Source organism: Neovison vison, chromosome 2, assembly GCF_020171115.1.
Source record: "Neovison vison isolate M4711 chromosome 2, ASM_NN_V1, whole genome shotgun sequence".
NCBI lineage: Eukaryota > Metazoa > Chordata > Mammalia > Carnivora > Mustelidae > Neogale > Neogale vison.
Window position 1 is genome coordinate 104,884,587 of NC_058092.1, and position 60,948 is coordinate 104,945,534.

At 39.7% G+C, this 60,948-nt stretch overlaps 1 protein-coding gene across 5 annotated transcripts; it reads right to left on the reverse strand.

Moving 5' to 3' along the window:
- Window positions 1-27,575: 27,575 nt before the first annotated feature.
- FMO5 (flavin containing dimethylaniline monoxygenase 5) lies at window positions 27,576-60,107 on the reverse strand. 5 transcript variants are annotated; one of them, XM_044239054.1, is made up of 9 exons: window positions 59,895-60,106; window positions 58,814-58,967; window positions 45,549-45,737; window positions 41,796-41,958; window positions 40,880-41,022; window positions 37,725-37,924; window positions 34,376-34,728; window positions 31,896-31,968; window positions 27,576-29,314 (listed from the first exon to the last, which is right to left on the reverse strand). In XM_044239054.1, exons 1-9 carry the CDS (start codon window positions 59,930-59,932, stop codon window positions 28,969-28,971), a joined length of 1,659 nt encoding a protein of 552 aa, XP_044094989.1. In that variant the 5' UTR covers window positions 59,933-60,106; the 3' UTR covers window positions 27,576-28,968. The 5 variants fall into 5 exon arrangements, with proteins under 5 accessions (XP_044094989.1, XP_044094992.1, XP_044094991.1 ...); XM_044239057.1 differs by lacking the exon at window positions 59,895-60,106 and adding an exon at window positions 59,634-59,654; XM_044239056.1 differs by lacking the exon at window positions 59,895-60,106 and adding an exon at window positions 59,471-59,608.
- Window positions 60,108-60,948: the final 841 nt, after the last annotated feature.

Consider the following 60,948-nt stretch of genomic DNA (forward strand, 5'->3'; position numbering starts at 1 on the left):
ATCATTATCCCTTAGGGAGATTCAAATTAAAACCACATTGAGATATCACCTTACACCAGTTAGAATGGCCAAAATTAACAAAACAGGAAACAACATGTGTTGGAGAGGATGTGGAGAAAGGGGTACCCTCTTACACTGTTGGTGGGAATGCAAGTTGGTGCAGCCTCTTTGGAGAACAGTGTGGAGATTCCTCAAGAAATTAAAAATAGAGCTTCCCTATGACCCTGCAATTGCACTCCTGGGTATTTACCCCAAAGATACAGATGTCGTGAAAAGAAGGGCCATCTGTACCCCAATGTTTATAGCAGCAATGGCCACAGTCGCCAAACTATGGAAAGAACCAAGATGCCCTTCAACGGATGAATGGATAAGGAAGATGTGGTCCATATACACTATGGAGTATTATGCCTCCATCAGAAAGGACGAATATCCAACTTTTGTAGCAACATGGACGGGACTGGAAGAGATTATGCTGAGTGAAATCAGTCAAGCAGAGAGAGTCAATTATCATATGGTTTCACTCATTTGTGGAGCATAACCAATAGCATGGAGGACAAGGGGCATTAGAGAGGAGTAGGGAATTTGGGTAAATTGGAAGGGGAGGTGAACCATGAGAGACTATGGACTCTGAAAAACAGTCTGAGGGGTTTGAAGTGGCGGGGGGGTGGGAGGTTGGGGTACCAGGTGGTGGGTATTATAGAGGGCACAGCTTGCATGGAGCACTGGGTGTGGTGAAAAAATAATGAATACTGTTTTTCTGAAAATAAATAAATTGGGGAAAAAAAAGATAAAGAAACTGAAAAAAAAAAAAAGATTAGTTGACCAATGGTTAGTTGACTGTTAGTTCACTGTGGGTTTATTTCTGGGCTTTCTGCTCTCTTCCTTTGGTCTGTGCCTATTTTTATGTAGGTACCATACTGTTTTTATTACAGTAGTTTAAAATCAAGAAATATAATACTTCCAGTTCTGTTCATCTTTCTCAAGATTCCTTTGGCTTTTGGGGGTCTTTTGTGGCTTCTTATTTTTTATTTTAAAATCATTTTATTCTGGACTGGAAGTGGTAGTGAAGTTCTTACATTGCTTTTGGAGCCAGAGGAAGAGGAGCCAAATTAAAGAGTCCAGAATTTTCCACACATACTATCATAATTCTGTCTTTCAGATTCTAAAGGACTTGCATGTGAATTCTATCATGTGATCTTAAAACTGCCCTGTGAGACGGGCACCTGGGTGGCTCAGTGGGTTAAAGCCTCTGTCTTTGGCTCAGGACATGATCCCGAGGTCCTGGGATTGAGCCCTGCATCGGGCTCTTTGCTCAATGGGGAGCCTGCTTCCTCCTCTCTCTCTGCCTGCCTCTCTCTGCCTACTTGTGATCTCTGTCTGTCAAATAAATAAATAAAATCTTAAAAAACAAAACAAAACAAAACTTCCCTGTGAGGGTGGGCAGAACAGATAATTATATCTTGTTATAAACAAGGCTCAGAGTAAATATATAGCCAACATTTCCTAAAATGCTATGTATACCTCATTCATTTTTTAAAACTTTGATGAGGGCCTAGTACCTGCCGGGCCTATGCTGAGCAGCCCCTGCTCTGGAATTGCTCACAATCTAGAAATCTCCAAGTGAAGAATGACTATGACTTCAACTAGGTATGACCCCAAACCTGACACTTATAGACACAGTATCTGTAGTGACACTTAGGTCTAAACTAATTCACTGAAAATTTCCTCTTCCAAAAGTATAAACTTACATTATTTGAAGAATTAGAATCTCAATTAATATCGTAATTGATTGAGCACTTAATATATATATCACCACATGAGTATTTGGTACTAAGAGACTGTTACTGTAAATTGTTTGACTTAGGGCAAGTATATTTATCTTTCTAATTGTTAAGTTTTCTTATATGTAAAATGAGAGGATTGTGCATGTCATCACTAAATCCTGGGATAGAGTTGAAAATATCAATATGAATTCATGTTTATCTTTTTTTTAAAAGATTTTATTTATTGGACAGACAGAGATCACAAGTAGGCAGAGGCAGCAGAGAGAGGGGGAAGCAGGCTCCCTGCTGAGCAGAGAGCCCGATGTGGGGCTTGATCCCAGGACCCTGGGACCATGACCTGAGCTGAAGACAGAGGCTTTAACCCACTGAGCCACCCAGGTGCCCCCATGTTTATCTTAATATAGATGCAGATGGATAAATATGGAAATAAATTTGTGTGTATTCATGTGGTAGTATAAGTATACGTATATTTCCAAGCTCTGTCCTCTGAAGGGCCTAGAAAAAATGACAGCCCAGTAGACATGAGCACACCTGCACCCAGGTTTTGGTTTCTAATACCATGCTCTAATAAAAGGAACCAGGACTCTTGGGAGAAATGGCTGCTTTTAGGACTGGGACAGTGAATATGTAAGATGAGTCTGGAGCATCTGGTATTGCCAGAAAGTGAAGAAGTGCTTAAACCAAACAAACAAGCAAACAAACACACAGGAAACAACTGGTGGTATGTCACAGGGACACAAGAGTCAATGCAATAGCTCCTAATGACTAAAGAAGGAATAATATGAGCAATGAAATAAATAATACAGTACTGGATTATAACCCAAAGTATAATATAAATATCCATGAGTCTATGCTGTTAATAAAGAAATGACTCTTAAGCAAATAAAGGGAAAAGAATTCTTCACATACAGAAAAGTTCCAAAAAATTTATGTAGATATTCTGTCCTTGAAGAAATGGAACATAACTGTCAACTGCTTAAGTGTAGGCTGAGTATAGTAATTCCTTCTAAAGAGTACAATATATAAGGGGGAAAAGGAATAACTTAACAGTAGAGAGACATGACAAACACTACATCAGCCAGTTGATCAAGATTAACATCATTAGTGATAAGTCATTAGTAGTATGTACCCTTGGTATAATATAATGAGGATAACACTTTACCTCTGTGGTCTTTTTCCTGAGAAGCTATAACCTCAGCCTAATGGTGAGAAAAAATATTAGACACTCACCAGGTAAGGGATATTCTACAAAATGCTTAACCAGTAGTAGTCTTAAAAACTTGGAAGATCATCAAAAACAAGGAAAGTCTGAGAAACTATCACAGTCTAAACAGGCCTAATGTTGAGGGGTAATGTATTTTGAGTGGGATCCTGTGACAGAAAAAGAACATTAGAAATAGACTAAATAAATTAGAAAAAAGTACAGAACTTAGTTCTTTTTAAAAGTGTCAAGATCTGGAAAGGCAACAAAAGCCTGAGGAGCTGACAAAGATTGGGGGAGAATAAGGATACATAACAACTAAATACAATATGGGATCCCAGAGTTGATCCTGGAACAGAAAAATGAAATTAGTTTGAAAATTAGTGAACTTTGAATAAGGTCTGTGGCTTAGTTAACAGTATTGTATCAATGTTAATTTCCTTGAGGACTATAATGTTATATGAAATCTTATAATTAGGGAGTCTTGGCTAAGGGTATATGAGAACTCTCTGTACTGTTTTTTTAATTGAAATATTCAGGCAAATGGGTGACTCAGTTGGTTAAGCATCTGCCTTTGGCTTGGGTCATGATCCCAGGGTCCTGGGATTGAGTCCCATGTCTGGTGCCACCTGGTGGGGAGCCTGCTTCTCCCTCTCCTCCCTGCTCATGCTCTTTCACTAGCTCTTTCTCTCAAATGAATAAATATAATCTTAAAAAAATAAAAAATAAATAAAAATGAAATATAATTGACCTACAATATCTTAATGGCTTCAGATGTTCATCATAGTGATGTGATATTTTTATACATTATGAGATGAGCCCCCTGATAAGTCTAGTTACCTACCACCTGTCACCATACAAAGTTATTACAATGTTATTGACTATATTCCCTGTGCTGCACATTACATCTGCATCACTTCTTTATTTTATAACTGGAAGTTTCTATTAAGAAATCCCCTTCAGGGGTGCCTGGGTGGCTCAGTGCGTTAAGCCGCTGCCTTTGGCTCAGGTCATGATCCCAGGGTCGTGGGATCAAGCCCCACATCGGGCTCTCTGCTCAGCGGGGAGCCTGCTTCCTCCTCTCTCTCTGCCTGCCTCGCTGCCTGCTTGTGATCTCTCTCTGTCAAATAAATAAATAAAATCTTAAAAAAAAAAAAAGAAATCCCCTTCACCTTTTTTGCCCCTCCCAAACCCTCCTCACTCTGGTAACCAACAGTTTGTTTTCTATGAGTCTGCTTCTGTTTTGTTTTGTTCATTTGTTTTGTTTTTTAGATTCCACATATAAGTGAAATCATATAGTATTTGTCTTTGTCTCGCTTATTTTACTTAGCATAACATTCTTTAGGTCCATCAGTTCTGTCAAAAATGGCCAGATTTCATCCTTTTTTAATGCCTGATAAATATATTTATTTATCTTCTTTATACTACATCTTCTTTATCCATTCATCTATCCATGGACACGTAGTTTGCTTTTAAATCTTGGCTGGGGTAATTAATGACACAATGAACATAGGAATGCATTTATCTCTTCAAATTGGTGTTTTCATTTTCTTTGGATAAAGACCCAGAAGTGATGGGCATTGAGGAGGGCACATGTTATGATGAGCACTGGGTGTTATACATAAGTGATGAATCATTGAACACAACATCTAAAACTAATGACATACTGTATGTTGGCTAATTGAATTTAAATTTAAAAATATGCAGAAGTAGAATTTCTGGATCATATGCTAACTCTAGTTTTAAATTTTGAAGAATCTCCATACTGTGTTTGATAGTGGCTGTGCCAGTTTACCTTCTCACCAACAGTGTATGAAGATTCCCTTTTTCCACATTCTCCCCAACATTTTTTTGTGTTCTGTCTTTTTGACAATAACCAGTCTCGTGTAAACCAATCTGATGAGTCAGTATCAGTTGTGAGGTGATATCTCATTTTGGTTTTGATTTGCATTTTCTTGATAGTGAGTGATTTTGAGCATTTTCATATGCCTGTTGGCTGGCCATCTGAATGTCTTCTTTGAAAAAAAAGTCTATTCAAGTCCTCTGCCCATTTTTCAATCAGGTTGTTTGTTTTTTGGATATTAAGTTGTATAAATTATTTATTTTGAATATTAATCCCTTTTCAGATGTATGATTTGCAAGTATCTGCTTGCATTGAGTGGGTTGCCTTTTTGTTTTGTTTATGGTTTCCTTCACTGTGCCAAAGCTTTTTAGCTTGACGTAATCTCATTTATTAATTTTAGCTTCTGTTGCCCTTGCCTGACAAAGCTGGTCCATAAAAATATTGTTAAAGCTGATGTCAGAGCTTACTGCCAATGTTTTCTTTTGTTTCTTTGTTTTTAGGTCCTACATGCAATTCTTTAATACGTGTTGGATTTATTTTTGTACATGGTGTCAGAAAGTGATCCAGTTATATTCTTTTACATTAGCTATTCAGTTTTCCAACACCATTTATTGGTCTTTTCCCCATTGTGTATTCTTTTCTCCTTTGTGATAGATTAATTGATGATACATGTATGGGTTTATTTCTGGGCTTTCCCTTCTATTCCATTGATCTATGTGTCTGTTTTCATGCAAGTGCTATATGGTTTTGATTACTGTAGCTTTGTAGTATAGTTTAAAATCAGGGAACATGAGACCTCCAACTTTTTTCTTCTTTCTCAAGATTACTTTGGCTCTTCAGGGTCTTTTTTGATTTTGTACAAATTATAGGATTGTTTGTTCTATTTCTGTAACATTGCCTTTGGAATTATAATAGTGATTACATTGTATCTGTGATTGCTTTTGGTAGTCTGAAGATTTTAACAATATTAATTATTCCATTCCATGAACATGGAGTATCTTTCCATCATTGGTGTCATCTTCAGTTTCCTTAACCACTGCCTTACAGCTTTCAGCGTACAGTTCTTTTTTTTTTTAAGATTTTTTCTTTATTTCTCTGACAGAGATCACAAGTAGGCAGAGAGAGAGGAGGAAGCATGCTCCCTGCAGAGCAGAGAGCCCGATGCGGGGCTTGATCCCAGGACCCTGGGATCATGACCTGAGCCGAAGGCAGAGGCTTAACCCACTGAGCCACCCAGGCGCCCCTCAGCATACAGTTCTTTCACCTCCTTGATTAAATTTATTCCTAGGTATTTTGTTCTTTCTAATTCAATTGTAAATATGATTGTTTTCTTAACTTCTCTTCTTTGTTGTTAGTGTATAGCAATGCAGCTGATTTCTTCAATATGTAGATCTATTGGATTCATATACAATAATAATAAAGTGGCAGAAAAAGAAATCAAGGAATTGATCCCATTTGCAATTGCTCCAAAAACAATGATACCTAGGAATAAACCCAACTAAAGAGGATAAAGATCTGTACTCCAAAAAGTATAGAATACTTATGAAAGAAATAGAAGAGGACACAAAGAAATGGAAAAGCATTCCATGGTCATAGATTGGAAGAACAATATTGTTAAAATGTCTATACTACCCTAAGCAATCTACACTACAATACAATCTCTGTCAAAATACCAACTGCATTTTTCACAGAGCTAGAACCAGAATTTGTATGGAACCACCCAAATAGCCAAAGCAGTTCTGAAAAAGAAAAAACAAAACTGGAGGCAACACGACTCTGGATTTCAAGCTATATTACAAAGCTGCAGTTAACAAGCTGGCACAAAAACAGACACACAGATGAAAGGAACAGAATAGAGAACCCAGAAATGGACTCTCAACTACTTTGTCAACTAATCTTCGACAAAACAGGAAAGAATATACAATGGAAAAAAGACAGTCTCTTCAACAAATGGTGTTGGGAAAACTGGATATTCTGCAGAAGAATGAAACTGGACCACTTTCTTATACCATACACAAAAGCAAATTCAAAAAGGATGAAAGACCTACATGTGAGAAGGAAACCATCAAAATCCTAGAGGAGAACATAGGCTAGCAACCTTTTTGACCTTGGCCATTGCAGCTTCTTACTAGATATATTGCCAGAGGTAAGGGAAACAAAAGCAAAGGTGAACTATAGAGATTTCATCAAGATACAAATCTGCACAGCAAAGGAAACAATCAACAAAACTAAAAGATAGTCTATGGAATAGGAGAAGATATTTGTAAAAGACATATCTGACGAATGGTTAGTATCCAAAATCTATAAAGAACTTATCAAACCAACACCCAAAAAGAAATAATCAAGTTAAGAAATGGGCAGAAGACATGAATAGAACTTTTCTAAAGAAGAGATCAAGGTGGCTAACAGAAAAATGAAAGGATGCTCAACATCACCATCATTAGGGAAATACAAATCAAAACCACCATGAGATACTACCTCACACCAATCAGAAGGCTACAATTAATAACACAAGAAACAACAGGCATTAGTGAAGATGTGGAGAAAGGGAAACCTCCTGCACTCTTGGTGGGAATGCAAACTGGTTCAGCCACTCTGGAGAACAGTATGGAGGTTCCTCAAAAAGTTAAAAATAGAACTACCCTATGACCTACCAATTGCACTACTGGGTTTTTTTGTTTGTCTTGGTTTGGTTTGGTTTGGTTTGGTTCGTTTGTTTGTTTTCAGAGAGGGAGGTGGGGAGGGGCAGAGGGAAAAGGAGAGAGAATCTTAAGCAGGCAATTTTGCTACTGGGTATTTACCCAAAGGTTATGAAAATACAGATATGAATGGGTACATGCACCCTAATCTTTATAGCAACATTATCAACAATAGCCAAATTATGGAGAGAGCCCAAATGCCCATCGATTGTTGAATGGATAAAGAAGATGTGGTACACACACACACACACACACACACACACAGGAATATTACTCAGCCATCAAAAAAAGAAACCTTGCCATTTGCAATGACATGGATAGTGCTAGAGTGTATTATGCTAAATGAAATGAGTCACTCAGAGAAAGACAAATGCCATAGGATATCACTCATGTGAAATTTAAGAAAGAAAACAAATGAATATACAGGAAGAGGGAACAAGGAGAGAGGGAAACAAAGTATAAGAGGCTCTTAACAATAGAGAACAAGCTGAGGGTTGATGGGGGAGGTAGTTCGGGAATAGGCTAGATGGATGATGGGTATTAAAGAGGGCACTTGTTATGAGCACCACGTGTTGTATGTAAGTGATGAATCACTGTATTCTCCAGAAACCAATATTGCACTGTAATCTAACTAAAATTTAAATTAAAAAAAGAAATACAACTAATTTCTGTATGTTAAATTTCTATCCTGCAGTTTTACTGATTTCATTTATTAGTTCTAACAGTTTTTTGGTGGAATGTTTAAGGTATTCTTTATGTAGTACACCTGCTATTAGTGACAGTTTTATGTCTTCCATTCTGTTCTGATTGCCTTTTATTGTCATGACTAGAACTTCTGGTACTATGTTGAGTAAAAGTGGCAAGAGTGGGCATCCTTGTCTTATTTCTGAACATAGAGAAAAAGCTCTCAGCTGTGTTAGTTGTGGGTTTGTCTTGTATAGTACAGTATTTCTGTATCTACTTTGTTGAGAGCTTTTATCACAAAAGGAATTTTTATCACAAAATATCACAAAATTTTTTATCACAAAAAATCCGATTTTTTTAAAAGACTGAAACTAGGGTGCCTGGGTGGCTCAGTGGGTTAGGGCCTCTGCCTTCGGCTCAGGTCATGATCCCAGGGTCATGGATCAAGCCCCGCATCGGGCTTTCTGCTCAGCAGGGAGCCTGCTTCCTCCTCTCTCTGCCTGCCTCTCTGCCTAATTGTGATCTCTCTCTCTCTGTCAAATAAATAAATAAAATATTTTTTTAAAAAGGCTGAAACTAGTTCAAAATAAAAAGTTTTTAAAAATTACTAAAGCAATCAAGGGACACTTGAGTGGCTCCATGGGTTAAGTCTTTGCCTTTGGCTGGGATCTTGATCTCAGGGTCCTGGGATTGAGCACCGTGTTGGGCTCTCTGCTGGGCGGGGAGCCTGCTTCCCCCCTCCCCCCCCACTGCCTGCCTCTCTGCCTACTTGCGATCTCTGTCAAATAAATAAACACAATCTTTTTTTTCTTTTTTTTTAAATTAAATTTAATTATTTTCAGCATAACAGTATTCATTATTTTTTCACCACACCCAGTGCTCCATGCAATCCGTGCCCTCTATAATACCCACCACCTGGTACCCCAACCTCCCACCACCCCCCGCCACTTCAAACCCCTCAGATTGTTTTTCAAGAGTCCATAGTCTCTCATGATTCACCTCCCATTCCAATTTCCCCCAACTCCTTTCTCCTCTCTAACTCCCCATGTCCTCCATGCTATTTGTTATGCTCCACAAATAAGTGAAACCTTATGATAATTGACTCTCTCTGCTTGACTGATTTCACTCAGCATAATCTCTTCCAGTCCCGTCCATGTTGCTACAAAAGTTGGGTATTTATCCTTTCTGATGGAGGCATAATACTCCATAGTGTATATGGACCACATCTTCCTTATCCATTCGTCCTTTGAAGGGCATCTTGGTTCTTTCCATAGTTTGGCGACCGTGGCCATTGCTCCTATAAACACTGGGGTACAGATGGCCCTTCTTTTCACGACATCTGTATCTTTGGGGTAAATACCCAGGAGTGCAATTGCAGGGTCATAGGGAAGCTCTATTTTTAATTTCTTGAGGAATCTCCACACTGTTCTCCAAAGAGGCTGCACCAACTTGCATTCCCACCAACAGTGTAAGAGGGTTCCCCTTTCTCCACATCCCCTCCAACACATGTTGTTTCCTGTCTTGTTAATTTTGGCCATTCTAACTGGTGTAAGGTGATATCTCAATGTGGTTTTAATTTGAATCTCCCTGAGGGCTAGTGATGATGAACATTTTTTCATGTGTCTGATAGCCATTTGTATGTCTTCATTGGAGAAGTCTCTGTTCATAACTTCTGCCCATTTTTTGATATGATTGTCTGTTTTGTGTGTGTTGAGTTTGAGGAGTTCATTATAGATCCTGGATATCAACCTTTTGTCTCTACTGTCATTTGCAAATATCTTCTCCCATTCCGTGGCTTTCTTATACACTAACAATGAAAATACAGAAAGGGAAATTAGAGAATCGATTCCATTTACTTTAGCACCAAGAACCATAAGATACCTGGGAATAAACCTAACCAAAGAGGTAAAGGATCTGTACTTGAGGAACTACAGAACACTCATGAAGGAAATTGAAGAAGACACAAAAAGATGGAAGACCATTCCATGCTCTTGGATGGGAAGAATAAAGGTTGTTAAAATGTCTATACTGCCTAGAGCAATCTATACTTTTAATGCCATTCCGATAAAAATTCTACCAGTATTCTTCAAAGAGCTGGAGCAAATAATCCAGAAATTTGTATGGAATCAGAAGAGACCCCGAATCACTAAGGAAATGTTGAAAAACAAAAATAAAACTGGGAGCATCACGTTACCTGATTTCAAGCTTTATTACAAAGCTGTGATCACCAAGACAGCATGGTACTGGCATAAAAACAGACACATAGACCAGTGGAACAGAGTAGAGAGCCCTGATATGGACCCTCAACTCTATGGTCAATTAATCTTCGACAAAACAGGAAAAAATATACAGTGGAAAAAAGACAGTCTCTTCAATAAATGGTGCTGGGAAAACCGGACAGCTATATGTAGAAGAATGAAACTCGACCATTGTCTTACGCCGTACACAAAGATAAACTCAAAATAGATAAAAGACCTCAATGTGAGACAGGAATCCATCAGAATCCTAGAGGAGAACATAGACAGTAATCTCTTCGATATCAGCCACAGCAACTTCTTTCAAGATATGTCTCCAAAGGCAAAGGAAACAAAAGCGAAAATAAACTTTTGGGACTTTATCAAAATCAAAAGCTTCTGCACAGCAAAGGAAACAGTCAAAAAGACAAAGAGGCAACAAAATCTTTTTTAAAAAAATACTAAAGCAATCAAAATAAAATGCAGGAACAAGTCCAATGCCATGATTTGTAGTCATAGGGCTCTTCAAATGAGAGAATTTGCATCCAAGGAGTAGAGGGAAAAAATGCTCTAAAATAAACTTTAAGTTTATTTAAAATTATAGGGAGGGGACGAGGCTAGTTTGAATACATCCCAGATCCACACCACTCCTTACTCCAACCCAGTTTTCATAAGTCATTAACTATTGGTTCTTGCAGTTAGTAAGAGTGCATAAAGACCTCAGGATTAATTTGATGCCTGACAGAGCTGGTACTGGTCTTCCTCACCTTCTTGCTAAATCAAAGGTTCTCAAACTTTGCTTTACATCAGAGTTACCTAGAGGGCTTATTAAGACACACTTGGGGGAAATTGGAAGGGGAGGTGAACCATGAGAGACTATGGACTCTGGAAAACAATCTGAGGGTTTTGAAGGGGCAGGGGGTGGGAGGTCGGGGTACCAGGTGGTGGGTATTATAGAGGGCACGGATTACGTAGAACACTGGGTGTGGTGCAAAAATAATGAATACTGTTATGCTGAAAATAAATAAATAATAAATTTTAAAAAAGGGGGGAAAAAAAGACACACTTGAATGCCCAAAGCTTGTGATTCAGTAGGTTTGGGGTGGGATCTGAGAATTTCTGTCAAATTCCAGAGGATGGTGGTGTTTCTGGGTACTTGAAATGCTAGGCAAGAGTCTGGACACCAGTACAGGATCCTGATAAAAGTTAGTGTGCACAAAAGAGCTGAATTTTACCGCCATTATAATGCTGCTTATATTCCCAAAATAAAGAATCAAATACCAACCAGGATATGGAAGAACAGGTTTCCTGTACAGAATTCCAAACAAATTATGTAGATATTACCCTCTCAAGGGGATGAAACATAATTTCATCTCCTGAGATCACTTGTCTTTATTCATTTTATTTCTTTTTTATAGTACTTTCTTAAGTACAGTTGACATACAATGTTACATTAGTTTGAGGTGTACAACATAGGGCTTCAACAACTCTATATGTTATGCTACACTCACCACAAGTGTAGCTAACCTGTGTTACCATACAACACTATTACAAGACCACTGACTATATTCCCTGTGCTGTACCTTTTGTTCTCATAACTTATTCATTCCAGTTATGGATACTACTTATCATTAGAAAGGCCTGCTTCCAAGTTTGACCTATGGCTGATATCTGGGAACTTGAATTTGGAGAGGGTTATTACCATCCTAACTGATAGAGTGGCTTACTGTGTCCAAGCTGTTTGTGCAACCATGTGCTTTAAGCTGAACACCACCTTTCCTTCTGGGATTCAGGAATTTTGATACAAGGTAGGCAGAGGGTGTCTATGTCTAGCCCCTATTAAAAACACTGGATGCTGAGTAGAATGATGTGAAAGTCCTCTGATTGCTTCCTATTTCGTAGAGAAAGAAAGAAGCAAGGTGATTATCTGACCCTGAGGAAAGAGGGCAGGTTTGATGTTTGAGCATACTTGTTAAAACCAACTACAGGAAACAGTCATATTTATAAAGAGAGTGAGGCAGAGAGCTTGGTGCTAAAACCTTCACTGAATGAAGGAGAATAAACTTGAGAGGTCTGTAAATTACTTCAATCAGTAGAGATGGTGTGTACTTGGAAGAAGGTGGGGGATTTGAGAAAGGAGAGAGAAATGGAAATGAGGATCAAGGAAGACATTTACCCCACCTTCCTTCCTGTGTTAAGATGCTGAGTTTTAAAATTTATTTATTTATATTTTATTTAATTAAAAAAATTTTTTAGAGAGGGGACAGAGGAAGGAGAAAATCTTAAGCAGACCCCATGCCCAGTGTGTGTGCCCAACTCAAGGTTCCATCTCTCAACACTAAGATCATGACCTGAGCTGAAACTAAGGGTTGGATGCTTAACCAATTGAGCCACCCAGGTGCCCCAATGCCTTTTAGATTCTATGTTTGTTTGATTGAGGAAGTAAGTTGCAGACAGGACATATCACTTGCATTTCAAAACAAACATAACATTAGAGATGACATACTGACTCAGATCAATTATCTATTCCAGAATATTTTCTAGGAGAGCATGCTTGCCCTGTAGACATTTCAAAATGTTCCACATCCTTAAACTCCTTAATAACTTTTTAGTAAAAGCATTAGTCCTTTCATTTCATTTTTTTAAAGATGTTATTTATTTGACAGAGAGAAATCACAAGTAGACAGAGAGGCAGGCAGAGGGAGAGAGGGAAGCAGGCTCCCTGCTGAGCAGAGAGCCCAATGCAGGACTCGATCCCAGGACCCTGAGATCATGACCCGAGCCAAAGGCAGCGGCTTGACCCACTGAGCCATCCAGGCACCCCTCATTTCATTTTTTTGTATGTATAAAAATTGAGGTATATTCATGATTTGATTTAATCCTTTAAAAACATTCATATATTAAAGAATACTCATGTCAAATTTATTCATTCAATCAATTAACTTAATTTACTGAGCTCTTACTATGTTTTAGGCAACACTGGGAATATATAGAGTAATTACAAAATGTCTTCCTCCAAGGAATTTTCTAGTTCAAGGAAGAAACAGCTGAAAGAGCCAACTGATACCAAATAGTATAACAAAAATATTCACCAAATAAAATTGAGCAAAATACCAGGTACAATAAGTGCACAGAAGAAGGTCACCTATTTTGTATTGGAGATCATTAGTAAGAGATTCCTGGAAGGGCGCCTGGGTGGTTCAGTGGGTTAAAGCCTCTGCCTTCCACTCAGGTCATAATCCCAGGATCCTGGGATCGAGCCCCACATTGGGCTGTCTGCTCAGTGGGGAGCCTGCTTCCCCCTCTCTCTTTCTCTGCCTGCCTCTCTGCCTACTTGTGATCTCTGTCTGTCAAATAAATAAATAAAATATTTTTAAAAAAAAGAGAGAGAGAGATTCCTGGAAGATAACAGATGAAATGAATCTTGAGGATATAGGTGCTAGCCATCTGGGGAAGTGGAGAATTTATCAAGAGTAGGGTACAGCAAAAAAAATTTACAGAAGTGTGGAAAAATACAGCAGTTTGGAAAATTCCAAGTAGGCACTCTGGAGGATGTTTATATACTATTATATTTTATATTGCCATTGACAAAACTAACAGGGCACAGACCCAGTATTAAGTAAAATTATTTCATTTATGAATGTACTTGCCATTAATGTACCATAAATTTTGCTAATGGAGACTATTGGCTCAATGTGCTCAGCTACAGGAAAGAACTTAATCTAAGTGATCTTAAAAAGATGTCTATTTTGACCTCATTTCACCATCTTCTCCTCTCCACAATTATAGTTTATATTTATTCAGCAAATAAAACAAAATTGCTATAGTAAGTTATTATGCTTTCTTAGAACAACTTCATTTGTAATCAAGGGAAAACAGTAATTAATTTATTTTTATTTTTACTTATTTTCATTTTTTATTTAAATTCAAGTTAGTTAATGTATAGTGTGGTATTGGTTTCAGGATTAGAAGTTAGTGATTCATCACTTAAATATAACACCCAGTGCTCATCAGAAGTGCCTTCCTTAATGCCCATCACCCATTTAGTCCACTCTCTTACTCACCTCCCTGCCAGGAACCCTCAGTTTGTTCTCTATAGTTAATAGTCACTTATGGTTTGCCTTCCTCTCTGTTTTTATCTTATTTTTCTTTCCCTTCCCCTATATTCATCTGTTTGATATTCATCTGATTCTTATGAATGAAATCATATGATATTTTTCTTTCTCTGATTTATTTCATTTAGCATAAATCACTCTGGTTCTATCCACATAATTGCAAAAGGCAGATTTCATTCTTTTTGATGGCTAATATTCCTGTGTGTGTGTGTGTGTGTGTGTGTGTGTGTGTGTCTATGTATCAAATCTTCTTTCATTCATCAGGCTATGGACATTTGGGCTCTTTCCATAATTTGACCGTTGTTGATAGTGCTGCTATAAACATTGGAGTATATATGCTCCTTCAAATCAGCATTTGTGTATCCTTTGGATAAATACCCAGTAGTGTGGGATGCCTGGTTGGCTTAATCAGTTAAGCATTTGATTCTTGATTTTGGCTCAGGTCACGATCTCAGTGTTGTGCGATTGAGCCCCATATCAGGCTCTGCACTGGGCATGGAGCCTTCTTAAGACTCTCCTTTTCCCTCTGCCCCTCCCTACATCCCTCTTTGAAAACAAATAAACAAAAAAACCAAACCAAGCCAAACAAAAAAACCCCAGTAGTGCAATTGGTGGGTCATAGGATAGTTCTATTTTTAACTTTTGAGGCACCTCCATACTGTTCTCCAGAGTGGCTGAACCAGTTTGCATTCCTACCAACAGTGTTCCCTTTTCTCCGCATCCTCACTAATACCTGTTTCTTGTGTTCTTCACATCCTCGCCAACATCTGTGGTTTCTGTTGTTGTTAATTTTAGCCATTCTGACAAGTGTGAGGCGGTATCTCACTGTGGTTTTGATTTGTATTTCCCTGATCATGAATGATGAGCATCTTTTCATGTCTGTTATATATGTCTTTTTTAGAGAAATGTCTGCTCATGTCTTCTGCCTGTTTCTTAACTAGGTTATTTATTTTTTGGGTGTTGATTTTGATGAGTTTTTTAGATTCTAGATATTAGCCCTTTTTCTGATATGTCATTTGCACGTATCTTCTCCCATACCCTTGGTTGCCTGTTGTTTTGTTGATTGTTTCCTTCACAGTGCAAAAGATTTTTTTAAAGAGTGAGAGAGAGAGAGCAGGATAGGGAGAAGGACAGAGGGAGAGGGGGAGAGACAGACTCTTAAGCTGGCTCCACACTGGGCATGGAGTCTGACACAAGACTTAATCTCACAACACTGAGATCATGACCTGAGCCAAAATCAAGAGTCAGATGCTTAACTGACTGAGCCAGCCAGGTCCCACTGTATAGAAGCTTTCTCTTGGTCAGGTCCCAATAGTTCATTTTTGTTTTGTTTGTTCCTTGCCTCTGGAGATGTGTTTACTCCTCTAGGATTTTGATGCTTTCCTGTCTTACATTTAGGTATTTCATCCATTTTGAATTTATTTTTGTGTGGTATAAGAAAGTGGTCCACTTTCATTCTGCATTTTGCTACCCATTTTCCCCAGTACCACTTGTTGAAGGGATTATCTTTTTTTTTTAAGGTTTTATTTATTTATTTGACAGACAGAGATCACAAGTAGGCAGAGAGGCAGAGAGAGAGAGAGGAGGAAGCAGGCTCCCTGCTGAGCAGAGAGCCCGCGGGGCTCGATCCCGGGACCCCGAGATCATGACCTGAGCCGAAGGCAGCGGCTTAACCCACTGAGCCACCAGGCGCCCCTGAAGGGACTATCTTTTTGCCATTGGATATTCTTTCCTTCTTTATAGAAGATTAGTTGGCCATAGATTTGTGGGTCCATTTCTGGGGTCTCTATTTTGCTCCATTGATCTATATGTCTATTTTGGTGCAGGTACCATACTGTTTTAATGATAACAGCTTTGTTATAGAGCTTGAAGTCCAGAATCTTGATGACTCCACTTTGCTTTTCTCTTTCAACATTACTTTGGCTGTTTGGGATCTTTTGTGGCTCCGTGCAAATTTTCAGATTGTTTATTCTAGTTCTGTGAAAAATCCTGGTGTTATTTTGATCAGGATTGCATTGAATCCTGTAGATTGCGTAGGGCAGTATAGACATTTTAACAATGTTTATTCTTCCAATCCATGAGCGTGGAATGCTTTTCCATTTCTTTGTGTCATCTTCAGTTTCTTTCATAAATGTTTTATACTTTTCAGCATACAGATCTTTTATCTCTTTGGCTAGGTTTATTTCTCGGTATCTTATGGGTTTTGGTGCATTTATAAATGGGATCAATTCCTTGATTTCTCTTTCTGCTGTTTCATTATTGGTGTATAGAAATGCAAAAAGATTTCTGTGCAATTGACTTTATATCCTGCAACTTTGCTGAATTCATGTATTAGTTCTAGCAGTTTTTGATGGAGTTTTTCAGGCCATGACTTCCAGTACTGTATTGAACAACAGTGGTGAGAGTGGGCATCCCTATCATGTTCCTGACCTTAGAGGGAAAAGCCCTCAGTTTTTCCCCATTGAGGATGATATTAGCTGTGGGTCTTTCATATATGACCTTTATGATGTTAAGATATATTCCTTCTATCCCCATTTTCTTGAGGGTTTTTATCAAGAAAGGATGCTGTATTTTGTCAAATGCCTTTTCTGCATCTGTTGATAATGGTTGGTAATGAATAATCCTTTTAACATACAGCTGTATCCAGTTAGCTAGTATCTTGTTGAGAATTTTGGCATCCATGTTCATCAGGGATTTGGTCTGTAGTTCTCCTTTTTGGTGGGCTCTTTGTCTGTTGTAGGGATCAAAGTAATGCTGGCCTCATAGAATAAGTTTGGAAGTTTTCCTTCCATTTATGTTTTTGAAACAGCTTCAGAAGAATAGATATTTGTTTTTCATTAAATGTTTGATAGAGGGGCACCTGGGTGGCTCAGTGGGTTAAGCCTCTGCCTTCAGCTTGGGTCATGATCCCAGGGTCCTGTCTGCTCAGCAGGGAGCCTGCTCCCCCTCCCCCTCCCCCTCTGCCTTCATCTCTGCCTACTTGTGATCTCCCTTTCTCTCTGTGTGTCAAATAAATAAATAAAATATTTTTTAAAAAATAAATGTTTGGCACAATTCCCTTGGGAACTATCTGGCCCTAGGCTCTTTTTGTTGGGAGATTTTTTATTACTGACTCAATATCTTTGCTGGTTATGGGTCTGTTCAAATTTTCTCTTTCTTCCTGTTTCAGTTTTGGTAGTTTTTATGTTTCTAGGAATGCATTCATTTCTTCTACAGTACCCAATTTGTTGGTATATAATTACTCCTAATATTCTCTTATAATAGTTTGTATTTCTCCAGTGTTGGTTGTGATCATTTCATTTATTTGAGTCCTTTCTCTTTTTGATAAGTCTGGCTAGGGGTTTATCAATTTTGTTAATTCTTTCAAAGAACAAGCTTAGTTTCATTGATCTGTTCTATTGATTTTTAAAATTTCTTTATCATTAATTTTTGTTTTAATTTTAATTATTTCTCTTATTTTGCAGGTTTTCAGCTTTATTAGCTGTTCTTTTTCCAGCTCCTTTAGGTATTAGGTATTATTTAACACTTTTCTTCTTGAGTAAGGCCTGGATTACTATATACTTCCATTCTAGGACTGCCTTTGCTGCATCCCAAAGGTTTTGGACTGTTGTGTTTTCATTTTGACTTACGTGTGTTTTTTTTTTAATTTCTTCTTTAATTTCCTAATCAACCCATTCATTCTTTAACCTCCATGTATCTGTGTTCTTTCCAAACTTTTTCATGTGGTTAACTTCAAGTACCATAGTGTTGTCATCTAAAAATATGCATGGTATGCTCTCAATCTTTTTGTACTTGTTGAGGCCTGATTTGTGACCCTGTATGTGATCTATACTGGAGAACGCTCCATGTGTGCTCAAAAAGAATGTATATTCTGCTGCTTTAGGATAAAATGTTCTGAATATATCTGTTCTGAACATATCTGTTAAGTCTGTCTGGCCCAATGTGTCATTCAAAGCCATTGTTTCCTTGTTGATTTTCTGCTTAGATGATCTTTCCATTGCTATAAGTGGGGTGTTAAAGTCCCCTACTATTATTGTATTATTATCCAGGTTTTTTTATGTTTGTTATTAATTCACAATTTATATATTTGGCTGCTCCCACGTTGGGAATATATATACTTATAATTGTTAGTTCTTCTTATTGGATAGATCTTTTTTTGTTATAGTGTCCTTCTTCATTTCTTATTCCCCCTTTTGGTTTAAAATATAGTTTGTCTGATATACATATCACTACTCTAGGTTTCTTTTGATGTCAATTAGTGTGATAGATGTTTTTCCACACCCTCACTTTCAATCTGGTACTGTCTTTGGGTCTAAAATGAGTTTCTTGTCAGCAGCATATCAATGGGTCTTGTTTTTATTTAAATCCATTGTGATACCCTATGTCTTTTGATTGGAGCATTTAGTCCACTTACATTCCAAGTAATTATTGAAGGATATGAATTTAATGCCATTGTATTATTGGTAAAATCACTATTCCTGTATATTGTCTCTTTCTAATCTTTGTTGCTTTTGGTCTTTTCCTCTCAAAGCGTCCCATTTAATATTTCTTACAGGGCTTGTTTACTATTCACAAACTCCTTTAGTTTTTGCCTGTCTTGGAAACTCTTTGTCTCTCCTTCTATACTAAATGACAGCTCTGCTGGATATAGTATTCTTGGTTGCATATTTTTCTTGTTTAGCTTATTGACTGCATCATGCCACTGTCTTGCAGTCTGCCAAGTTTCTGTGGACAGATATGCTGCTAAACTTATGTAGCTACCCTTGTAGGTTAAGGATCTTTTGTCTCTAACTCCTTTCAGAACTCTCTTTGTATTTTGCAAGTTTCACCATGGTATGTCACATTTATTGCCAGCCAAAATCATTGAAACATCTTCTCTGCCCTTTTTTTTTCTTTTTTCCAATTTATTTATTTTCAGAAAAACAGTATTCATTATTTTTTCACCACACCCAGTGCTCCATGCAAGCTGTGCCCTCTATAATACCCATCACCTGGTACCCCAACCTCCCACCCCCCCGCCACTTCAAACCCCTCAGATTGTTTTTCAGAGTCCATAGTCTCTCATGGTTCATCTCCCCTTCCAATTTACCCAAAAGCACATACCCTCCCCAATGTCCATAACCTTACCCCCCTTCTTCCAACCCCCCTCCCCCCAGCAACCCACAGTTTGTTTCGTGAGATTAAGAGTCACTTATGGTTTGTCTCCCTCCCTATCCCATCTTGTTTTATGGATTCTTCTCCTACCCACTTAAGCCCCCATGTTGCATCACCACTTCCTCATATCAGGGAGATCATATGATAGTTGTCTTTCTCCGCTTGACTTATTTCGCTAAGCATGATACGCTCTAGTTCCACCCATGTTGTTGCAAATGGCAAGATTTCGTTTCTTTTGATGGCTGCATAGTATTCCATTGTGTATATATACCACATCTTCTTGATCCATTCATCTGTTGATGGACATCTAGGTTCTTTCCATAGTTTGGCTATTGTGGACATTGCTGCTATAAACATTCGGGTGCACGTGCCCCTTTGGATCACTACGTTTGTATCTTTAGGGTAAATTCCCAGTAGTGCAATTGCTGGGTCATAGGGCAGTTCTATTTTCAACATTTTGAGGAATCTCCATGCTGTTTTCCAGAGGGGTTGCACCAGCTTGCATTCCCACCAACAGTGTAGGAGGGTTCCCCTTTCTCCGCATCCTCGCCAGCATCTGTCATTTCCTGACTTGTTGATTTTAGCCATTCTGACTGGTGTGAGGTGCTATCTCATTGTGGTTTTGATTTGTATTTCCCTGATGCCGAGTGATATGGAGCACTTTTTCATGTGTCTGTTGGCCATCTGGATGTCTTCTTTGCAGAAACGTCTGTTCATGTCCTCTGCCCATTTCTTGATTGGATTATTTGTTCTTTGGGTGTTGGGTTTGTTAAGTTCTTTATAGATTTTGGACACTATTCCTTTATCTGATATGTCATTTGCAAATATCTTCTCCCATTCTGTCAGTTGTCTTTTGGTTTTGTTAACTGTTTCCTTTGCTGTGCAAAAGCTTTTGATTTTGATGAAATCCCAAAAGTTCATTTTTGCCCTTGCTTCCCTTGCCTTTGGCGATGTTCCTAGGAAGATGTTGCTGCGGCTGAGGTCGAAGAGGTTGCTGCCTGTGTTCTCCTCAAGGATTTTGATGGATTCCTTTCTCACATTGAGGTCCTTAATCCATTTTGAATCTATTTTTGTGTGTGGTGTAAGGAAATGGTCCAATTTCATTTTTCTGCACGTGGCTGTCCAATTTTCCCAACACCATTTATTATAGAGGCTGTCTTTTTTCCATTGGACATTCTTTCCTGCTTTGTCGAAGATTAGTTGACCATAGAGTTGAGGGTCTATTTCTGGGCTCTCTATTCTGTTCCATTGGTCTATGTGTCTGTTTTTGTGCCAGTACCATGCTGTCTTGATGATGACAGCTTTGTAATAAAGCTTGAAGTCCGGAATTGTGATGCCACCAACTTTGGCTTTGTTTTTCAATATCCCTTTGGCTATTTGAGGTCTTTTCTGGTTCCATATAAATTTTAAAATTATTTGTTCCATTTCTTTGAAAAAGATGGATGGTACTTTGATAGGAATTGGATTAAATGTGTAGATTGCTTTAGGTAGCATAGACATTTTCACAATATTTATTCTTCCAATCCAGGAGCATGGAACATTTTTCCATTTCTTTGTGTCTTCCTCAATTTCTTTCATGAGTACTTTATAGTTTTCTGAGTATAGATTCTGTGCCTCTTTGGTTAGGTTTATTCCTAGGTATCTTATGGTTTGGGGTGCAATTGTAAATGGGATTGACTCCTTAATTTCTCTTTCTTCTGTCTTGTGGTTGGTGTAGAGAAATGCAACTGATTTCTGTGCATTGATCTTATATCCTGACACTTTACTGAATTCCTGTATAAGTTCTAGCAGTTTTGGAGTGGAGTCTTTTGGGTTTTCCACATAGAGTATCATATCATCTGCGAAGAGTGATAATTTGACTTCTTCTTTGCCGATTTGGATGCCTTTAATTTCCTTTTGTTGTCTGATTGCTGAGGCTAGGACTTCTAGTACTATGTTGAATAGCAGTGGTGATAATGGACATCCCTGCCGTGTTCCTGACCTTAGTGGAAAAGCTTTCAGTTTTTCTCCATTGAGAATGATATTTGCGGTGGGTTTTTCATAGATGGCTTTGATGATATTGAGGTATGTGCCCTCTATCCCTACACTTTGAAGGGTTTTGGTCAGGAAGGGATGCTGTACTTTGTCAAATGCTTTTTCAGCATCTATTGAGAGTATCATATGGTTATTGTTCTTTCTTTTATTGATGTGTTGTATCACATTGACTGATTTGCGGATGTTGAACCAACCTTGCAGCCCTGGGATAAATCCCACTTGGTCGTGGTGAATAATCCTTTTAATGTACTGTTGAATCCTATTGGCTAGTATTTTGGTGAGAATTTTTGCATCTGTGTTCATCAAGGATATTGGTCTATAGCTCTCTTTTTTGATGGGATCCTTGTCTGGTTTTGGGATCAAGGTGATGCTGGCCTCATAAAATGAGTTTGGGAGTTTTCCTTCCATTTCTATTTTTTGGAACAGTTTCAGGAGAATAGGAATTAGTTCTTCTTTAAATGTTTGGTAGAATTCCCCCGGGAAGCCATCTGGCCCTGGGCTTTTGTTTGTTTGGAGATTTTTAATGACTGTTTCAATCTCCTTACTGGTTATGGGTCTGTTCAGGCTTTCTATTTCTTCCTGGTTCAATTTTGGTAGTTTATATGTTTCTAGGAATGCATCCATTTCTTCCAGATTGTCAAATTTGTTGGCGTAGAGTTGCTCATAGTATGTTCTTATAATAGTTTGTATTTCTTTGGTGTTAGTTGTGATCTTTCCTCTTTCATTCATGATTTTATTTATTTGGGTCCTTTCTCTTTTCTTTTTGATAAGTCTGGCCAAGGGTTTATCAATTTTATTAATTCTTTCAAAGAACCAGCTCCTAGTTTGGTTGATTTGTTCTATTGTTTTTTTGGTTTCTATTTCATTGATTTCTGCTCTGATCTTTATGATTTCTCTTCTCCTGCTGGGCTTAGGGTTTCTTTCTTGTTCTTTCTCCAGCTCCTTTAGGTGTAGGGTTAGGTTGTGTACCTGAGACCTTTCTTGTTTCTTGAGAAAAGCTTGTACCGCTATATATTTTCCTCTCAGGACTGCCTTTGTTGTGTCCCACAGATTTTGAACCGTTGTATTTTCATTATCATTTGTTTCCATGATTTTTTTCAAATCTTCTTTAATTTCCCGGTTGACCCATTCATTCTTTAGAAGGATGCTGTTTAGTCTCCATGTATTTGTGTTCTTTCCAAACTTCCTCTTGTGGTTGAGTTCTAGCTTCAGAGCACCGTGGTCTGAAAATATGCAGGGAATGATCCCAATCTTTTGATACTGGTTGAGTCCTGATTTAGGACCGAGGATGTGATCTATTCTGGAGAATGTTCCATGTGCACTAGAGAAGAATGTGTATTCTGTTGCTTTGGGATGAAATGTTCTGAATATATCTGTGATGTCCATCTCATCCAGTGTATCATTTAAGGCCTTTATTTCCCTGTTGATCTTTTGCTTGGATGATCTGTCCATTTCAGTGAGGGGAGTGTTAAAGTCCCCTACTATTATTGTATTATTGTTGATGTGTTTCTTTGATTTTGTTATTAATTGGTTTATATAGTTTGCTGCGCCCACGTTGGGGGCATAGATATTTAAAATTGTTAGATCTTCTTGTTGGACAGACCCTTTGAGTATGATATAGTGTCCTTCCTCATCTCTTATTATAGTCTTTGGCTTAAAATCTAATTGATCTGATATAAGGATTGCCACTCCTGCTTTTTTCTGATGTCCATTAGCATGGTAAATTCTTTTCCACCCCCTCACTTTAAGTCTGGAGGTGTCTTCGGGTTTAAAATGAGTTTCTTGGAGGCAACATATAGATGGGTTTTGTTTTTTTATCCATTCTGATACCCTGTGTCTTTTGATTGGGGCATTTAGCCCATTAACATTCAGGGTAACTATTGAGAGATATGATTTTAGTGCCATTGTATTGCCTGTAAGGTGACTCTTACTGTATATTGTCTCTGCTCCTTTCTGATCTACCACTTGTAGGCTCTCTCTTTGCTTAGAGGACCCCTTTCAGTATTTCCTGTAGGGATGGTTTGGTGTTTGCAAATTCTTTCAGTTTTTGTTTGTCCTGGAAGCTTTTAATCTCTCCTTCTATTTTCAATGATAGCCTAGCTGGATATAGTATTCTTGGCTGCATGTTTTTCTCATTTAGTGCTCTGAAAATATCATGCCAGCTCTTTCTGGCCTGCCAGGTCTCTGTGGATAAGTCAGCTGCCAATCTAATACTTTTACCATTGTATGTTACAGACTTCTTTTCCCGGGCTGCTTTCAGGATTTTCTCTTTGTCACTAAGGCTTGTAAATTTTACTATTAGGTGACGGGGTGTGGGCCTATTCTTATTGATTTTGAGGGGCGTTCTCTGAACCTCCTGAATTTTGATGCTCGTTCCCTTTGGCATATTGGGGAAATTCTCCCCAATAATTCTCTCCAGTATACCTTCTGCACCCCTCTCTCTTTCTTCTTCTTCTGGAATCCCAATTATTCTAATGTTGTTTCGTCTTATGGTGTCACTTATCTCTCGAATTCTCCCCTCATGGTCCAGTAGCTGTTTGTCCCTCTTTTGCTCAGCTTCTTTATTCTCTGTCATTTGGTCTTCTATATCGCTAATTCTTTCTTCTGCCTCATTTATCCTAGCAGTGAGAGCCTCTATTTTTGATTGAACTTCATGAATAGCTTTTTTGATTTCAACTTGGTTAGATTTTAGTTCTTTTATTTCTCCAGAAAGGGCTTTTATATCTCTGGAGAGGGTTTCTCTAATATCTTCCATGCCTTTTTCAAGCCCGGCTATAACCTTGAGAATTGTCATTTTGAACTCTAGATCTGACATATTACCAATGTCTGTATTGATTAGGTCCCTAGCCTTCGGTACTGCCTCTTGTTCTTTTTTTTGTTGTGAATTTTTCCGCCTTGTCATTTTGTCCAGCTAAGAGTATATGAAGGAGCAAGTAAAATACTAAAAGGGTGGCAACAATCCCAGGAAAATATGCTTTAACCAAATCAGAAGAGATCCCAAATCGTGAGGGGGGATTTCTCCCCCCCCTCACGATTGGGTGAGGGATCTCCTCTGATTGGGATCTCCTTTGATTGGGATCTCCCAATCTCTTCTGATTGGGATCTCTTCTGATTTGGGGATAAAAAGAGGTTCAAAAAGAAAGAAAGAAAAAAAGAATTAAAAAAAAGAGATTGAATTAAAAATTCAATCAAGAATTTAAAAAAGAATTAAGAAAAAAAAAGATTGAAGAGATTAGGATCTCTTCTGATTTGGGGATAAAGAGGTTCAAAAAGAAAGAAAGAAAAAAAAGAATTAAGAAAAAGAAAATGAATAAAGAAAAGTATAAAAAAGAAAAATATATATATATTAGATAATCTAGTTAAAAAACGTTAAAAAAGAAAAGGGTAAAAGTTATAAAAAATTTTAGCAGAAGAGAAAAAAATGAAAAAGAAAAAAATTAAATTAACTGCAAGACTAAAAAATCACAGGCAGAAAGCCATGAGTTCCGTGGTTTGTTTTCTCCTCCTCTGGAATTCTGCTGCTCTCTCCTTGGTATTGAAACTGCACTCCTTGGTAGGTGAACTTGGTCTTGCCTGGATTTCTTGTTGATCTTCTGGGGGAGGGCCCTGGTGTAGTGATTCTCAAGTGTCTTTGCCCCAGGCGGAATTACACCGCCCTTACCAGGGGCCGGGCTGAGTGATCTGCTCGGCTTTGCTTTCAGGAGCTTTTGTTCCCTGAGCCCTTCCGTAGAGTTCCAGAGGACGGGAATACAAATGGCGGCCTCCTGGTCTCCAGCCCGGAGGAGCCGAGAGCCCGGGGCCCCGCTTCCCTGTGCGCCCTCAGCGAACCGCTCCTAGTAACTCGCGTCTGCCTAACCTCCGGCCGCGCTCCGAGCTCACCGAGCCTGCGACCGGTTCAAGGCAACTCCGAGCTGCGAGCTTACTGTCGGCTCTGTCTCTGCAGCCGGCTTTCCCGTTCCAATATCCGCAAGGTCTGCGACACTCAGACACCCCCCGATCCTTCTGTGACCCCGCAGGACCTGAGGCCACGCTGACCCTGCGTGGGCTTCGCCCCGGTTTAGCCTCCGGAGCGATGTCCCTCAGCGCAACAGACTTTTAAAAGTCCTGATTTTGTGCTCCGTCGCTCCGCCGCCTGCCGGGAGCCGGCCCCTCCCCCGGGGGTCCATCCTCCCGTCGCTTTGGATTCAGTTCTCCGCCAGTCCTACCTTTCAGAAAGTGGTTGTTTTTCTGTTTCTAGAATTGCTGTTCTTCTTCTCTTTGATCTGCCGATGGATTTGCAGGTGTTTGCAATCTTTAGATAAGCTCTCTAGCTGATCTCCTGCTAGCTGAGGTAGTCTCAGCCTGCTACTTCTCCGCCATCTTGACTCCTCTCTTCTCTGCCCTTTACCCATTAAATGGTCTTATAAGTTATAAGATGTAGAATATGCTTGTGTAAATGCTTGGCCATTCTTCATATATAAATCCCTCATCACTGTAAATTTCTGTGTCCTGCTGTGCCCAGTTTTTTGAGCATACACTTTTGGCAATCTACTTCAACTTGCTTTTTGTAGGAATCTTCTATCATTGGGTCATACATTTCAACAAAAATTCCAGGAACAAACTGAACTGTCAGAGCAGACTTCCCATGCCTCCTAAACCAAGGGCCACTAGTTTGTACTCATGCATGATGCAGTCTTTTTAAATACTAATGGTCTACTCAGTGCCATTGAGGGTGCAGTGAGAAACACACTGTTATATACAGGGTAACCACCCTCTGATCCAGTTATCCCACCTCTGGGAATCTAGCCTCCCCTACCCCACCCAGGCCCGGGCCTCCTCCTCTCTCCTCTCTGTGGTGGCTCCTGCTCTGGCTCTGCACAGTGGTGGCGGCAGCAGCTGTACTTCCAGAACACACTCACCCACCTAGTATTTAATTTTTGCTTAATTTTCTTCTTATGTTCCAGTTCCTAACCAGGATATATTACATTAGCTCATTTATTTTGTTGCTCAGATTGTTTTGCCTTTGGCCATTGAGACCACTTGCAGTTGGCTTCTGTATCCCTTTGAAATACCTTTATCAGTTTGCTTTTTGAGCACTTTCTTACTTTCTGGCACAATAAGAATGTATGTGTGTGTATGTATAATATAATGGGAAATGAAGTAATAGGAAAGTTATATAGCCTTTCAACATAATTAGAAAAGCAAGGTATGGTGAATTGTTGAATATTAGTACACAGCTATCAGCAGCTAGGGCTTTGTATCTTGGGTTGTTTTTAGTTCAGTTTGCTATTCATGTCTCACTTTTAGCTTGATTTAGAAGTTAACCAATGAATTTTTTTTTGTGACCTTGCATTTTGTAAATAAAATGAGAGTCAATGGATTTAAATGACATACTTTTTACTTAAAGAGGAAACTGGGATACTTATTATATTATCAAAGGATTGTTCATTCAATAAGTATACGTGTTAAGAGAGGCAAATTTATATGTTAAAAGAAGAAAACAACCTCTAATTTACTTTTGAACTAGAATAATCTTCAGATTTTAAGATACTGGGTCTATTTTTATAGATGATAAACCATCAGTATCACAAGTTTTAGGGAAGGAAAAAGACCCAAGAAGTAATACCATTTCTCAGTTCTCTAATTCTCAAAAGGCATTTCCACAGGTAAACTGGCCAAATGGCATGGAACTGTGCAAATAGTTGAATGATCAGGAGGAGGTTGTAGTTCTCACGTTTCTGGTTCTCCTATGTGTAGTCACACTGGGAAAGATAATACTTTCTAACATTGTTCCTTTACTTGTTCACATTTATCCTTTTGTTAAATAACAGGAAGCAATGCAAAAATGTATTGGACAACAGTTTATTTGTGAATATAAACCTGGCTGGTACATCCAGTATCATTCTTGATGAAATTTGGTGTGCCCAACAGTAAATACTTATTTAACTTTGTGAGACAAAAACAGAACCAAGTTTCTACAAATGAGAAGAAAGAACCAACAGCAGTCCTAGGACATAAATGGAAGTTCTGCTTTTCATTTCATTTGCTCTTTCAGAACTACATCGTATGACATTAAAAGAATTGTTATAAGCAGAATGTCCCTATATTTAGTTAACAACAATCAAAACTCATTTATTTATTCATTTATGCATTGTGGGGGGGACATGGGAGAGGGGAAAAGGAGACTCTTAAGGAGACTTCACACCCACCGTGTGAGCCTGCCACAGGATCTCACAACCCTGAGATCATGATCTGAACCGAAATTAAGAATTAGGACGCTCAACTAAGCCACCCAAGCAGCCCTCAATCCTGTTTTAATACATAAATGACTTCTTTGAATATGTACTACTTAGACTATGTGTGTGTGAGGGAGTAGAGAGGAGAAAGTAGAAGTGAGGAATGACAAATCAAATCACATCAATAGGCTATACTATAAAAGAGGGCAGCTATGGATCTAAGACAAGTATTATTGGATCCTAATATGGTAATAAAATGACGAGAAGAAGATGGGACAGCTAACTTAACCTCCCAAAGTTTTCCACCAGGCTGAACAGGCAGATGCTAGATTATTAAAATGACTCATGAGCCTAGAAAGCTGAAGAGAGTTTTCTCATTGAAAAAATAATGACATGTTGCTTAGGGGAAAGAGTAAAAAGGATGAGGTATCAGGCACACTAGTGAATAGTTAGTGAAATAAAATGGTTAAGTGTTTATATATCTTATTTTAGATGCATACAAGACTATTATTTCTCTTATCTCTCAGGAGATATACATTTAGTTAAAATATTAAAAACAAAAGATTGAGCTTCTAAAAGAAAGCCAAATCCTATCAGATGCAGAATTACATGGAATCATCCATTTCTTATACAGATATTGACTTATGCTCTCCACCGTTATATTTGATAAATGACAACAAACATTTATTAAGCACATAACACACATCAAGAAACCGGCCATGGACAAACAAAGATGACTAAAAAAAAATACCTAAGCTCATAGTTCAGGGGTTACTAAAAAGAAAAAGAGGCGGGTCATAAAAGGAAAGGAGGGAAATCAGTATGAATGAAAAACTAGAATCTCACTGTAGGGAAAAGAGGACAGAGGATTAATGCTTTGGCAAAAGAAATAAAAGGGGATTCCTGGGCAATGTGAAGCTGAGAGTTGTTCAATCGCATCAGATTCTTAAGGCATCTGTAGATCCAGTTTTCCAGAGAAAACTAGGGCAATGACAAATGGGACAGCTAAAAGTAGGTCATAATTATAGCAAAGAAAACAATAGCCAGCATAAACCTGGCCATCGTTATTGTGGAAATCATGGAATTTCTGCTTTCAATTACTCTTGTCATCATTGGCTTCCTGATACGATCTTCTGTGGTGAGAATAGCTTTTCGAGCTCCATCCCATTTTCCAGGGCCTTGAAGACGATAGTGGATTGGAGTACAGGGTCCCCAAAATAGCTGTATTGCCAATTTGGGGTCAGTGAAGGCCAGAGATAGCAGATTGGGCCGGACGCCCACCAGATCAGCAAGCTCTTCCATGGTATCTACATAGTCTCCCTGAATAGTATGACGTTGGCTCTCCACATACCTGAAGCAGAGAAAACAAAAGTCATGGCCTAGCAACAATTCATTCAGTCAGTCAGTCAGTTATTCAATGCTTCTGAGTGCCTGTTACTGGCTCCATATTCAGTTAGGAGCTGTACAAAACAGAGAAGAAAGACAAGACCTTGTCTCCAAACTTTAGGACCTTATATAATCTATTGGAGGATATAAGATGCACATGAAGCAGAAAAGAATGTAAGACTTTTGGTATATTGTATGGTTTTAGATTGCTAAATAGAAATGATAGAAGAGGGTAGTTAAAAGAGAGCAATAAGTCCTTGAAGGATGTGGATATATCCCATAGCAAACAGCAAAGGGGTACAAGTCAAGGGAGCAGCAGAATGAAGGAATAAAGTAGGAATGGCTATAGAATATGAGCATGGACTATGGATGCTACCTAGAGTAGAAGAGGAATGTTGTGGAAAACAAGAATGGACAGAAAGAGGCAAATATAGCATCAGATACAGAGGACTCTAGTGTTATAAGAGAACTCACCACAAAAGTTCTCAAGTTTGGGGGCACCTGGGTGGCTCAGTGGGTTAAAGCCTCTGCCTTCGGCTCAGGTCATGATCCTAGGGTCCTGGGATCGAGCCCCACATCGGGCTCTCTGCTTAGGGAGCCTGCTTCCTCCTTCTCTCTCTCTGCCTGCCTCTCAGCCTACTTGTAATCTCTGTCAAATAAATAAATAAAATTTTAAAAAAAGTTCTCAAGTTTGGGATCTTCAGTTGTTTATGAGGGCAGTGGTAGTGGGGTCCACAGAGCAGGACTTCCCATGGCTAGTGCTAATTTGGAATACTGAATGGAGGGGGAGAATGACTTATCCCAGTAGAGGAAGCAGCCCTCCAAACAGAATCAGATGGAGTCATTACACTATGTGCAGATTTGAAGAGTTAGTACTTTTTAGGGAGAAAATGTGGTAACAGATACTTGTGGAAGGAGTGGGATTTAGAGAGCTACCTGGTAACTTTTTATTTCCTATAAGGAAAATAAAATACAGAAAGGAAGAGAAAAGCCAAGTCAAACTAATTGAGATTAGATGGGATAACTTGAAGAATCCAAAAACAAGAACAAGAAAAAATGAGAGAAAATAAATTTGAGGTGGTGGAATGGAATTCTAAAAGAACTAACAGATGTCAAATTGGAATTTATTGAAATGGGACCAGTATTATAGAAATGGGAGTAGACAGGAAAGAATTTAAGAGCTTCCCCTTAGGGATATTATGTTGGCTGAAGGGTCTGTAGCCATTCATTTATCCTATAGTAGTGAGTCAAGAGCTGAGTAATCATGAAGATTTCACAAAAGGGATTCACTACACCAGCTTTGTAGAGTTGTTGCAAGGATTAAATAAACTCGTGCATATAAAACACTTTGTGTACATAGATGGCCCTCAAAAAAGATTATTGGAAACTGCTCACAGTGAGAAGGTACTAGACAAAAATAAGTCAAAGGAAAGAGAGGAGGACAGTTGAAACAGTGTACAGCCAGTAAAGCAAGGAAGGAAAGCATTCTAAGAAGGAAGAGACATTTAGAAGCACCAAACTCAGGAGTGAGAAGAAAAATGAAGTTGGTCAATGATGACCTTCAAGAGAGCAGTTGCAGAATTAAGGAGGGAAGTTACAAGGCAGAAGGCTTAGGAGAAAGAAAAGGGTGAGAATTTAAGCATATATTGTAGAATACTTATTGTAGAAATTTGGCTGTGAAAGTTAGGAGGGAAATAGCAGAGTACCTTTGACTTTTGTACAATAATGTAGGATCTTACCATCAACTTCCACTTTATCCAAATGAAAATCATCCAGTGAATGAACTCAAGTTCTGAAATTCACATTGCTAAATTACCATATTCACCCGAGCTCTAAGGAACTAGCTGATGTTACCACCTTCCCAAATCACAAAGACTATTTGTACCACTAGCTGCTGTGACCTAGGAGCGCTGTCACATGATGACAGCCAGTGAAGTAGCCTAATCTGATTTGTAAATCTACCTGCAGATTTGTAACTGGCCCATACCTTCCTCCCATTAGGTCATTGACACTCTTTTGTCTGGCAGCTCCACTAGCATTTCAAGTAATTCTACCAAATTATACCTGATTTTCTCTCCATGTGCTTTTTCCTACTTGACTTTTCTTTTAGGTTTAATCACAGGATTTTAAATGTTTTTCTCTCCTTTTCTGTAAATATTCAAACCATTTGGTATTATTTCTCCATTTTATTGTCGCAAACTATTATTTCTTTTCCCTTCAAAATATAATCTAAATCCTTAACACAAGGAAGATTAAATATAATACAATAGGGGCACATGTGTGGCACAGTTGGTTGAATGTCTGACTCTTGGTTTCAGCTCAGGTCGTGATCTCAGGGTCATGAGATCAAGCCCTGAGTTGGGCTCTACCTGCAGGGTGGAGTCTGCTTAAGATTCTCTCCCTCTCACTTTGCCCCTCTCTGCTGCATGCATTCCCTCATATAAATAAATCAATATTTTAAAAAACTAATAAATATAGTATAACATTACTCTAATTAAAAACCAAGTAGAAGAAGTAACTGCATATCTCCTGGGAGAATTTCTTACCTTTTTGAAATTTCCTCTTGAGCCTTAGCTATTTCTGCATTCATTTCACTTTGTGAGGGCAATGTCTTTAGCCCTAAAGAGGAAAATCAAAATTTTAAGTGTAAAATCACCCCATGGGGAATAATAATCCTATTAATAATCACTATGCCAGAGAGAACTCAAAGAAATACAGGATAATTTTCTGTACCCAAGTAGGGTATACTTCACTAGAGCTAATGAATTATCCCATTATCCTTACAATATGACATTAACAATAGTAACTTACTGTATTCTACTTTTGGGAGATATTTCTCCTATTCTGCCTTCTAACCAATACCGTCCTCCTCCCTAACATCATCTTCCTGATTGGGAAATGAAATAATGGACATGAGGAAATAATTAATGGCCCCACGAGTATATGAAAAATAAAGGAGGAAGTTAAAGGGCAGGATGAAGAACCACACCCACATTTGTACTCTTTGTAACAGACTTTGTACCACAGGGAGAGAAGGAAAACTAAATTTTTGATCCCATTTTATGCCCAAAGTCCTATAAAGGTAAGCTTTTCCCTATTCTGCTTGGATTCATCATAGTTTCAGAGGCAGCCCATTTCATCTTGAAATGGGAATAGCTGACCAAAAGAAAGAAAAAAAAGAAAAAGAAAAAACGATGGCATGTTTGTTCCTAATGTTAAGCTGATTTTGTCCAACCGTCAAAGTTTCACTCCTTCTTCTGGTTCAACCCTTTGAAGTGATACTGAGCATATCAGATCCTTCTGCCAGGGACATTCTTCAAACCTTCGAAGGGAACTCTTATCTCCCCTGAATTTTATCTTCTCTAGGTAAACCACTCTGGCTCCTTCAGTTGTACTTCAAATGTCACATTTTCAAATCCCTTAACCATTCTTGTCTCTCTCCTTTTCATGTACCCCAGTTTCACTTTTTTTTAAAAAATATTTTATTTATTTATTTGACAGACAGAGATCACAGGTAGGCAGAGAGGCAGGGAGAGAGAGAGGAAGGGAAGCAGGTTCACTACCGAGCGGAGAGCCCGATGTGATGCGGGGGCTCCATCCCAGGACCCCGGGATCACAACCCGAGCTGAAGCAGAGGCTTTAACCCACTGAGCCACCCAGGTGCCCCCCAGTTTCACTTTTAAAATGTGTCTTTGGGAAAAACAAAATAAACTATGTCTTTGAGGGGCGCCTGGGTGGCTCAGTGGGTTAAGCCGCTGCCTTCGGCTTAGGTCATGATCTCAGGGTCCTGGGATCGAGTCCCGCATCGGGCTCTCTGCTCAGCAGGGAGCCTGCTTCCCTCTCTCTCTCTCTCTGCCTGCCTCTCCATCTACTTGTAATTTCTCTCTGTTAAATAAATAAATAAAATCTTAAAAAAAAAAAAAAACTATGTCTTTGAGTATGTACTGACCAGTTGAGACAAAAATTTAAGTTCTTAGAGAAAAACAGTTGTAAGTTCTAGGACATTAGAATTCTTTTATTTATTTATTTATTTATTTATTAGACACAGAGAGAGAGAGATCACAAGTAGGGGGGGGCGGGGGAGTAGGCCCCCTGCTGAGCAAAGAGCCCGATGCGGAACCTGATCCCAGGACCTGAGATCATGACCTGAGCTGAAGGCAGAGGCTTAACCCACTGAGCCACCCAGGCGTCCCTAGGACATTAGAATTCTTTAACGCTGGCTGCTAGAGATAATTAAGCCTTTTAGAAGCCATATCATTTTCCTGACTCATATTGAGCCTCCCAAACCCTTAAGTTTTTTTTTTTTTAAAAAGATTTTATTTATTTATTTGACAGAGCGAGATCACAAGCAGGCAGAGAGGCAGGCAGAGAGAGAGGAGGAAGCAGGCTCCCTGCTGAGCAGAGAGCCCAATGCGGGCCTCGATCCCAGGACCCTGACATCATGACCTGAGCCGAAGGCAGCGGCTTAACCCACTGAGCCACCCAGGCGCCCCCTTAAGTTTTTTCTGATGGTCTCCTAGCCAAAACTAAAAGAGGAAGAAAAGGGGGAAAGTCAGAATTTGAGAGGCTGAATCTTATATATTCTGGACTAGTCTTTAACCAGGTCTTAATTTTTGGCTGAAATCAAATCATGCCATTTCTATATATCCTTTTCTCTATAATGAAAGATTACATTGCTTTACAAATGTGTATCAGTTGTCTAAAATCTAGATGAGTGGATTCTAGTCTGCAGTACCACTGGAATCAATGAAGGAACATATTCTCAGAGATCTTATGTCTGCCCCACTTAGATTTATAAAATAAATACCACCAGGCAAAGCATACCCATTTTGGGAAAATTTCCCAGGAGATTCCAATATATGTCTATAGTTATGTTATTACTTTACATTCACTCAAAAATAATTTTTGAGCATGAATTTTAATGCCAGGCACTGTTATAGTCATACATACTGTTTAGTTATTTAAAAGCAAGAACATAAACATAAGCAAACATACCATTAAGTAGTTAGGTAGCATGGTCACTTACCTTTAAATACTTGAGTGACCCAGCGTCCTTGCAGCTCTGAAATGGGCATAATGGCACCCAAGGGCTGGATCAAGCCTATGATTGCAAGAGTAGGCTTTTCCAGGTTAGGAGGGAAGACCTTTTTATATAGGGATATCTTGTTTTTGACTACTTGGACAGAATCTTCAAGAAAAGGGAAGGCAAAAGTATAGCCTGTGGCAAAGATAACAGCATCAATGTTGTCCTCCCTGGAGCCATCTTCAAATATGGCAGCTGTTTCTGTGAATTCCGTCACATTTCCTTTCACCTTTACCAAGCCAGAGATTATACGATTTGGCAGGTCATCATTCATTGTTGGTTGTTGACTCAGAGGTCTTTAAGCAGTGATAAAGATCAGAAGAAGGAGAAATGAAAGAAAAAGAGGTATCAGTAATATGTTAGTAAAATTCTACTTTGATGGAGGTGGTTAAACAATATGCTAATGGTGTCCCTCTTGGTCTATCCATGAAATTTGGGAAAAGTCTAATGTATACCAGCTTGGCACAGATCAGGATCTCAGAACAGACGTTGGGGCCTGGATGTCAGTGAAAGAGAAGACAGGGGCACCTGGGTGGCTCAGTTGGTTAAGGATCTGTCTTTGGCTCAGGTCATGATCTCAGAGTCCTGGGATCAGGGCCTGCATCTGGCTCCCTGCTCAGTGGGGAGTCTGCTTCTCCCTCTAACCCTCCCTGCTTGTGTGTCCTCTCTCTCTCTCATAAATAAATAAAACATTAAAAAAAATAGGCGACATTGGAGAAGTAAAAGAAGAATGGTCTTATTTGAAGAGTGTATATATGGTTTCTCAAGAAACAGTAGTAATATTCTCAGTGATATGATAAGGCCACAGGCCTACAGATTCTAGCCACAGATCAATGAGTCTGAAGAACTGAGCTGTCTGCATTCTATTGAGTCTCCTTTCTAGTTTCAAAGGCCCACGAGCTAGAATTAAACCATGATTTTCCAAACTGTATAATATATGACATGTATATAGTAATTTATAGTTAAAAATTGATTCTATATATATTCACTTATTTAAGTCTCACACAAACCCAATGAAGGAGGCAAGACAGGTATCATTATCCAAGTTTAGAGATGAGGACATTGATACCTACAGAACTTAAGTGGCTTGCCCAAGGTTATACAGACCAGGATTTTAGAATTTATCTCAAAATGGTTTACTGCGAATTCCCTTGGGAGCCTCTAAGCCTCTTAAGTAGTATTTTCCTAGAGAGAGCATAGGATAAGGGTACCCCCCAAAATAGGGTTTCCAGTGTCTTGGACCTTTCTAAAAATCAGTCTGGATCCTTGGGCCCTTAGTTAACAGGCTCTGAGAATTCTCGGCCATCATATTCAGACAGAGCTGGTCTAGCCTCAGGAACATAGTCTCAGAGTATCACCCCACTGATCAAAGGGAAAAAAATCTTTACAACGGAGAAATTTCATAGGTGCCACCTTATCCAACTGATCAAATTTAACATTAGTACAGGATAAATTCGTATCATGCGGATGCTGGTGTGATCCACCAAGAAGGTACAATATAACCTATGAGTATTTGTGCCAAAATGTTTAACCAGAATTTAGTAAAGGTGGAACAACTATGCAAGTCCAAACTTAGAGATTTTTCTATAAAACAACTGACTCAATTCTTTTATAAAAGTCTATGTTGAAAAATGGTGAATTATTTCAGATGAAGAGAAATTAAAGAGACCTAACATTTAAATGCAATTGGCTAATACCTGACAGGATCCTAGATTTAAAAATAAAAGAGCCATAAATATTTTGGGGACAATTTAGGAAACCTGAATATCTGATATATTAGATAATGTATTTTATCAATGCTGAATTTCCTGTGTGGAAATTATGTTTATGTTATGTTTATGTGGGAGAATATCCCATTTCTTAATATGTTGAAGAATGTAGGATAAGGTGTCCTAGTGACTGTGACTTACTCTGAAATGGTTCAGGAAAAAATATGTATGTATGTATCTATGGATGGATGGATGCTCTCTATATGTGGGGATCTATCTATCTTTAGAGAGGGAGAGAGAGAGAGGAAGCAAATACAGCAAACTGTTGATAGGTGAATCTAAGTGAAAGGTATTATGTGTATTCATTGTACTTACTATTTTGGAGTAAGTAAATCTGAACACTGAAGAAAATAAAGAGTTGGAAAAAAGCATTTAAAAATCAGCCTCTAGGGCGCCTGGGTAGCTCAGTTGGTTAAGTGACTGCCTTTGGCGCCGGTCATGATCCTGGAGTCCCGGATGGAGTCCCGCATCAGGCTTCCCGCTCAGCGGGGAGTCTGCTTCTCCCTCTGACCCTTTCCTCTGTCACACTCTCTCTCTCACATAAGTAATTAAGTAAATAAATAAATAAATAGATCTTAAAAAAAAAAATCATCCTCTAGATATGCTTTCAGTCTACCTTCCTGTGTGAGGACTCCCATACTTCATACCCCCACAGCTCTCCATGCATTTATCATATTCTATTGCCTGTCTTCTCCTTAGAGTATTTAAGGTAAGATCCATTTCTCAAGTCTGACATTTATTTCTTGTGTAGCCTCATAGAAATTAGTTTCTCTAAGTGTCAGTTTTTATATCTGCAAACTAGCAATTGAAAAAAAATAGTTCTAACCTATAGAGTTGTTGTGAGGATTAAATGAGATCATACACAGAACTCAGTTGGCAATGTGCTTGTCTTATAGTAAATCTTCAGAAAATTAAGGTGTTATTATTTGTATTAGTTACTATTAGGTCTTTAGTCTCTGTATTCTCATGTGCAGTATAATGCTTGGCTCATAGCAGGTGCTCAATGTTTGTGGGATGAAATGAATAATTTACTGCTATCTGCTACCATTTTATTGTTACTGGGTATCATGTAAAAAGAACCTGTGTTTGAGGAAATGATAAAATGGTTAATGCCAAGGAGAATCACAGGCTGATGATTACAGATCAGTAGATCTTGGACTTCTATAAGGGGCAAAGTAGAAATCTGATTTCAGATATGTGTATTTTCTTTTTCTTTCTTTTTTTTTAAAAAAAGATTTTATTTATTTATTTGACAGAGAGAGAGAGACATCACAAGTAGGCAAAGATAGAGGGGGAAGCAGACCTCCCCGCTGAGCAGAGAGCCCGATGCAGAGCTGGATCCCAGGACCCCTAGATCACAACTTGAGCCGAAGGCAGAGGCTCAACCCACTGAGCCACCCAGGTGCCCCAGATATGTGTATTTTCTTAATGTATGGGTAGAAGTAGCTCTACTGTCATCCCATGTGAAGTCCTTATTCTTGTGCGTTGGCCATCACTGCCCTACTCACATTATGGCAACATACCTGTGTTTCGGCTTCAGGCCAAACATTTCGTGGTCAAACCTTTGGTTCAACTTTTTCTCCAAAAAACTGTTTACTAATGATTGACCACAAATCTTCGAAAGAAAGTATTTATATCGAGAAGAGAATAACACATCAAAAGGATATCCAAAGTCTCCTACACGATTCAGGATCCAAGCCCCTCTCCTGGTACTGAGGAAAACCTGGGGCATGGGGAAAAAATTGTTTGCTTTTGTCATTCTTTCCTCATAATCCTTTAATAGCACCCCACTCTCTTCAAGATTAAGTTCAAACTAGTTTGTCTGTCTTTTTAGCCCCTGCATGGTCTTTTTTTATTTCCTGCAATTTTTCTTTTCAAACACTAAGTATACAATTAAATTAGTACATTCACTGACCAAGAATGTGTCTTTCTCTCAACCATGACTGCATTTCTGTTTAATGTCATTATGCCTGCTTGAAAAGCCACCTATCCTTTTAATTCTCCAAAGCCTATTTATTGTCAAGATCCAGATAAGTATGCCTCGTCCATAAGACACCACTGACCATTCTGCCTGACAATTTTCTCTCTGTCCTTTGAACTTCTCTAGTACTTAACCTGTCCAACTCATTTAAAATCAAGGAGCAGTAGAACTGAAAGCAATTGGACATCATTTAATCTGAAACCCTCAGTCTCTTTTGCTTTGACATTATTTGCATATTACCAAAACCCCCTGTTATTTATCATTTATATTGATATTAAACTTTTTACACTCTTATTTCTGTCTCTGCAAATGTGTTTCCTCCAGAGTGGGAGGTACAGTGTAGACACCTTTCAGTCTCCCCAACCCACCATCCAACCCAACATCCTTGTTGCTTCCATTTATTGAGAATTGTGACCTGTAAGTCACTGTGCTGGTCCTTTATCTATAGTCTAACTTAATCAATACAACAACCTCTTGAAGTAGATATTATTGTCCCCATTTTATGGATGAGAGCCATGGAGAAAATGAGTAACTTGCTGAAATCGTACAGTTAGTAAGTGGCAGAGTTGACTTTCCAACCCAGATCTGATGACCCCCAGGCCTGTGCTTGAAGAAGTGTTGCACTGATTATTTTATGTAAAAACTACAGATCACTAGTAGAACAACAGGAAGCTGGTCAGTCTTTATGTGTTCTCTGCAGGCTAAATTCCATGCTTGGAGCTGAGTTCTGACATTCAGTTACCTGGTGAACGTATCACTTTCTCTAAAAAACTCTCTGGAGATAGTTTCCATAATTGTAAGGTACATAAGTACCTGCTTTATGGTCTTTTGTCTGTAAATTCTCATATAAAAAGGTGTCCAGTCTACAGAGGGATAATAACATACTTCACTCATAGATTCTCACTGATGGTAACCTTACACGCTCTGATGATTAAGTACAGTTGAAAAAACATGCATGGTCTTAGGAATCACACAGGTTTGTGCATAGTCTGTATAATTTTTGTTACATAAGTATGTGAGTAAATGCTCAGGGTCTCAATTAAAAGATTCCCTATGTATAAAGCAGTGACAATAATACATCACAAGGCTATTGTGAGAATTAAATAGTGGTTCTGCAAAGGGCGGGGCATATAGTAAACACTCAATAGATGCCTAATGGCTATCGTCATATTTCTCATTTTGGTTTCCCATCTATAGCTTGTTTTAAGCAAATACCATATTTACAAATCTGGATTTATAAGAAAAAATATAAGGACAGTTGTTTTATAAGAAATGGGTGTTTTCACAAAAACATTATACCACAAAATTTATTATACCAAAACTTCCTTGATAGGCTGAAATGTATAGGTCCATTAAACTTTTTGATCTACAAACAAATTCTAATAAATACAATTTAATATGTAAAGCAAAAAGTTAGAACCCAGCAACTGAGTTTCTTTGACTTGCATTAGAAGTGTGCTAGTGTCTCCCCTGCCAGGCAGACATGGTTGTGCCATGAGTTGTCCCCAGGCATTCTCAGACACAGCCACCTTATCTCCATCCACTCTGGATGCTTTGTTCTTTGGCAATCTATAGCTCCTCAGTGCATGGAAGGCCCAACTCCCTATAACTGACCATCTGATACACCAACGCTATTAAAGAAGACTCATGCTTTGGGTCACCATCATATACTTTACATACTCTTTTATCATAATACCTATACACATTTTTAACCTTTTTTGTTTATATACCTATTTACTGATAAAGATTGTTGAATTAATTTATGGGGTAACATATGAAATTACTTTTGTGGTGATAGATGGGGATAATACTGAGAAGTGTTATTGAATAGAATTTCTGGATAAAGGTCATTTAACAAAGGTGTGGCATTAAACTTCTATTTTAAAAAAATTGTAAACATATATGTGGAGAAACACAGCTTAAGTAAAGTTGCTGGAAAATGACCATTTACCTATTGCCAATAAAGTTATACAATAAAGACATGAATAACAAGATATAAAATGACATGTCTTTTTCTAGGAATTTATAATGAAGACATTTTCTTTCCAGCTCAAAATATATGATACAAAAAACAAAACAGCTCAGGTCTTTTTTAACACTGGAGTGCAAATTGGGACCCAAAAAAACTCTAGGATGTAGAAATTGCTGTAGAGTGAATGTCATTCTGATACCTAACTGTATGCAAAGACTGGGGTGAACTTGCACATGCTACAGCATGGATGCTTTTCATACTGATATCCACATTATCTTTGGAAAGGTTAGACTGATTGTATTTTCCATTTGGGGAGTGAAGAGAAAAACTCCCCCACCATCCTATGATCCACTAAACCAGTGTGCTTTCCTTTATATGAGAGTGTGGCACTTCCACTAGCCTCAACAGGTGCCACACTCTGAATGCTGCATTCAACCAAGCTCCTCAAGCTACTGCTTGGTCTTCAAAGTCAGAGGCATACTCAGAAGAGACAGCTGACTGGGATCATTGAGATTCTGTAGTGTGAAGTCAACTGAATGATGGGAATGTAACAGGGAATGTTGGCTCCATCATCTCATCATCATAATGTTGCCAACCGAGGCAATGGAGCCAAGTCCTGCTTGCCACTGGCACTGATAGGCTGTGGGCAGAGGTATTCGTACTCTTTGTTGGGTCTACATACTGCTTCCTTGATGCAGCAAAGAAAATAATTTACTAATTCAAACCTGCTTGGCTGTGTGGCAAATTTCCACAGCCAGGTCCCCTCCCGAATTCCCAATGCCAATTATAATGACTCTCTTTCCGGTGAAAATATCTGGATTCTTATAGTCTCGGCTGTGGAAGTACTGTCCTTTGAACTTCTCAATTCCTGCAAGAGAAGGGAAAATAATTATCGGATGAGATTTATCTGCTGTTATTCGCTGAAACATTCATTTTGCTGGCAGTGTGTAAAGTTTAAGCACACATCTATATTCTCCCTCTATTCAGCTACATGCTTGCCTTTCTATTTTTGCCTATTTTCTCATAGTCTCAGAGAAGAACCTTGTGACTTCCTTATCACAGATAGTATGCTCACCTCAGGATCTGTTTGTATTTTGGACATGTAGATTCCCAAATCCAAACTGCTGCAGAATACCTTTCTCTTTTGTCTTTTCATCTTTAAATACCCACTCCCATTTCAATTGGAGTACATATGTTTTCATATACTCTAGATTACACTAGAGTACTTTTTTTTTCCAAAATGAAAATCCAAGTCAAAAACTATAATTAAATTCTTTAAGTTTTCATTTCTTCCTTAGAAACTCAATATTTTTTGTTCCCTTGATTGCTGAAAAAGTCCTTATTCAACCTAATATGGATCAAATCCCATGTTCCTTCTTTTGATCTTTAGAAAAACCAAGGTTATTATGAAACCAAAGATAGAGCCCTCTAATTTTTCTCTAGGTTCCAAAACTAAGGTTATTTTTACCTCCCAAAGAGCACTAATCACAGTTGCCCCAACATCTTTCAGGGTAACGTGTAGAATTAGGATAAGCCTTATCTCATCCTTAGGTGGGGATCACTCAGGCCACAACCCTCCTTTTCCTCAGAGATCAGGTCACAGGCACAGTTCAAGTGTTTCCTTCCTCGTAGGCTACTCACCAGGAAAGCTTTCCAAGGGTAAGTGAGCATTGGTGTGATGGCCAGTGCAAACCATGACTCCATCAAAGACGTTTACCTCCTTTTTCCCTTCAGATTCTGTGACTACCTCCCATTGGCCTGAAGTGGAGAAATCAGGCTGCTTCTTCACACTGCACACAGTGGTCTGAAAAGAAAAGTGATAGCTACAGGAGACTAACCACAGCCAATACAGTGGACATCTTCCTCAACATGACTCTCTTTGCAGAGTGTTACACAAAGGCCTGATATCACATAAGAGAGCTCATGTGGGATCTTTGATTTTCGTATTCCACACATAGGAACTTTTTTGTCTGGGGCTGTGGTCAGAGTGAGAAAACTCCCACATAAAATAGTTGGCAGCTTAATGTTGCACTCTCCTCTGCTTCTAGAACAGTGCAAATCACTCATTCTCTTAGACCATGCCCTCAGATGTCCTGCGACACTTGAATAGAACTTGGGTTTCCCCTGTGCTTCCAAGGCACTCCATGCACTAAATGCCTATTCCTCCCCTGGCCCCCAGACATCCTGGGACCCTCTGATATTTTCTTATCCCAAGTCCTGTTCTCACTCTAGGCTTAAACTTGTGACTGAGTCATAGGACTCTCTTTCTTAGAGTATAAAAACATCTCAGTGACTCATATTTTATGTAAATGAATCTTTCTTTGGCTCCCATAAATGCCCATGTTACAAGTAATTATTAAGAAAGAGACTGCAAGGGGTACTTGGGTGGCTCAGTGGGTTATGCCTCAGGTCATGATCTCAGGGTCCTGGGATGAGTGCCCCCCCCATCCCGCTCTCTGCTCAGCAGGGAGCCTGCTTCCCCCACTCTGCCTGCCTCTCTGCCTGCTTGTGCTCTCTGTCGGTCAAAAAAAAAAAAAAAGTCTTAAAAAAAAAAGAGGCTGCAAGATGGGATAGCCAGTGGTATAATTTTTGGTTTAAAAAATGGGTTATTCTCATAAGTGACTCTTAATCTCACAAAACAAACTGAGGGTTGCTGGGGGGAGGGGGGTTGGAAGAAGGGGGTGGGGTTATGGACATTGGGGAGGGTATGTGCTATGGAAGTGCTGTGAAGTGTGTGAACCTGGCGATCCACAGACCTGTACCCATGGGGATAAAAATATATGTTTATAAAAAATAAAAATTTTTTTAAAAAAGGGTTATTCTGTCCAGCCTAGGGAAACATTAAGAATGTATTGGGTGTGGTACATAAACAATGAATCTTGGAACACTGAAAAAAATTTTAAAAAAAGAAAAAAAGAATGTATTCCTATGTGGTTCTAGTGTCTCTGACCATAATGTCTTGGTAGACTCCTAGAGATACTACCTAGAGGTACTCAAGTCATCCTGCATTATTTAGAGTTCTTTTCTGTAAGGTTCTTGGTTTTACACAGGCTTGTGTCTCTGCATTGGTCATCCTTTTATTCCTTCTTCATTTGGCAGATTCCTATTTACCTTTGAATATTTAGCTTACATATCTCCTCTAAGAAAATTTCCCTGATGCCTATTGTCTCATGCCCTAATGGGTTAAGCACCGTTCCTCTTAGCTAACAATATATAAATCTCTATGGGATTTATTACCCTGTTACTCTTTACTTTTATTAGTTAAATTTACAGAAATTTTTTTTCTTCTTTTTTTTTTACCTTCTTAATGAGGCTATGAAATCATTGATTTTTTTTTTTTTGTCTTTGTATCTCCACTGATTATTATGGTAACAAATTTGTTTAATGTGTTTAACAAATGAAGGGAAGTCACTGAGCTATAAATGACTTATTTTGGGAGCTGTCACTGGATATTACCATTTTATTATCATTGTTAAATTGTTAAATAAAAAAAGTCATGATTTAGCAGACTAATTAGAAGATAGAAGGGAGGGGCGCCTGAGTGGCTCAGTGGGTTAAAGCCTCTGCCTTCAGCTCAGGTCCTGATCTCAGGATCCTGGGATCAAGCCCTGCATCAGGCTCTCTGCTCAGCAGAGAATCTGCTTCTTCTCCCACCACCACTCCCACCAACCCCCCGGCCTGCCTCTCTGCCTACTTGTGATCTCTGTCTGTCAAATAAATACGTAAAATCTTAAAAAAAAAAAAAGAAGAAGAAGAAGAAGAAGGTAGAAGGGAGGTGGGGGTGGGGAATTGGATGCTGGTGGTCAAGAGGTACAAAATTCCAGTTATAAGATAAATAAGTACTGGAGGTATAATAATGTACAATGTGATGACTATAGATAATACTGCCATATGGTATATTTGAAAGTTTTTTTTTTTAAGATTTTATTTATTTATTTGACACACAGAGAGAGAAATCACAAGTAGGCAGAGAGAGGAGGGAAGCTGGCTCCCCACCAAGCAGAGAGCCCGATGCGGGACACGACCTTAGGACCCCAAGACCATGACCTGAGCTGAAGGCAGAGGCTTAACCCACTGAGCCACCCAGGCGCCCTATTTGAATGTTGTTAAGAGAGTAGATCCTAGTAGTTCTCGTCACAAAGGGTAAAAAAGGTAGAAGATTTAGGCTTTTTGCCAGCTGTCAGAAATATGTATTCTTCTATGGCCATGGTTAAAGATGATAGAAAAATCGGGTGCCTGGATGGCTCAGTCAGTTAAGCATCTGTCTTTGGCTCAGGTTGTGAGACCAGGGTCCTGGGGTTGAGTCCTAATTGGGGTCCTTCTCCATGGGGAGACTGCTTCTCCCTCTCTCTCTATTTCTCATGAAAAATGAAATAAAATCTTTGGGAAAAAAATGATAGAAAAATCATGGAAGACCTAACAGGAAAGAACCATTGAAGCGATCTAATATAATCATCTTTTTTTACAAACAACAAAACAAGAGATATCAAAGTTGAGGAACTTACTTGTCTGAAGTCACAAATTGATTAGGGGTAGAGCAAAAACTAGAACTCAAGTTTTTGTTCCCCATTTCAGTGTTCTTCCCTCTACACCACAGTTAACTTCTTGGTTTCCTCAGTAATTTCCCAGTAACTGCTTCATTAGGTTGTTTGTGATCACATAAAAATAATGCATTGGTGTGATGTGATGAGCAGTGGGTATTGTATGCAACTGATAAATTGTTGAACACTACATCTGAGTCTAAGGATGTTGGCTAATTGAAATAAAAAAAATTTTTTTTAAGATTTTACTTATTTATCAGAGAGAGGGAGAGAGAGCGAGCACAGGCAGACAGAATGGCAGACAGAGGCAGAGGGAGAAGCAGGCTCCCCGCCGAGGAAGGAGCCCGATGTGGGACTCGATCCCAGGACACTGGGATCATGACCTGAGCCGAAGGCAGCTGCTCAACCAACTGAGCCACCCAGGCGTCCCGAAATAAAATTTTTAAAAAATGCATTGGCAAGTACATCAGAAAGTATAAAGGGGTTAAGCAATAGCAGATAAGTTGTGGTGGACCCAGAGTTGTTTTGAGGTTTCCATACCTGTCAGTTCCCCTTTCTGACTGGGAAAACACTTCCCCTCATTTGTTTTATTGCAATCAAATAGTATGAAATGAAGGAATGAAAACATCCTGGCCAGTGGCTTCTAGGATCTGCAGCCAAAATATATAGAAAACGGACCTTTCTATGGATGTATTTCAGGCACAGAGAAGACAAAAGAACAGAGTCTTTGTCTGGATAGGACAGATATATGAGCATATTAAAGCATTCTTTACACATAAGCACTGATTAATGAAGCCACATTATTCATTTACTTGACAACTTCAAACACAAAGACATCCACAAAATTCCCTACCTTAAATCGAATATACTTTAGAAGATCAAATTCTTTGGCATACATCCTGAAATACTCGAGGACTTGGGAGTTGTGCATGAAGTTAGGATAATGATCTGGGATGGGATAGTCACTGAAGCACATCATCTCCTTAGATGTGTTGATGATCACTGATTTGTAAATACTGGCCCTTCCTTCTTCGGGATTTTCCTGCATTAAATAAGAAACATTTATAGCAACTTGAGAATTAACTTCATGACTTTTTAAAAAAAGATTTTATTTATTCATTTGACAGACAGAGATCACAAGTAGGCAGAGAGACAGGCAGAGAGAGTGGGGGTGGGAGGTGAAGCAGGCTCCCAGGTGAAGCAGGCAGCCCCACTTAAGGATAGGGGCTGATTGTCAAGGATAGGAGCCTGGGTGGCTCGAGTCAGTTAAGAATTCCACTCCTGATTTTGGCTCAGGGTTGTGAGATTGAGCCCCGCAGTCTCCCTGCCTGACGTGGGGCTTGATTTCCAGGACCCTGGGATCACGACCTGAGGACCTTGGGATCACGACCTGAGCCGAAGGCAGAGGCTTTAACCCACTGAGTCACCCAGGTGCCCCACTTAATGATTTTTTAACAGTCAGTAAATATTTGAAAAAGTTTTCTGAAAGAAATGCCAATTAAAAGACACACACAGGGGCACCTGGGTGGCTCAGTGGGTTAAAGCCTCTGCCTTCAGCTCAGGTCATGATCTCAGGGTCCTGGGATCGAGGCCCGCATCTGGCTCTCTGCTCCGCAGGGAGCCTGCTTCCTCCTCTCTCTCTCTGCCTGCCTCTCTGCCTACTTGTGATCTCTGTCTGTCAAATAAATAAATAAAATCTTTAAAAAAAAAAGACACACACACCCCTCCACATCTCCCAGTATTTGTGCCCTTATGTGTAGTCTCTTCCCTTTGAATCTGAGTTGTCTTTGTGACTTGCTTTTGACCAAAAGTATCCAGTTGGGGAATGATACTGAACAGCTTCCAAGACAGTTCTAACTAGTCTTGCAGCTTCTGCCCTCTGTGTCTTAGAAAAGCTCGATCTGGTAGAATTCAGCAGATATGTAAAAAGTCCAGCTACCTTAAGTCACCAGTCTGTGAGTAAGCCCAAGTCAGACATGTGAAGAGAATGTCTGGGATACAGAGATGTGTAGCTGGCCCCCAGAAATTTTATTTAAGCCAGCTAAAGTTCTAAACATGTGAACAAAGAGACCATAGCAGATATACAGTCTCAGCTGTCACCTAATTGCAATGACATGAGACTCCAAGTGAGAACTGTTTACTTGAATAATATTACAAATTGTTATATATTTCAAAGCCTAGGTGAGTTTCAAGGGTTGTTGTACACTGGCAAGACTGTTCTCCAGGAAACACTGTACTAACTTCTATTCTGTCCAGCATATGTTCCCGTATTACCTCATTTTTACTCATTTAAAAGACTATCACTTGATGTTAGCACAAACAAACTTAAGAAATGGGAACTTATGCTGGAGAGAGTGAAGTTAGTACAGTGTTTTCTGGAGAGCAATATGACAAGTATATGAAAACCCTTGAATCTTACTTAGCTTTTTAAGAAATATTCAGCATAGTAGACAAAGTTATGTTAAATGATGTTAATGACTGCATCACTTACAGAAAAGAAATAAGCTAAGTACCTGTAATATAGTGACTTACATATCTCTCATATGCATTTGGTCTTTGTATATATTTTGCATATATATGTGGACTTGCCTACAGTTCCTGACTCATAGCTCCCCAAACCCTTGGAATTTCCTAAGTGTTAAGAATGATAAATATGGGGACGCCTGGGTGGCTCAGTTGGTTGGACGACTGCCTTCGGCTCAGGGCGTGATCCTGGAGTCCCGGGATCGAGTCCCACATCGGGCTCCCAGCTCCATGGGGAGTCTGCTTCGCTCTCTGACCTTCTCCTCGCTCATGCTCTCTCTCACTGTCTCTCTCTCTCTCAAATAAATAAATAAAATCTTTAAAAAAAAAAAAAGAATGATAAATATGTCTTTTGTTGTGTTAATGAGGTAACTTTTGGAAACCACTTAAGGATAGGGGCTGATTGTCAAGGATAGGAGCCTAGGTGGCTCAAGTCAGTTAAGAATTCCACTCCTGATTTTGGCTCAGGGTTGTGAGATTGAGCCCCGCATTGGACTCCCTGCTGAGTGGGTAGTCTGAGATTCTTTCTCTCCCTCTCCTTCTGCCTCCCCCACCAACCACGAACACTCTCTCTCTCTTAAGAAAAAAAAAGGGGGGGGCGCCTGGGTGACTCAGTGGGTTAGGCCTCTGCCTTCTGCTCAGGTCATGATCTCAGGGTCCTCGGATCAAGTCCCACACTGAGCTCTCTGTTCAGCAGCGGACCCTTCCCCCCCTCTGTCTACTTGTGATCTCTCTCTTAATAAATAAAGATCTCTTAATAAATAAATAAAATCTTAAAAAAAAAAAAAAAAAGCTAAAAAGGAGCCAACCAAGTGATTACAGGGCTGGAAATTTCAGTCCCACCCCAAGTCCCACCACTGGCCTTTGGGGAGGGGAGAGGGGCTAGAAGTTTAATAAATTGTTAATGATCATGATTTAATGATGTCATCAATCGTGCCTACAATGAAGCTTCCATAAAAACCCAAAATCATGGGGTTTAGGGAACTTCCAGTTTGGTGAAGCTGAGGAGATGCGGGGAAAATAGAGGACTCAGAAAAAACACAAAAGCTCTGTGTCCTGTCCTCATAACTTGTCCTATGCACTTCTTCCATTTGGCTGTTTTGAGTTTTATCCTTTCATAGTAAACTGGTAACCTAGTGAGTAATGGGTTTCCTGAGTTTTGTGAGCCACTATAGCAAATTAATCAAAACCAAGGAGGGAGTCATGAGAACCTCTGATTTATAGCCAGTTGGTCAGAAGTATAAGTAAAAACCTGGATTTGTGACTGGTATCTGAAGTGGGGTACAAGTGGGTGGCCCTTTCACAACTTTAAAAGTACTTATTACTACATCTTCATTTGGAAGATTCCTATCATTCAAGAGTCTCATCAAATGGTACTTCTTTGAAGAAGACTTTCCTGTTTTCCCCACAGAGTTAGATGTCCCATTCACCTCTAAGCTCTCAAAGGCAACTTAAACTTAACACTGTATTATTCTGCATATATATCTATAACTGTGACGTACCGGAGAATAGGATTATATCAAGACAGTGCCTGATGTATAGTAGATGTTCAATAAGTGCTTTGAAATGAACTAATGACTAAATTATGGAACATGAATTTAGAGACACCTAAACTATAATTTTCAAATCTAGGTTGGTAGGAACATTGAAAATGGCCTATAATATAACTTTTAGTAAAAAAAAATTTTTTAGGGACGCCTGGGTGGCTCAGTTGGTTGGACGACTGCCTTCGGCTCAGGGCGTGATCCTGGAGTCCCGGGATCGAGTCCCACATCAGGCTCCCAGCTCCATGGGGAGTCTGCTTCGCTCTCTGACCTTCTCCTCGCTCATGCTCTCTCTCACTGTCTCTCTCTCTCAAATAAATAAATAAATAATCTTTAAAAAAAAAATTTTTTTTAGTAAAAAAATTAATATTACAAAATTAGATTCACATTCTGACCACCAAATATATAAAATTATGTCTGCATGGGACAATTATATATTACCTATATTTACCCATGTTTATATAATTATGCATGGTATATCTCCCCTGTCAGATGGTTTTCTCTGAGTATATTTTATTTATTTTAAGTCAATAAAATGTGAAAATAGAAAAAAACAAGTTGATTTATTAAGGAGGTAGTATTTTTTCTTTTGTTTTTGTTGAAATGTTGTTTATACAACACCCATTCATGATTAAAAAAAAAAAAGAAACTTCAGCAAACTTAGAGAAAAATTTCTTCAATTTGATTAAAAAATCTACAAAATACCCACAGCTAACATCATAATTTAATGTGAGAAAATGGACAATTCACCCCTTAAAACTGGGAACAAGGCAAAGATATCCTCTCTCATCATTCCTGATCAACACTGTAATAGAATTCCTAGTTGATGTAATAAGACAAGAAAAAGAATAGTGACTATATCAGACTGCATTTCCACCAACAATGCAAGAGAGTTCCCCTTTCTCCACATCCTCACCGATACCTGTTATTCCTTGTGTTGTTGATTTTGGCCATCACACCTGTTGTGTGTGAGCTAATACCTTATTGTAGTTTTGATCTGTATTTCCCTGATGATCAGTGATTTTGAGCATCTTTTCATGTGTCTTTTGGCCATGTGTAGGTCTTCTTTGGAAAAATGTCTATTCATGTCTTCAGCCCACTTTTTAATTGGATTATTTGTTTTTTGGGTGTTGAGTTTGATACGTTCTTTATAGGTTTGGAATACTAAACCTTATCAGAGATAGCATTTGCAAATATCTTATCCCATTTCATGGGCTGCCTTTTTAGTTTTGTTGACTGTTTCCTTTGCTGTGCAGAAGCTTTTTATTTTGATGAAGTCCCAGTAGTTTATTTTTACTTTTGTTTCCCTTAAGAAACATATCTAGAAAGAAATTGCTATGGCCTGTGTCAAAGAGGTTGCTGCCTGTGCTCTTTTCTAGGATTTTTATGGTTTCATGTCTCACATTTAGGTCTTTCATCCATTTTGAATTTATTTTTATGTGTAATGTAAGAAAGTGGTCCAGTTTCATTCTTTTACGTGTTGCTGTCTAATTTTCCCAACACCATTTTTTGAAGAAACTTTTTTACATTAGATATCCTTTCCTGCTTTGTCAAAGATTAATTGCCCATATAGTTGTGGGTCCCTTTCTGGGTTTTCTATTCTATGCTTTTGTTTTATGTGCCTATTTGTGTGCCAGTACCATACTGTCTTGATCACTACAGCTTTGTAATATAACTTGGAGTGTGGAAATGTGATTCCTACTGCTTTGCTTTTCATTTTGAGGTTGCTTTGGCTATTTGGGGAAAATAGTATGGAGGTTCCTCAAACAGTTAAAAATAGAACTTGGGAGAAATGGAGGGGGAGACAAACCATGAGAGACTATGGACTCTGAGAAACAAACTGAGGATTTTGGAGGGAAGCGGATTGGGAGTTGGGTGAGCCCGGTGGTAGGTATTAAGGAGGGCATGTATTGCATGGAGCACTGGGTGTGGTGCATAAACAATGAATTATGGATCACGAAAAAAAAAATTAAATTAAAAAGAATAGTACTACCCAATGACCCAGCAATTGCACTACAAGGTATTTACCCAAAGAATACAAAAATACTAATGCAAAGTTTAGTACAAAGAGTAGAACCATGCTTTCTAGAGCAGGTCTGTTGGGTTCACAGAGCTAAATGCATCACAGATCTTACCCCTGTGGCAAAGCTCATATATTTATATTCTTTTTGTTGTCACTAACACAGCAAAGTGTTTTCTTGGGCCAGCAAAACCATCAAGGGACACCTGGGTGGCTCAATCAGTTAAGCATCTGCCTTCAGCTCAGGTCGTGATCCTAGGGTCCTCAGATTGAGTCCTGCCTCAGGCTCCCTGCTCTGTGGGGAGCCTGCTTCTCCCTCTGACTCTCTTTCCCTCTCTCGGTCCCTCATGAATAAATAAAGAAAATCTTTTATTTTATTTTATTTTATTTATTTGACAGAGAGAGATCACAAGTAGGCAGAGAGGCTAGCAGAGAGAGAGGAGGAAGCAGGCTCCTTGCCGAGCAGAGAGCCCGATGTAGGACTCGATCCCAAGACCTGGAGATCATGACCTGAGCTGAAGGCAAAGGCCCAAGCCACTGAGCCACCCAGGTGCCCCAATAAATAAAATCTTAAAAAAAAAAAATCAAGCTCTTCCAAACACCTTATTGGATGCCAGGTAGGGTTTACCACTGTGTCAACCCATTGCTTTTTTTTTTTTTTTTTTTTTAATTTTTTAAAATACTTCATTTATTTATTTGACAGAGAGACCGAGAGAGAGCGCGCTTGAGAGAGAGAGCACACAAGCAGGGCGAGTGGAGGGAGGGGAAAAAGCAGGCTTCCCGCTGAGCAGAGAGCCAGATGTGGAGCTGATCCCCTGACCCTAGGACTTGGGACCAATGACCTGAGCTGAAGGCAGCCACTTAAAGACTGAGCCACCCAGGCACACCAACCCACTGCTTTTTATAAAAGAGAGTGGGAACAGAGCAATGTTGGGTCAGTGGGTGGATAAAGAAGCTGCTGCACCAGGGTTTTTAATTTTCCTACCATCAATTAATACATTTGCCCTCTACAAATATACCTTGATTGTATTTCCTGCCTAAGCACATGACTCACGTATGAACAGGAAGTTCATACAAGAAAAGAGAACAGAAGTACTATTGCTCTTCCGTTCTTTTGACAGATTGAGAAATCCATGTGACAGAAGCTCTCTTAGGACTGTCTCAACCTTGTCTGCACATTGGAATAATGTGGGAAACTCTAAAAAAACACTAATCCCTGGTCCCTACTCCCAAAGACCCTGTTTTAATTACTCCTTGTCTAATAGGGAGACAAGGTTGAGATCTGCTGGGAAGCGGTGGTGTGCGGCCCCAGAAAGTCCAGGGCACAAGAGTTTATCCCATCAACACATTCTTAGCTAAACTGCAAAATGCTTGAGGACAGTGACAGGAGTTTATCTATTTCGACATCATCTAACAAAGTCCGAAGTCCAATATACTGTTACTGATTTTTTTTTTTTTCCAAAGATACCATGTCATCGTCATTTAACACCTGGGAAGCTAGGGCTAAAAACTATAGGGCAAAGGTCTCCACACCAGCTGCACATTAGAAATAAGTAGTGGAGAGTTTTATTGGCATCACAGGCCAATAAAACCACAACTTCTCGATGGTCTGACATCATTATTTGTTAAAGTCTCCCAGGTGATTCGTTAAAGTACAGCCAGTTCTGAGAACCACTGCTTTCTACCTTGTAAGTGTTTATGCATTCATTCATTTGTCTTTTATTTTTTTGGAGGGGAGAGAGTTGATAAATTTAAGAATTTTTAAAAATCTATTCATCTAAAGGTATTTATTACTCAATTTATATTTTATATTGTTTTAATTTTATATTATATTGCATCCACTTGTTATCTTTTTTTATATTACTGATTTATATTATGTATACTCTTTTTTTTTTAAGATTTTATTTTTAAGTAATCTCTACACCCCACGTGGGGCTCAAACTTAAAACCCTGAGATCAAGAGTCACATGCTCACCGGTGATTCATATGTACATTAAAGTTTGAGAAGCACTGCTTTGGTATGCTTTAAGGATTTTAAAAATTCAGATGGACTAAAGAATCTTAAAAAAAATATTTCCAGCATTAACTGTTTATTAAATCCTCAGCATTCATAAGGAATTTATCATTTTAAAGCTATTTCATTCTTAAAATAATATTAAAGAATGAAAAATCAAAATGATATGTTTCACATCAGCACCTAGTTTCCACCATCAGTCTGATCTATTGTTAAGAGGAGACTAAGAATTGACTGAAATTCATATCTTGAAAACTTATAATTATTACTAGAAAGTATTCAGCAATAATAAGAAGGAGGCAAGTGGAGAGTAAATCATATACTCCTGCTTGGCAGGTGAAACAGAAAAAGAGGAAGGGAGATAGGAAAATGCAAGTGATGGTATCTGAGAAAAGAATTATGGATGTATACTGAGTCTCTAGGACCTGTCACAAGAAAAGGAAAAGGGCAGCCCTGAGTCCTGTCTTATTGACTTCCAGAGTGCTTGGAACGATGCTATGTATGAAACCCCAGTGAATTACAGAAGAGTTAGGGAAGTGGGGAAGAGCAGGACTCCAAATAACAAACCAACCAGGGGGTGGTAGAGAAGTAGGTCTCAGAGGAAATTCTTAAGGAAAACAGCATCGACATGTAAAACATATTTAATCCAAAATTAATGGATGTTTATAATACCTCAGGATCCACAATTGTGTAACTGTGGAATGTACATGAGAATGAAGGTCTCTTGTTTCCACAAGCATTTTAAGCAGCTCCTCAAGACATTATGCTTTTCAAGGATTTATTTATAAAAACATATATATTTGGCACCTACCATGTGCCAGACATCACACTTGGCTCTGGAAATATAATGGTGTGGGTGTGCACATGTGTATGTATGTATATATATGTGTGTAAAATATATTATATACGATATATAATATAATGGACACAGATGTAGTTAAGACAATATAGTGGACAAGATGTAGTTAAGAGTTAAGACAAAATACAACTTCTTTAGTTTCAAGGAAGCAGTTCATATGGTGTTGAAATTTTGCCAAGTGGATACTCAGAAAAAAATATCTCAGGTTAAGTTTTTAACAGAGAACAAGTTTAAACCACTTTGCAGGTAAAAGCCAGAAACCTGATAAGCAGGTAGAATGGGGACCTGAACTTATTTCACTGCCTGATTAGTTATTGACAAGCCTTTCTAGAATGCTTACCAAAGATACCAGGAGCATGACCGCACTCCAGGCCTACTGAATAGTAAAAACAATGGCATGTAGCACTTATTGTACACCTGTCATAGTTATTAGTGATTGACATTATTATCCATTCACTTAATCCCCGTAATACTCTATGCAATGGTGCTACTATTATCTCCTTCTCAAAGGTAAGAAAACAGGTACACTGAGGCCTAAGATCACACTGCTAGGAGGACAGACCTAGGATTTGAACCCAGGCTGTGCACTTAACTTTTATACTATTTTGTGGCGGGATTTCAAAAGCATAATTTTCTATTAATTACAAACACTAGTTAACAGCCTTTTCAATTCATGCCTAACACTGAGGCATGCATGTTCTGCCGGGGGATATTTAGTCTAGGTCTGACTAAGGACTATTGTCAAATAGAGTTTGTTGGGGCACTTGGGTGGCTCAGTAGGTTAAGCCTCAGCCTTCAGCTCAGGTCATGATCTCAGGGTCACAGGATGGAGCCCCACATCGGACTCTCGGCTCATCACGGAGTCTGCTTCCCCTCTCTCTCTCCGCCTGCCTCTCTGCCTACTTGTGATCTCTCTCTCTCTCTCTCGTTCTCTGTCAAATAAATAAATAAATAAAATCTTTTTTAAAAAAAGTTTGTTCCCCAAGACGGAGCCACGATGCAAAAGGACTACAGTGCTGTTCAACTAAATAATGTTATGAAGTATGTATGTATATATGTATGTATGTAGAGAAGAGTGGAAGGGGCAGCGGGAGAGGGAGAGAGAATCTCAAGCAGACTCCATGCTCATTGTGGAGCCCAAGTGGGGCCCAATCCCATGATGTGAGAACACGACCTGAGCTGAAATCGAGAGTCAGACGCTCAACTGATTGAACCATCCGGGTACCCTGCTATGAAGCCATTTTTAAGTGGCTGATCAACATATTTGTATGAAATATGAAACACATCTGGACACCTTATTTCCATTCACTGGTTTAGAAAGTGAGTTTAAAAGCAAACCCAATGAAAGCCTGCCACTTTGAAGATCAGTAAAGGAAGCTGATACTCTTTGGCATATAATTAGCTTAATTATCTTTTAAGTAGATGATAACTAAACTTAGTAACAAGTTGCAGGGATGGATGTACATATTAATAACTCAATTTTAAAACTGAATAAAATGTAAGGGCAAGAAATACCAATTGCAGGTGCCCTCTGCCCTCTTCTGAAGACAGGCCTTTGAACTAAATTTGATTTTTTAAGTGAAAGAAAAGTTCAGAGTAAAGAAGGCAGCCAGAATTTATATTCTACTTGAGGACTAGGGTTACTAGAGAATTATTTAAATTGAACTGGAATTCAGAGAGAGGAAAGAAAGAAAGGAAGGGAGAGGGGGAGAGAGGTATAGAGAGAGAGAAAGAAAGAAAGGAGGGAGGGAGGAAAGAGAAAAAAAGGAAAGAAAAAAGAAGAGAGGACTGAAAAGGGGATCCCTGGAAGGAGTTGTAAGCAAGTATTCTAGATCACTTACAACCACTCTTAATTTCCTACTTTATATTTTCTAATGTTTGTTGTCTTGTTACACTCCACCCCCGCCCCAATATTGTTTACCCTCTTTCAGATAGCAGCAAAACTCATTAAATGAAAATGATCTCCATACCATTTTCATTTTCATAGACAAAAACCTGATACCTATGTCCTATTTTGCTGCTAGCCTGCAGGGGTGGGGTGGGAAAGAACCTGAATAGCACTTGAGGGATGGCTGCTGAGAAGAGGGCAGCAAGTTGAATTCTAGCAAGTTTAATCACTTAATCATAAAGCCCATCATGTTTTGCAATACAACATGAAATATCTTATTATTGGGCGCCTGGGTGGCTCAGTGGGTTGAGCCACTGCCTTCAGCTCAGGTCATGATCTCAGGGTCCTGGGATCGAGTCCCGCATCGGGCTCTCTGCTCAGCGGGGAGCCTGCTTCCTCCTCTCTCTCTGCCTGCCTCTCTGCCTACTTGTGATCTCTCTCTGTCAAATAAATAAATAAAATCTTAAAAAAAAAAAAAGAAATATCTTATTATTGGAGGAGGCCATCAGAGGACATGACCACCGGTTGACTGGCAAGCTGGACTCAGGCAATTGGAGCTTCTTACCCTTTCCTCTGGACTTGGGCAAATTTCCACTGGTGAATTCTGCCTCTGGGTAATCAAACCAGTGCTGAGGGGAAACATCAACTGGGAACCAGTTAGCCTGTCATCCCTATAGAGTGGTAACTGTCAATATAAATTGCCTGGGGGGCATAACAGGAAATAGGATAAGCAACCCGCACTACACTGAGTGGCCAGTAAAAGAGTCACATCACTCATGGTGGATGACAGCACATTACCAAGAACTGAACAATGTCACCCCTCCCCATCCATGCAGCTGTGCCCAACATTGCCACCATCATAGATAACTTGGTCAGAGTCCTAGGAACATACCATGCTGTGCTGGACTTAGCAAATGCCTTTTGTCTGTACACCTCTGACTGTTGAGTCACAAGACCAGTTTGCATTTACATGGGAGAGGCAACAATGGGTCCTTTGACTGATTCCCCAAGGTGCCCTTCATAGCCCCACCATATGTCATGGGATGGTAGCCTGAGACCTGTCCTGTTTTCCTCCCCCACATCACTAAAATGGATCCATTACATCGATGATATAATGTTAACATGGGCGGGGGGGGGGTGCTGTGTGGCTCCATCGTTAAGCATCTGCCTTGGGCTTAGGTCATCATCCCAGGGTCCTGGGATCAAGCCCCACATCGGGCTCCCTGTTCAACAGGAAGACTGCTTCTCCCTCTTCCACTTCCCCTGCTTGTATTCCCTCTCTCATGGTCTCTCTCTCTCTCTCTATGTGTCAAATAATTAATCTTTTAAAAAAAGAATAATGTTAACATGGGAAGATTTCCCTTTGCTGGAGGCCTGGAGGCTTTGCTGGAGGATATGTGAGAAAGAGGATGGGCAGTGAACCCACAAAAAATTCAGGGTCAAGGCTCTGTCATAAAGTTTTTGGGAGCTGTCTGGTCAGATGAGACTTGTGTTTTCCCAGAAGCTGTGATCGATAAGGCGCAAGCCTTCCCAGCCCCTAATATTGTGAACAGGATGCCTTTGTAAAGATTGGGGACTTTGGAGGACTTTTATTGCCCACCTGGCACAGTGCCCCCATTCCTTATATCACCTGGTAAAGAAAGGGAACCTGTGGGACTGGGAAAGAGAGCAGCAAACTGCCTTTGAAAAAGCCAAAATACTTGTAAAGCAGGTTATAGTTCTGGGCATCTCCCAAGCAGGACTACCATTTGAATTGGATGTGTCTGTGATTCTGGAATATATGGGCTAGGCACTAGCAAAAGTAAGAGAAGGAGAGAGTACTCCCAGGATTTTGGTCTCAGCTCTGGAAGAGAGCAAAAACCTATCTACTCCCATAGAGCAATAACTCCTATCAGTGTAAAAGGACCCCTCCAGGTTAAGCCTATCCCTACGGAAGAGTGCATTGTGGCAGAACTTCCCTGCCCATCAAGGGTTGGGATGAGAATACATTCCAATGACTCCACTCTGCCATGGCTCAGACTGCCACTGTGATTCAGTGACATGCCTGTTTGCAGCAGAGGAGCACCCTGTCCACTAGCCTACTAGAAATGCAGGTGCCACTAGGACCTGTGGCAGAGGGAGATCCTCCAGATGCCCCTTCCCCTATACCTGTTGTGTCCCTATAGCCCGTAGGGAGGGAGTGGGGAAATTCTAGGGGTGGTCCCATTTCAAAGGTCATGAAGTGCAAGACCAGCCAAAAGTTATGACAGTGAATGGAGGGCCCAGCTCTCCTAGAATCCCCAAGCAGCAGTGTTGGTAGAAAGGAAAAATGGAATATTAATGGAGCAGATGAAATTACTAACAGGTAAACCATTTTCGCCAAGTAGTCTAAAGTACTGTCCCAGACTTTAACACATTTGTGTGATCAACCAGTAACTCCTATTACCGCATACGCCAGACCGGGGATCCCTGCTAAGGAGGCACTGTAAAGGTGTGGAAGTTGCAGAACCCAGCCATTGCCCCAACTCTCACCAACATCAGCATGCTGGGCTGCTGAGAACACCAAACCCTGAGAAAGACATGATCAGTCAGCTAATATATCACCTTTACTAAATCACATAAGAACGTAAGTGAATACCATGAGTGATCCAACTCCCAGCTAGGGATCAATGGTTGCGAGCCCGGGGTTCTTGGTGGAAAAACATTGCTTTGGGAATCATTAGCTTAATCTGTGTTTTCTTTTGCATGTGCCTACATTGTTGCTGTGGTATCTACCTCCCATGCAGACAGACAGACACCAAATGGGCCACCTCCATGATAGCGAACCCCCTTGCTGACTGCTCAGGAGACACTGTAGAAGGGGTGGGGTGTGACATTGCAAAAGCTGGTCAGGAGAGGTGGCATGTTAGGAGGAGGTCATCAACAGGATGTGACCACATGTTGACCCAGGAGCGAGACCCTTAGAGACTTCTTGGAATGTACATTCTGCTTGCCTTACTAGTGATGCAGTGTTGAGACCATGTGCATGGTAATGATTGAATCCAGTCAGAGCCTCTATATGAACTTTTAACACATGGCAGGTGTGGAGATGTACTTGTCTTGCTGCTGCCCAGGACAAGCCTCATATGTAAGCTCCCTTGCTTATTTAAACCAGTCACAGGCCAACCTGGAGGGGCCTGCCTCTTTCTTGGGTCTCTCTCTGCCTTCCATGAAGGGGACCAGTTTCAGATTACACCTGGGATGCTCCTGAGGTTGCAAACTAACACTCCTGCTGGGTGCCAGGAGACTTACCTGGAACCTCCAGAGCCCACCAATGTCATCAGTCCTTTCAAAGCAGACTGGCTCCAAGCCTTCTTCCAGGCAGCATTTGATAGAGGAGAGTCCACTCACACCTCCCCCAATCACAGCAATTCTTTTCTTGGTCATGGTCTCCAGATATCTTTTTCTGTCCAAAAAGAAAAAGAAAAAAAAAAAAAGATGACAAAACACAGAAAGCACACATCAGCTAACACATTTCAGGGAGGAAAGATCTTGGCCTTGGCATCCTCTAAATAAATGCTGCGATAGCAGGTGCTTTAGGAGAAGCCAGATTCTGCGGTCCCCCTGGGCATAGGAAATTGCTAGGATGGGATATGGGAACCCCGCCTCCGCAAGACCCGAAACCGAGAGCCAAGTCGTGGTAGCCTATCTCACTGCCTTTTCCTGCAGCACCTGGCGGATCCTTCAGCTGCCATCCAGAGGCTGCTCCGCACTTCTGGCTGTGGTGGAAGAAATATAAAGCAACAAAGTGCAAACAGCAACAGCCAATGGGGAGAGCTATTCCTCTCCACCTCCTTTCAGCCCAAGCCCCGCTGCTCAGCGGCACCTTCTCCCTCCTCCCGGCGAGAATAGTACTTTGGCAAAACCTGCTTTGGGCAAGGAAAAAAAAAAAAAAAAAAATCCTCCAACCTCTGTTTTTGGATTGCAGTTGCCCGGAGGCTCAACTAACGTCACTAGTATCAGAGCAGACCCGCGTTTCCCTCCCCCACCCCCCACCCCCATCCACGTTTAACTTCCTGGTATCCGCCTTAAAGTGACAAACTCCTCCTGGCGAAGGGACACTAGCAACAACCTCGAAAGCAAGTCTTCCTCTAAAAGCTTCGGCGGGGGCGCCTGGGTGGCTCAGTGGGTTAAGCCGCTGCCTTCGGCTCAGGTCATGATCTCAGGGTCCTGGGATCAAGGCCCACATTGGGCTCTCTGCTCAGCAGGGAGCCTGCTTCCTCCTCTCTCTCTGCCTGCCTCTCTGCCTGCTTGTGATCTCTCTCTGTCAAATAAATAAATAAAATCTTTAAAAAAAAAAAAAAAAATAAAAGCTTCGGCGGAAAACACTTACCTTTCAGGATGTGTTAAAACAGATCCCCGCGCCCTCATCGTCCTCCCCACCCCACTCCCACCTCTCGGGTTGTTCTCTGGTTCCAGTTAGCTCGTAGAAATTGACTTGAAATACCCTTGTACTAAACTGGCCGCTGGGGTTCTGTGAGAAAAGGATTACGTTTCCTACTTAGAGGAGTTTATAGTTTAGCAGAGAGGACCAAACACAAACATTTCAATAAAGTAGAAGGACTTTTTTTTTTTAATTATTTCTTTTCAGCGTAACAGTATTCATTGTTTTTGCACCACACCCAGTGCTCCATGCAATCCGTGCCCTCTATAATACCCACCACCTGGTTCTCCCGCCCCACCCCCCCAACCCCCGCCCCTTCAAAACCCTCAGATTGTTTTTCAGAGTCCATAGTCTCTTCTCTTGGTTCACCTCCCCTTCCAATTTCCCTCAACTCCCTTCTCCTCTCCATCTCCCCTTGTCCTCCATGCTATTTGTTATGCTCCACAAATAAGTGAAACCATATGATAATTGACTCTCTCTGCTTGACTGATTTCACTCAGCATAACCTCCTCCAGTCCCGTCCATGTTGCTACGAAAGTTGGGTATTCATCCTTTCTGATGGAGGCCTAATACTCCATAGTGAAGGACTTTTTAAGTGTTTTCTCCAGCTCCTGGGCGGCTCAGCAGATTCAGCGTGGGTGGGGAGGTTCAGCCCCGCCTAGGACTCCGGTTCAGGGAGTTGGCTTCTCTCCCTCTTCCTCAGCTCCTCGAGGCTTGCTGTCTCCCTCTTTTCTCTCTGTCAAATAAATCTCTTTTTAAAGTGCTTCCTCTCACACAGTTACCTAAGTAATTAAAAACACAAAATACCCACTTCTAAAATAGAACTTAGTTATAAAATCCTGCAGAAGAGACCAGTGTAGTCGGATATCACACCCTGAGTCAGAATCCGGGCCCATCCAACCCACCAGTCCGTTTTGACACGTGTGAGGGGTTTGTGGAGAACTAAGCAGTGGCTTTGTTTGACTTCTACTTACTTCCTTAGTCAACTTGGCTCAAGATGGTT

What these genes read in the sequence shown, in the direction of transcription:
- FMO5 (XM_044239054.1), bottom strand. Translation starts at nt 59,932, where the DNA reads ATGAGGGCGCGGGGATCTGTTTTAACACATCCTGAAAG. An exon ending in GTGGGCTCTGGAGGTTCCAG is followed by an intron (nt 45,738 to 58,813) that starts GTAAGTCTCCTG and finishes TATTTAATGCAG; the next exon opens with GAAAATCCCGAAGAAGGAAG. An exon ending in ACCCTTGGAAAGCTTTCCTG is followed by an intron (nt 41,023 to 41,795) that starts GTGAGTAGCCTA and finishes CTTCTCTTGCAG; the next exon opens with GAATTGAGAAGTTCAAAGGA.